This window comes from Rhododendron vialii, chromosome 2a, assembly GCF_030253575.1.
Source record: "Rhododendron vialii isolate Sample 1 chromosome 2a, ASM3025357v1".
NCBI lineage: Eukaryota > Viridiplantae > Streptophyta > Magnoliopsida > Ericales > Ericaceae > Rhododendron > Rhododendron vialii.
In genome coordinates, this window is record NC_080558.1 from 36503186 (window position 1) to 36575274 (window position 72089).

At 38.2% G+C, this 72089-nt stretch overlaps 5 protein-coding genes and 2 pseudogenes across 8 annotated transcripts; 1 reads left to right on the forward strand and 6 right to left on the reverse strand.

Annotated features, from left to right (window-relative positions):
• Positions 1 to 1593: 1593 nt before the first annotated feature.
• On the reverse strand, positions 1594 to 11603 carry LOC131313379 (probable beta-1,4-xylosyltransferase IRX9H). Of its 2 annotated transcripts, none has more exons than XM_058341678.1 (4): positions 9644 to 11603; positions 3187 to 3439; positions 2493 to 2700; positions 1594 to 2020 (listed from the first exon to the last, which is right to left on the reverse strand). In XM_058341678.1, exons 1-3 carry the CDS (start codon positions 10552 to 10554, stop codon positions 2533 to 2535), a joined length of 1332 nt encoding a protein of 443 aa, XP_058197661.1. In that variant the 5' UTR covers positions 10555 to 11603; the 3' UTR covers positions 1594 to 2020; positions 2493 to 2532. The 2 variants fall into 2 exon arrangements, with proteins under 2 accessions (XP_058197661.1, XP_058197653.1); XM_058341670.1 differs by having other exon boundaries at positions 1594 to 2015; positions 9644 to 11538.
• An 8554-nt stretch (positions 11604 to 20157) lies between these two features.
• Positions 20158 to 21169, forward strand: LOC131317489 (uncharacterized). The gene is made up of 3 exons (XM_058347036.1): positions 20158 to 20442; positions 20543 to 20627; positions 20757 to 21169. The coding sequence occupies exons 1-3, from the start codon at positions 20158 to 20160 to the stop codon at positions 21167 to 21169; spliced, it is 783 nt and encodes a 260-aa protein (XP_058203019.1).
• A 121-nt stretch (positions 21170 to 21290) lies between these two features.
• On the reverse strand, positions 21291 to 22802 carry LOC131313395 (uncharacterized; annotated as a pseudogene).
• A 3113-nt stretch (positions 22803 to 25915) lies between these two features.
• On the reverse strand, positions 25916 to 40378 carry LOC131313405 (organic cation/carnitine transporter 7). 3 transcript variants are annotated; one of them, XM_058341697.1, is made up of 6 exons: positions 40224 to 40378; positions 37963 to 38231; positions 29750 to 29987; positions 28377 to 28899; positions 28055 to 28257; positions 25916 to 26309 (listed from the first exon to the last, which is right to left on the reverse strand). In XM_058341697.1, the coding sequence occupies exons 2-6, from the start codon at positions 38229 to 38231 to the stop codon at positions 26076 to 26078; spliced, it is 1467 nt and encodes a 488-aa protein (XP_058197680.1). In that variant the 5' UTR covers positions 40224 to 40378; the 3' UTR covers positions 25916 to 26075. The 3 variants fall into 3 exon arrangements, with proteins under 3 accessions (XP_058197680.1, XP_058197696.1, XP_058197688.1); XM_058341713.1 differs by having other exon boundaries at positions 37963 to 38089; positions 40224 to 40366; XM_058341705.1 differs by having other exon boundaries at positions 37963 to 38224; positions 40224 to 40299.
• A 3515-nt stretch (positions 40379 to 43893) lies between these two features.
• On the reverse strand, positions 43894 to 45977 carry LOC131316026 (SKP1-like protein 20; annotated as a pseudogene).
• A 10634-nt stretch (positions 45978 to 56611) lies between these two features.
• Positions 56612 to 57214, reverse strand: LOC131317490 (uncharacterized). Its single transcript, XM_058347038.1, has one exon. It carries the CDS (start codon positions 57212 to 57214, stop codon positions 56612 to 56614), a length of 603 nt encoding a protein of 200 aa, XP_058203021.1.
• A 10870-nt stretch (positions 57215 to 68084) lies between these two features.
• Positions 68085 to 71481, reverse strand: LOC131316731 (SKP1-like protein 1). The gene is made up of 2 exons (XM_058346159.1): positions 71131 to 71481; positions 68085 to 68432 (listed from the first exon to the last, which is right to left on the reverse strand). Exons 1-2 carry the CDS (start codon positions 71440 to 71442, stop codon positions 68262 to 68264), a joined length of 483 nt encoding a protein of 160 aa, XP_058202142.1. The 5' UTR covers positions 71443 to 71481; the 3' UTR covers positions 68085 to 68261.
• Positions 71482 to 72089: the final 608 nt, after the last annotated feature.

Sequence of the window (72089 nt, forward strand, 5' to 3'; positions counted from 1 at the left end):
TTAATTGATTATATCTTACAATCTACTGTATTATTCTTAAGGTGATTTTAAAAATTTTATACGAAAGAGCTCATTGAAATCTATCAAACAAAATTCATATTTGATATAAAAACTTTATAAATTAGAAGATATAGTCAATCTTTTGAGATTTCCAAAAAAGAAAATTACCAAGAATTTGGAACAGAGGGGTACTAAAAATGGAAAAATGCATTTTCCCAGACAAATAGGGTGGGCAATATAAAAATCAAAATGAGAAAAGTAGACGACCAAACAAGAATCATTCTACCACCACACCCCTACTCACAATAGAGGTGGAGCCCGCACACACTACACACCCAATGTGTGTGGAACCCACCTCTATTACGAGTGTGGATGTGTATTTAGATTTGATGTTAGAATTATTGGCCAAAGAGACTCTTATTAGAAATAAATACCAGCGCGGTAAACTAGGCCACGCTACAACATAGTATAAAAAAGAATCACGTTAAGATTCTCTAAGAAAGTCAACTTGCCTGCTTTTTTTTATTCGAATATTTTCGTGTTTGTTGATTTTATATCAAACTACTATAGATTATTGGTTTATCGCAATGAAAAGAATCGAAATTTTGACTCAAAATCATTCATTTTTTTTTTTTTGAAAAAAAGCCAAGAAGAAGGAAAAAAAGCCAAGAAGAAGCCAAAAAACTATCTTTTTGTTTTGTTTTTTTATAGATTTTTTTTCTAAAAATTATACTCCTCAAATCATTTTTTTTTTACTTTACCAATTTTTCTCGCCGAGGCGAATCAACACTTTACAAAAAATTGAGGCAAAACTAACAAACGCGAAAAAAATTTAAATAAAGAAGGAAAAATGACAAGTTATCTTATAATGGGAAACTCATCCTCACTTCCTTGAAAGTAAATGACTGACAGACTCTGAACTCTTTATTCTACAACTTTAACAGATTGGAACATCGATCTCAAGTGAGGCTCAATTACTACGCTTTGTCGGCTCCTTTGATCGCGTACATTAGGAAAGAACAAAAACGAGCCACCTCCTCAAGAACTCGAAAGCAATACGCCCTTGCTATAGTAGTAAGGGAGCTTGTTTTTCTCTGAAAACAACTTCACAAATCATAGACAACCGGAAGCCCCTACCCTGTTTGACTACAGGGGAAGGTGAATTGCTTTAAGCTGTAATGATTCGTGTCGAATTCAGTTACCTAAACCAGACACATTTTTCGTTACCACATAATACCAGCTGCAACAATTTAGATAGATATTGACACGGCAAGTACATGTATTGACCCATAAAGAATCTGTCACAAAGCCAACAGCACTCTTATAAAACATATATACTACTAGCTATCACCTTGTTGAGCTTCAAGCCCTTTTTTTGAATCCCAAAGTGGCAAGGGCAGGACACTGAACTCGACTTTGACCCAAACAGCTACCTGGCCCGGACCTTAACGTCACAAGTACAAACTACATTTTTATCTTTCCAGACACAGCTATATTCACTAACCTTTTCGCCACTGAAGCACATCCACTAATCTTGACGAAAGTTGACTCTTATAAGAGCGAACATTTAAGCTTCTCAATCAAAAAAGGAAGTATCACAAAGCCGGTAGACCAGACGATATCTTGAACTCAAAACTCCCAATGGTTTACTCAAGCAGTTAACAAATTTAGCAAAGAAAGAGAAAAAAGCAAGCAGCCGATGAAATAGGTCTCTTGACTCTCTCTAACCAGAAAAATGGTAGGGAATTTGAATCACCATATTACCTGTTTGGCTGCATTTTGCTACTTTCGCCCAGTGCAGCCAAACCAAGACAACTAAGAAGTCAACCAACTGTACACAATGTCTACCTTTAACAACAAAAAATCTACAGAAGAGCCTAGTACAGAGAGAAGAACAAAATTAGCCCGTGGTTACTCGCAGATCTATGGCTATGAATTGCATATCAGCGTTCTGAGCAGATTGCTGGACTGTAGGTTAAATGTCGCTAGCACATAACTTTGTGACCCTCACTGATCTTTCCTACAATAAATGGAGAAATTGATTAACTAGTCAGACGAGAGTGGTACTAACAAGATACATGCGACAAAACAAGGGGCATTGTGAGTTTGTATGCTAAGCAATTGGGACAGAACAAACATAGTTAATGTACGAGAGGACGGGGACACATCCTTTTCTTTGACCTGGGAGCTGGGGTGTGTGGTGTGGGGAAGGTAAACTTTAACGTCCTCCAGTTCTCACATACAAATATTGACCCTTGCAGATTTCACTTAATGTTCCATTCATGGTCTTTCCTCATTCCGGTAATAATTTTAGTGACAATGTGCAACTTCTGGAATCATTGAAAATTGTTTCATAACATCATGCATACCATGGATAAAAAAAACTACTACCACATAGTATAAATATTTACATAAAAAGGCAAGATGAAGAGAAACAAAGCTAAAATGATGCACATCTTTTTCAGCAGGCACATAAGACAAGGTATACTCACCCTAGCCTTTCCAGCTGGAATTCTTGTCACATCAACACTTTCAAGAAAGTGAAGCCATGACATGTAGGTTATTATTGAGAAACCATTCAGGCGGATAGTAATATGATGATCCAACATAAAGGTGCCAAACCATGATTCTTGAGTCGTCATGAGGTAGGCATTCCATTTGGCTTTCATCCTCCACAACTTGTTCAATAAATGAGCTCACCTGGAATGCAAATTCGTATGGTCAACGAACAATACAATATAGTTATATTACCATATGCCAGTAATCATCTCATGAGTGTGCTGTTATCGCTTTAGCATAGGAAAAGTTGTTTCAGAAACTCAACTACCATGCTGTTTTGGGGGATGACAGAATCACCAGCGCATATATTACTCCCTCCATCTGAATTTATTTGTCCATTACGGAAAATCCAACTTGCTAACGTAACATATTCACTGCACGTAAAAAGGTTTTACTTATCCACATTGCCAATTTTGTAGTTAAATGCAAATTAGAATTCAAATTCCAAAAAGAAGTGGCAGATATGGCCATTTGCAGATTTTTGGCAGAATTGATCTTTTGTTTTTTGGTAAAGGACAAGCATTTTGGGACATTCAAGAGAGGAAACTAGACAAACAATTTTTTAAGAAGGGAGAATTACTAATACAAACTTCCATGTCTGGAGAAAACTGAGAGAAGCAAACTAACTTGAAAACCTCCAATGACTGCATCAGGCTGCCTAATCGGCTCAAGACTGCGTCGTTGCCATCTTTTTGGATCCCAAAGTATAGTGCTATTGAATGCGAATCCTGACATTTCAGCATGGAATCTCGGGAATCTTTGAGTCACTTCATCATTGGTGTGCCACCCCATAACCTGAGTTCCATTACATACAGGACCCTCCAGGAGAGCTCTACTATTGCTCTCCATCAACTTGGCCACCATCCATGTTCCAAAACGCCTGCAGGTTGAAAAGCAACTGTCAAAAAAAAGATCGAGCGGATGAAGAATCGCAAACATTGTAGTTTTCGGCATGTGCTTCTTTGTTTTCTTTTTTTTCTAGGGAGGATTTTACCAAATGATAACATTAGTTGGAACTTACGCATCTGCTTGTGATTGTACCCGCTTATTATGGTTCCTTTTTTTGTTTTTGATAAGTAAGCAAGTATATTGAATGGGCACCAAGGGGGTGCAACAATATACAAAAGAAAACTTACACATCTGCTTGTGATTGTACCTGTTTACTATGGTTCCTTATCACAAGTGTAAAATATGTCACCAGGTAGCCGAACAACCAAATTCCTTTACAAAATGTTAGACCAAATGATTCTAGAAAAGTTGCAATAAAAAAAAGGAGCGTATGGCCGTATGGGTCTCCATTTGCTGCTGGCACAAAACGCAAGCAGGGTGCACATTCATACCCCATTCTCTAAGCCTATCCTTTGTGGCTAACCTCTTGCGACAAGCAAGCCAAGCAATAAAGGCCCACTTGGGCACATTCCCATGAAACCACACCAAGGCTGTTTCTGAACAACATTTCGAATAGCATTCCAAGCAGATTTGGTGGTATACTGACCAGAAGAAGAAGGTGACCAAAAAATCTCATCCTCCTGCTGAGGATTAGGAAGAAACCCAACAGGAGTAGCTCCAGCAATCTGCATAGTAAATCTATTGCGAGACCTGGGCCAATTCCACCTGCCATCTTGAATAATATCAGAAACCTTCATAGACAGAGATCTCCCTAAGTTGTAAACCACATCCTCACCAAACTGAAGATACAGGGGCCCAAGCGGATGCCAATTGTCAAGCCAAACAAAGGTGTTATTGCCATTCCCAATTCTATGCTTGATTAAAGGTTGACCCAAAGATCTCAGTTTGAACAATTTCCTAATGGTCCAAGAGGAATCATTAGGAGGGTCAATATACCACAGGTTCCTATGCTTAATGACATAAGCATGTATCCATCGCATTCGCACCCGCAAGGTATCAGTCAACATTGTCGGGGGAAAAGTCTGCAATCCTCCCTTTGCAAGCTATCTTCGGCTGCTACACTCTATTACATTTGGCTGGAACGAAATGCTAGGATCTTCTCTCGAAAATCCTGCACTTCTGAAGATGTTCTTTCCATTATAGTGGCTCATATTAGAGATAAAGTGTGTTCATGGGGAAAATTTCCTTATTTCAGTTAAATTTTTTCTATATGTAGGAATTGGGATGTAACTCCTTTGCTTTGTAGGAGTAGGAGTTGAGCTGTGCTTCTAGTTTGAGTGTATCTAGTTGCTTGGCTGTTTTGTGTTCTCCTAAGGTTTGGCCCTCGGATAGAAGTTTTCTTGTGGTTTGCTATAAAATGTTAACTTACCCAAAAAAAAATTTGTAAAATATGAAGCACCCTATTTAAAACTGGTCTCAACGTTACAAAACACTCTTTTAAAGAAGTTTTCATGCCTATTAAAGAAAGTTGGAGCCCTAGTCAGTCAAAGAACATACGCTAAGCATCGATAATGCACAAATGAACAACCAATCAAGGACATGATGCCCCAGTAGCAGATGCATCTCACTAAGTAAATACAAAATTATTGCTAAGAGAGAATAATCATGTGAATCAATCACTAGCAAGACAGGGCCACCACATATGTCAAAGGGACATATTACAGAAGCCAAATACTATGTAACTCCTTGATTTTCTGGTTTCTTGGTTTTCTTGATCTAGAATTTCTTGGTTTCTAAAGTAATTTCAAGCACCATTAAAGCAAAAAAAGAAATCAAATCATCACCTACACGAGGAGATATTCTAGATAGAGTAGTTAATCACTTAATCAACTCATAATTAACAAAGAATTTTCCACTGCCTCAAGCAAATGAGTATAAATATCCTACGACATTTGCGAGCTATAAGCCTGAGCCACAAGTCTATGTCCGGGAGAAATGGGAAGTTAGAGCAGGAGTGACTTTTTAGCACCTTGAATCTCATCATTTATCTCATTCAATGGAATAGCAAGAATTGCCCCAAACAAAAGAATGCTTTAAGATAGATGGAAAGAAGGATAACTGTACATATAGATGCCAATATTCCCATGAACAAAAGAAAAGCAAGAACCTTCAGAAATACTCCCCCTGTCCTGCAAAGATGGCCCATTATTCTGTTTTGGGATATCCCAAAAAGATTGTCCATTTTGAAAAGTTTCCCAAAAAGTAATGCAACATTCCCATTTTCCCCTCCTTTTGTTTTACCTTACATAAGTTAGGAGTCCAAGAAACATTCCATCAAGAGGCAAAATTGGAAAGTTAACAAAAGTAAGTTGTAATAATTATGTTCCCTTAAATAGTTGGTTTCCCAATGAGCGCCCAACAAAAAGGGACGGAGGGAGTAGCAATATTTCCTACCAAATAATTAAGGAATAAAAAAACCCGTGCTTATTCTCAATAAAGGTGTTTAACAAGGAGAAACCACTTAGCCAGTGTGACATCCCGCTTTTTCTTTAAAAGAAAGAGAAATATTTTTAACACAAATATTTAATTCTTTCATTTTTCTTTTTCAAACTTCTTTCTAATAAAAAAAAAAGGATATTGATTATTATGAATTGCATTTATTTCGAAAATTCTTCTAATCTCGAATAACTCATATTTGTATGCGTATGTGTATATGTTATATTTTTGGGCCGATTATTTTTACTTGGGTCAGTCTTAATCTTTTAAGTTTCCAGATGGGCCGAGTATTTAGGTTAAAGAAGAAAGGGTCCCTTTATTCTTATAAATATTGACAGCTAGGGTTATTTTATTGGAGTCATCGAAATAGCGAGAGAGAAGGTCGTGTGGTAGAGGATTGTGATTGTGGAGCTTGTGGTGCATCAAGATTGAGATTGGTCTTCACTTGGGTTTCGGTTGGTGGAGAGAGAGAGAGATAGCGCAATTAGTGTAGTGGCTGTGTGCGTGCAGTTGGGGAGGGGAATTGGTGGTGAGTGTTAGACTTGTATAATCCTTGTAATAGTTTTAGTTTAATATTTATTTATACTTATAGTTTTGTATTGTCTTTTATTTGTGATTCAGATTAGTCGATTACTATTACGCTTCGCATTTGGTTGCATTCTTTTGGACCTCGAGGTGAGTGGTTAAGCATGTGATCCCTTCTTTGGAATCCTATTGAGCCTATCTATTCTTGACAGTTCATTAATCATTGTGATCCGATGATAATTGTTCTTATTCGTTGTGATCCGATGATAATTGTTCTTATTCATTGCTTTTATATTTATTGATGATTGACGTACCCTTTGGCATACAAGGTTAATTGAGAATATTTGTGATTGATCGATTGCCAAGCTTTTATGGTCGCCGATTCGTTGAATCCATAATATTATTGTGACTCTGCAACGGCGCGGAGAATATTCCCGGTGTAGGTGACTCCGATTCCCCGTTGTTCTCATGTGTTTGGAACCATGGATTATGTTTATATTTGTGAGAGTCCAAGGAAAAGACCCGTGAAATATTGTGGTGACTTTGGCCGCTAGAGAAAAGACTTGTGAAATACCCTGGGAGTCTGTGACTCTAGTACTCAACGGATAGGGAAAAGACTTGTGAGATACCCTGTGACCCTATTCCAGATCGGCTTAGGAAAAAGGTCCTAGACGCCATCCTGTGGTGACTCTAAGTACGGTGTTAGATCCAACGGGCTAAGCCCTGAGAAATAGTTGGCATTTGGTACTTGGTAATTGGAAGATTTGGTTTCCACTTTGGTTTGGACTCCCTCATTATTGATGTTCATTGTTCAGATATTGTTGAGCAATTGGTATAGAATGATTGCTATCATTGTTCGATTGTCGTTGTTAGAGTTCGTTATTCAGTTATTCATTCGTGGACATTATTTGTTGAGCCATCGATCATTACTACTTGAAACCCTTCTCTTTGGAGCCTTCATCACTATTCATTTATACGTATGCCACTTTGTATTATTCCCTTAACATGTTTAACTACTCACTGAACTCGTCAGCTGACGGATTTATTCCACATTTTTTTCAGGTTAGTTCATGGAGCATTGTAGTGGACTCTGTGGCATTGTTGGGACCTTCTGTTTGGACCTTTAAGGCGTCTGCATTTTTATTTATTTTCTATTGTCAAACAGCTTCTGCACTTTTATTTATTAGCTTCTGCACTTTTATTTATTGGTATTTCTTGTGGAATTTGGAGATAGGAAAATATGAGATATTGTGTCATTTACTTGAGAAAAATATTGGTTTGGTGTCCCACATTTTATTGTAATAAAATATCCAGTTTTTCTTTTATTTATTTCAAGTTGCTAAAAATATTTTTAATTAGGCTTCGTGCCCCATGATTACTTCATGGTACATGGCCGGTCATGCTCCTGGATTTGGGGCGTGACAGCCAGCCACCTATCACATATCTTGTTTGTCAATCAAGCCAACAAATGATTCAAATTTGTAAACACTAGCCGATGGTTTCAACAATAATGGGCATTCCCGTCAGTTTCTTTTCATAAAGGGATGACCAACGCAGAATTAGATCTTTATTGAGTCCTTTTCCATGGTTTCGTAAATGAAAGTGGACTCCACACCTCACCAAAAAAATTTAAGTAAACCTAAAGCTTCTCCTCACTCCTGCATCATTAGATGATGAGATGAGTCTCAGTTTGAATGACATGAATCTTGAGGTGGATGGGAATGTGAGTGATGTAATTCCAAGGACTTCTACGTTTTGAACAAACTAGAATAGGAATGTGATTCATGATAATTCAACCAAGAATCACATTTTCAAACTAAGTCTAAGCGAGAATCGAATCCCTCCCCTCTCCAACAGTAATCCTAGATTTCTTTCCCAATATCTATATATAAAAAAATAAAAAATAAAAAGCGGAATTGAATCTTATAAAAATCCAAACAAAATATCCTTACATAAGACTACTGAAACAATCCAACGATTGAAATGGAATTATCAAATTCCCAATCGTACCACTCAAGATCACGGGCATCCACATAGCCTAATGGGATAGAATGGAGGGCTATGGTCTTACACTGACGCTTCTATTCCCCTACTGTATCTTTGTCCACCTAATATAATGATGACTAGGGGTATGACATAGTGACACGCGCTGATAACCAAATAAGATATTTGTGACTATAATATATGAAACCTTCTACCCTCTCATATCAACAGAGAAGCACTTATTTTCCCAAAAAATTACTTTCAAGTTTCAAGTATATCCTTCAGTAGTATCCTATAGACACATATCTATGTTAGTATGTATGGGTATATGTGTCAATGATGCGCCCACATGCGTACCTAAATGGGAATTTAGGATGCATATCGTTTTATTAAAGATCTACGACACCCGAACACACTCTCGACATTATCAAGAATCACTTGAATCACATCTTGTTAACAGAAGCGGGAATGAAACCATGAATAGTAAGATTCATTACAGACTCTTTCCCCAAGAGTATATATTCATATCGATTTATGCAGGAATTGTGAAGCAAACCAGAACTAAATTGTGAATTGCAAGATTCTGATATTTAACACTCAAACCTGATACTCTCATTCCCGAATGAGACTATGTACATTATTCATGTTTATTGATTAGGTCTAGGATGAATTGTCGCAGGTCAATTCTATTTGAACCCAAGAACGTTCTCTCTAGCCTCAATTTCTTTCCGCATCAAAATGTCCAAGATCTAGGGGCTGCACAACCACTTAACACATTTTGTCCAGTGACCAGTCCCATTATGCCCTCATCTTCAACAAACATAATGAACCTAATTTTCTACACTTGCTGACCAACAACCATCATTGAAAGCTGCCGCTACCCCCTCCCGCTAGGGATGGCAATGGTTTGGTTCATCCCGGGGTTTTTTCCAAAGCCCAACTGAACCCGATTAGAACCTTCTGGCATAATCCAATTCAACTTTATAAGGAAGCTCAGAAGAAAGCTATGTTGAAAGACCATGTGTAAGAGTGAAACTGAACTTCTGTAGTGACTACGTCATATCTCTTTTGTTTGACTGGCGTGACTACTTCAAATCCTGGTGTGACACTTGGGATGCCTTAAGCTTAATTTGATTTAGGATGCAGATTCAAATTTGGATCGAAAAGTTAACAAAGGCCATAAAAAATGTTGTGCAAAGATATACAGCAATTCATAAATAAAAGCAAGTACCTGATCTGCCTCAAATGTACAAAGAGATCGATGGAGTAGATGTTTTCACCATCTGCAAAGTAAACGATTCCATCAAGACGGTGTGTTTCAATGTGGAACAGCGCTTCATTTCTTTGGTGCACACTCCTATCTTTCATGTCAGTTAGGTTCTTATTGCATACAAGATGCCTGTACATAACACCTCCGTTTCTCCTCAATATGTCAGCTGTTTCTGTAGACTGAGAGCCCATGTCCACAACTAACCACAACAAGGGAGGTGGAATTTGTTTTAACGTTTGCGCTAAACGGTTCAGATAATAAGCTTGAAATGGTCGAGCATAAGCTGGGGTAACAATGATCAAAAGCTTATGAACCGTCATATTCAAATCCTGATCGAGTGATTGGGTGGCAAGGGGATCATTCGAAGTCCCATTTAGAAGTTTCAGTTTCAGTTGCCCTACTAGTGCATTGTCATTCAAAGTTGAATCGGCCACAAATGGTGTCACATTTTCCAGTAAAATATCAGACATCTGAACTTTTTCAGGAGGTCGCTCGAAGGAGAATGCCTGATTTTTGGAGATATGATTCAAAGGCAAATTTGTCGAACCAAACGAGGCAAGTCCATAGAAAACTCCAAGAACAAAGCATATGAAAAAATGAACAAAAGACCTCCTCCAAGTCTGTCCCTTTGGTTTTGGCCTCTCTAAAGGCCGAGAATGTCTTCTAGAGAAAAGGCCAAGTATAAGAGCTTGAGTCCTGTCCAAGACATAGTCAAATCTACCAAAAAAAGATGGGATCATACCAACGGGTGTCGGGTCGTGCTGAGTGCATGAAGAGGATTTAGACAAGGGAGAAGAAACTGAACATGCTTCCCCATTTACTAAAGTTCCAGGTCTAGGCACTGGAGACAGTGTCCTTCTAATGGAAGCCATAGAAACAAAACCAGACCAACCTGATCTCTCTAAACTCCAATTTCTTTCAACAAATACCCAATGCGACAAGCGAACCTCTTCCTCGGAGCATATGCTTCTTGATACAGAAAACTACCTATCCATATTACCCAATCCAACAGAGTATGTTATCAGCCTCTCCTTAGAAAACAAAGCCTTAATAGTGGAAAATCAGTTTGACTTGCAGCCATAAAAGCAGTACAACAAGAAGGAACAATCCATTAACCTTTGTGTCCCATCATTGCTAAAAGGCGACCATGTAATTCATTGTTGATGCATTCTCATCTTACTCAGACACACACCCTTTCATCTTCAGTCAATCCAACAATCAACGCCGCTGATACTTCAAAATTTTCTTCTCACACTTGCATCCCCAAACAAAACCACTAGAAATTCATATCAAAAAGTGAAACTTCTAATAGCAATCTTATCAATGACAGCAGAATATATGAACATGTAACTAAGTTCTTGATCTGAACTTGTAATCATAGCTTTACTTTGCACACATTTAAGGACAAGTGAAGAAAGGCCCCAAACCCGTCGCCAACAAAATCAACCAAAACCCAATACTCAACCAATAAGTCGCGAAAAAGTTCAGCTGAATAGCTCAAACAAAAACGAGATTTCAAGCTCAAATAATGAAAAAACTCGGGTGCAGAAGAAATGGGTTACCACATTTTGGTCCAATGAGAAATGGGTCTTCGATCTCTTGGATTAATCGGTACGGAGGAGAGAGAAGGAACGAACGTCGTAGTCTTGGGTTTTGCGCCTGGAGAGGCTCACAACTTGCGTAGGCCACGGTTGGTCGGATCTTTTATCCGATTTCTTTTGAAGGGTGAGCTTGAAGTCTTTCTGAAAATGGATGGAAGAAACTCTCCCTTGCTCGAACAGACAACCCAAGCACTGTTTGCGGATTAAAAAAAAAAAACCCAAGCACAGTTTGACTAATGCGAAGAGAGAGAGAGAGAGAGAGAGAGAGAGAGAGAGAGAGAGAGAGAGAGATTATTCTTGGTTTGAAAAATAAAACGACCTTCAGAAAAATGTCGAGCATGGCTTCTATGTGAGACGAACCGTCTCAAATGAGTTTTACTCGTGTCGAATAGTTTGTTTGGACTTGATTGGAAAGTTTAACGATTTTGATAGCGCCTTTGAATAGAGTGATTTCAAGAGAAAATAAAAGAAAATATTTAGGTTTTAGCCAAATCATTCATTTGAATCGACTATTTTGCTAAGAAATTAAGAGAAAAGTATTTTGGTAAAAAAATAGAGAGAAAAGTACAAAAATAAATATTTTGTTTGGTTTGTAATTTAAGTAGTATTTTTAAAAAATAAGTGGAGAGAAAAATAAGAGTAATAATTAAAAAAAATAAAAGTGAAAAGAGATAGAAAAAATGAAAGTAATAATTAAAAAATTAAGTTCAAAAATAAGAGTAATAATTGAAAGAGAAATCTACCGTGGGCTGACTAATAAGTAGGTCCTTACTTTTTACTTTTGTACGTTTTCTGAGAATATTTTGTCAGGTGAATGCTCTACCCTTTAAATGACAGAAATAACCCTCCTTTCCTTTCCCTCATTTGCCTCGAAAATAGTCCTCCTTTCCCTTCCCTCCTTTTCCCCCAAAAGTAATTCCTTTCCCTCCTCCTTTTACTTTACTCTTTCCTTTTCCATTTTGAGACTGCATTTTTTTTTTTTAGGTTTTTGGGGGATCTTCAACACAATAGCAGCTATCGACGGAATCAACTATTGATACTCTGTCGGAATCTCTGTTGGAATCACACCTGCCGGTAACATGTAAGCCCATTCTAGAAGCCCTAAAAAAATAAGGTATGTTTCACTCTGAAGCTATGGTTTCAACCGCGGGGGGTCTTAATCTTCATTTTGAATTATTTACATATTTTAACCTAGTTTGTTTCTTTCTTTATGACAAGTAATTGTGGATATCTATTGGTGTTCCAGTATTTGTCTTGTGGAGTTTATTGAATGTTAAAGGAAACTTTTTGATCGGTGGGTAAACCAATTTTATATGTTTTTTTTTTTTGTCTCCATAACATTCTGTTAAGAAATTTGAAGCCAAATAGGATTTAGCATTTTTTATTTTTTTCGAAAGGTAAATGGTATTTAGAAAGGGTGTTCCAGTAAATGATATTTTAATGTTTCCTTTCTAAAAGTTCAATATTCTTGAATCCAATCTTTTCTCTGAAATATTAGGTAATGTCCATAACCCTTTGGCTTGAGCTTAATTATCTTGATTAGTTATGCAGATTTGATAAGGTAAAAATGCAGATTTGATTAAGGTAAAAATGCGCATCATGTTTTTATTTTTTCATGCAGGGTGGTACATATGGAAGTTGTTGGGATCTACATTTATTTTGTTTTTATGATCTCAGTTCAATTTGAAAGACTTTTGCACAAAATGATGCAGAAACATGGCTATTTGGGGATTAACTTTATTTTGTTTCCATAGATCCCAACTTAAGTTCTAGATTTTTGCACAAATAGTAGTAATATGGGTAGTTGGGAAGTAATTTTGTAAAGAAAGGTAAACTGATTATGCAGATTGATGGTTATTTTGAATACTCAATCGTAAGTTGAATTTAATTATAATTTACTTTTTATATTTGTATGTGCCTTGCTACTGATGTTGGAAATGTGCGATTTTTGTATGTATTTAAAGCCTTGAATAGTTTAGTATAAGATTTGGTGAATTTTATGCATTTTGTGACTAGTTTTGAAAAAATCACTTTTAAGGGCAAAAAGGAGTCCATAAATACAAAGAAAAGAAAGGATAAAAGTAAAACCTCAGGGGGTTGGCCTAGTGGGTAAAGTTTAAGACTTAGGGTTTGCTTCTTCCAAATGTATCAGGCTCGAAACCTCACAAGTGCTATTACTTTTTTGTGGTTAGTCCATACAGGGCGGTGGGATTAAGCCCCCATGATTAATTGAAGTGCGCGTAAGATAATGTGGACACCTGAGTTATAAAAAAAAAAAGCAAAAAGTAGCCATGAATATTTTAAAAAAAAGGTAGCCGTAGTGCGCGTAAGATAATGTGGACACCTAAGTTATAAAAAAAAACAAAAATTAGCCATGAATATTAAAAAAAAAGGTAGCCGTGAACCTGCAACAGCAAAAAGTAGAGGTGAACAACTAAGGGCAAAGTTGGCATTTAGGTAAAATAGAAAGTACATCTGACATGTAGGGAACACAAAAGTTTGGTAAAAGAATAAGAATATGACATGTGGATTTACATTATAAAGTAATAGACATTATTGTCAACCCAATGGGTAATGGGAGAAAGAGGGTTTGTTCTCCTAATGAAAGGCAAAAGGGGAAAGACGTAGAAGAGAGCAGTCCACCATCGGCAGGCGACGCCGAGTGGTCTGTGGTTAAGAAAAAGAAAGTTTTACAAATATAAACAAAGGAGGTCCATAAAGCGTAAAGTTGGAGGGCTATTTTGGTCATTTACTTTCTTTCTTAGTTGAAGTCTTCAGCTTTTATCCTGACACTGCAAAAAGTACTATCCATTATGCCATGGAACTCACGCCAATTGTCAGGGCGGAGTATAGGATCCATAATTGAATTGAGAAATATTTTTTGAGTAGAGTAGTGAAGTGAACAAGGCAAAAATGTTTTGATTGGCTTCTCCCCTTTCTTATCTTACCATTTATCACCATCCAAATGGATAGTAAAAAGATGTTCAAGTTTGTTTACTCATTTAGCAAATTGAGCTTAAACGAGCTTTTAACGAGCAAACTCAAACTCGAGTAATTGGGTTCGTTTAGCCCGTGAGAGAAAGAAAGTCTTGCACCTAGTAATTTTCTCCCCGTTTGATAAAAGATTTGGGGGATGAGATTGGATTATGAAGGTTATAGATTTTCTAATACTACTTTGTTTGGTTTCACAAAGTCGGTGTGGATTGTTAATCCTGTGGGATTTCAAATCCCCCAAAAATAGGGTATTAGGAATACCCTGGGGGAGATTATTGAGGCTCAGTTAGGATGACCGAAATCTTCAGTAAGAATATAAATGTGATTATTAGGAATTAAATTCCTAGGAATCTTATTGAGTGGGAATAGAAATATGATTACTAGGAATGAAATTTCTTGGAATACAATACCTGAAGTTATTTCATTCCAGTGTTTGGACTAATTCAGTAATATTATGTTGGAATCAATTTTGTTTGAAAATTTATCAAACTCAATATTTCCCTTTTTTCTATTGATTTATTGATTGAGTCAGGAATTTAAGATTCTTATGGGGTAAGGGAGGGATCACATTTCCACTCAATCTGATAATATGATTCCTGATCGGATATGTCGTCAGGAATCACAATCATATTCCTATCTCTCCCAAATGTGAGAATCCTGAGAGTGTGGCATCACATTCTTATTATTGTTTCTTCCAAAAGTCAGAATCATAAAAGTATGATATTACATTTCCATTCTTCCTCAAGATTTCTGCCATCCAAATTGAGCCGAATTAATTTCATTCCAGTGTTTGGACTAATTCAGTAATATTATGGAGGAATCATTTTTTTTTTAAATTTATCAAACTCAATATTTCCTCTTTTTTTCTATTGATTTATTGATGAAGCCAAGAAATCTAAGATTCCCGTGGGGTAAGGGAGCGATCAGATTTCCACTCAATCTAGTAATGTGATTCCTAATCGGATGTATCATCAGAAATCACAATCATATTCATGTCTCTCCCAAATATGAGAATCCTGAGATTGTGGTATCACATCCATATTTATGTTCCTTCCAAACATTGGAATCATGAAAGTATGGTGTCACATTCTCATTCCTCCTCAAGATTTCTGCCATCTAAACTAAGCCGATAGTCCAGTCCCAACCTCTTCTCATTACCAATTCCTTCCCAATATCAATCCAATCACATTATCTAATCTCATATCAAACAAACATGATATTAATAATTCTATTATTTAATCTCATCTCAAATAAACATACTATGTACTAATTCCTCCTCACTACCAATCATTTCTCATTACCAATAGCAATTCTAATCTCATTTCCTTACGAATCTCACTCATCTATCACTGTTATCAAACGAAGCTTCACCTCACCCTTGCCCCACCAATCTAAAGTAGGCTAATTACAATCCTTAAATTATAATGACTCACGAAAAGTAAGGATAATTTACTAAACACAAGATGATTTTCTAAATTTTCTCACCAAAAGTTGTCTAGTTTTACTTACCACATCTATCTATCAATCAATCAATATCCTATACAAATGTATTTGATGTTAATAAACCTCCAAACCCCAATCCTAAATTCTTAGAATTTTGATCTTTTAAATAAAAAAGGGGTCTTGCTAATGGACTGATGATAAATACACTAGAAGACAATAAAAATAAGTGTTTCTATATATTCTTTACCCCCTTTAATACATATTCACACACTTACTATTGTCAGCCTATTAGGATGATTTTAGAAATTTTCATAAAAAAATAGAGAGCGAGAGAGAGGGAGATGTGGTGTGTGTGTGAGAGAGAGAGAAATAGAGAGAGATGGGGAGGAGAGAGAGAAATGTGAGTGCAATTTTGTTCACCCTTCTTAAAAGAGGGTGAATATTACCCTTTCTCTTATTGGTTAAAATGATGTAGACCTCATCACAAAGTGATGTCATGCTTACCATGCAATACACTTTTTGGTAAGTATGTATGAAATCACTTTGTGATGTCGTCCACACTATTTCCAGAAAGAGGGTAATGTTCACCATCTTAAGTGGAGGGTGAACAAAACTCAACTCGAGAAAACGTGGGATATATATGGAGGCCGGAGAGAATTTAGGTAATAAGTTTTATTAGATTGCAAATGCTAACCGGCCCAATATTACGTCTCTTATGCGGGCCATTGGGTAATACTATTCCGTAATTAGTCACCTCTGAAACCTGCAGGTTCAGGAAGTCCAATTTAACATTTTCACTTTTTAAGCAAAAGCTGGTCGGGTTATTTGATAATTAATTTTGAAATCTTGTAGAATAAAAACTTGATTACAAAAATTCTAGAGACAAATGCCTTATTTGAATGGTATTTTGGAAAAAAAAATTCAACTAAAAAAACACTATCTCCACTCATTACTTGTATCTCTAATTATTTTTCTCGTTTTTCTTTCTCTATCTCTCTCCACTCATTACATTTATCTCTAATTATCACCCTAATTTTTTTTCCTACTCATTACCCAAAAATCAAACTCAAATATTTTCAAAATACCATCCAAACAAGGCAAAAAAATTAATTATGACACTTTAGGATAAAATTATCAAAAAATAATAATTTATTGCACCAATTTAATCGGATTAAAAATTAGAACACTTAACTTTATACCCATATTTTTTATTATATAAACAATCTAACCAAATTAAGTGCTCCAATTTTTAATTCGTTTGAATCGGTATGAAAATCTTATTTTTCTGATCATATTATTCTAAAAGGTTATAATTAATTCTTGTCTCTATGACTTTCATAATTACGTATCTATTTTATTTGGGACCATGTATACCAGAAGCTTTATTATGAGAGCCCTAAAGACAAAAATTAATTATGACTCTTTAGGATAAAAAGATTTAAAAAATAAAATCTTCACACCGGTTCAAATAAATTGAACATTAGAACATTTAATTTTTAGCCATATTTTTAATATTTGAACAGTTTCAAAAAAAATTAAGTGCTCTAATTTTTAATCCGTTTGAACTAGTACGGAGATCTTATTTTTTTATCATATTATTCTAAACGGTCATAATTAATTTTTATTTATATAACTCACATAATTAAGTATCTGTTATTTATTTGGGACCCTATAGAACAAGAACTTAATTATGAAAATATATACTTAATTATAAGGACGAGAGAAAAAGGGAACAAATCTCAAGTAAACAATTACAAGTGTGAGAGGTGTCTCTCAAAATCAATTATTATTCGACCACATACACTTTACACATACATACTCATATCTTTTGGTGGGACCCACATATACTAGAGGTGTACAGTGTATGAATTTCAATGTGAATGTAAGTAAATTTGTGCAAATGTTTGTTTAAGTATTTTTAATGATTGTCTCAAAATACAGTAAATGTACCGGAAGCAATTATGGTTTTCAGTTTTCACAGGAAAAAAAACGCTGGAAAAAAGGAAACATTGGTTCCGACGGGAGTACTTGTTGGACATGAATGGACGTAAAGTGTTAGAATGTTACCCTACTCACAAGGTTTAAAGAGGTGCAATATAGGACGGGGAGCTCTGCGCGCAGTAGTCCCCACCCACACCCCAAATGGTACCGTTTTGGAAGAAAAAACATCATTAGATTTTTTAGTCGATGGAGCAGAAATGTGATTATAGCACCCGTTAGAGCATCCCCAATGGGGATGTAAAACCAGGTGCTATATTTATAATACAACCCAGATGTAAAAAAAACTGCTCCAATGGGAATGTAAAATAGCAATTTTGGAGATGGAAAATAGCACAAATGAAAAGGGAGATGTATATTTACATCTCTTTTTGGCTGCAGCTATAAATTACAGGTCATCAAACATCATCCAATCCAACTGAAATACCAGAATTTTGGACAACCGAAGGTTACATGATTTCGTCGGTGCTTCGTTCTCTCCGACATAAGAGATAACGCCCCAAGCGTAAGGCCTAATATGTCAGTTGAAGCATGATAATCCGGAAATCCGGGATCGTACCCAAGGGAATAATTAATACGGCTTTGCTGGATTTGTAAATGCAAGCAAGGGCTTTCGGCTTTTAGACAGCCAACTTGGTTTTACGTGCGTAGTGGAAATGAAAAGGGCTAAATTGAAAAGCAAATAAACTAAGATAAAAGGTAGGTTAGGTCTAGGAATTATTAACACTCACGACTCAAATTAAACTGCATTTTTCATCCGATTACACGGTTCAGGATACACAGTTAAGGTTCCCAAACCGAAAAATAGAATGGTTCGATTACCAAGTTAGCTCTAGAATTTATTTAGCAAATGCCTCGTGCGTCAGAGCTCCAAGTATCATGTGTGGTAGGTAGGCGATGCTCCTATCTACACAGGATCAAGGAGATTAACACCTTATCGATTTGACAAATAAACCCGAACCCCACATCAATGATCGAAACCAAAGGTTTAAACTTTATGTTGAAAAACGCAATTCTACTTGAGCCATGAGGTGCTAATCACCCCATGACCTAACCTTGAAAAACTACTCACCCATATCTATTGAGATAAGAGCAAGCAAAAATCTACTTAACATAATTGAATTAACAACACTAGAAGAAAATTGGATTAAACGATAGATCGAAAGGTTTACTACAACTTTAATGAAAGCGACAATATCAAAAACTAACTAATTAAAACAGAAAATAAAGATTTAAAAGTTGGAAATTGAAGAACATTCAAGAACAAAAACAAATCTAGATCTAGATCTAAAATTATGTAAGCAAATCTAAATCTACTTATTTGTACAATGACATCACTCGCTTTTATACTCCAAAGTTCGCGCACGGAATATTCTTAAGAGATGCTCTGAAAGTGCCTCCGAAGCCCTCGGTATCGATGGAGAAGGCCTTACGCTGGTTTGCTAATGAACTCGGTACCGATAGGATGAATTACTTGGTATCGATACCGAGTGGCTTATCTGCTGTCGCTGGAAGGGGCTCGGTACCGATAGAAGAAATAGTGTGGTATCGGTACCGAGCTGCTTATCTCCAGCACTTGACTTTTGGTCCACGCCTTGGCCTTTCGTGCCGTCAGGTCCTCTCCGAGTCTTTCCGGCTTTAGCATTTGGGGCTGGGCTACCCTCAAGGGTCATCCATAGCGTTAACAACAGCTTATTTGCACGAGTTTTTCGGAAATATCTTAAAAACACCTTACGTGCAAATATAAAAGAAAATAACTAATTTAACGACATAATTAAACTAAACTAAGGACTTAGCGCACCCTTAATGGCATTGTCGGGTGCTTATCAGTCGGAAAGGCGTCGGAAATTGGAAGAACACGCCGGAATTTGGTAGAACACGCCGGAATCTGGAGATGACCGTCTCGTACCCCGATTCTTGACAATCCATGGACGGCTCATATGCATGCCGCCGGTTGTGCCCTTCTGAAACTCTCGCCGGATGTGTCTTTCCGTCTATGATTTCCCTTCGGTTCAGAGAAAGGGAGAGGAGGACTGGGTTCTACGCCAGAGAGAGAGGGGGGGGCGGGGGGGATCTGCTGTAGAGAGAGAGAGAGAGAGAGAGAGAGAGAGAGAGAGAGAGAGAGAGAGAGAGAGGTCGTCTGGTTTGAGAGGAGGGGAGGCGTCTGTGTTCGTAGAGAGAGAGAAAGAGCAGATGAGAAAGAAGGGAAAGAGTAAAGTTGGGTTGGGTTGGAATTTAGCCAATCCGATCGTTGGTTCTTTTTTTTTTTTTTTGATTAAAATTCGACCGTTGGTGACCCAATGGCTGTTTTGGTGATGAAAAAAATTTGCAACAGTCCATTTTTTCCCCTGCCTATAAATGTGTCTTAATAGGATTTTAGACAACAAAAATTTTATTCATTCTCCACAAACACCCTTCAAAAAAAATCGTGTATTAATTATGGCAGAAGGAAGTCGTAGTGCGAGAGGAAAATCGTTCAACTCCGATCAAGATGAAGCAATTTGTAATGCTTACTTGTGCGTTAGTCAAGACCCGATTATTGGTACCAACCAACCAAGATCTAAATTATGGGATCGGGTTGCAAAAAAATATACCGAATTCACAGGAGGCGATGTACGATCGGATGCTTCTATCAAGTCTCGATGGCAAGTCATTCAGCAGGCTTGCAACAAATATCGTGGACATTTAAGGCAACATCAAAGTGGAATGACAGAACAAAATGAGGTATTATTATTTTGTTAATAATATTATTTTGTTTTCATAAGAATTTGTTAATATTATTATTTTGATAATTAATTAAATTATTTTGTTATTATTTGTATAGATTGATCTAGCGAAGAGATATTACAAAGATACTGAGACTAAACCTTTCGCCAATTTGGATTGTTGCTGGGCAATCTTAAAACACAGTATGAAGTGGGCGGATTTAACCCCACCCCGGTCCGACCCAAGATCTTCACAAATGGATACAAGTTCGGTCCCGCTATCTCCTGATTTCTCTCAAAATCCAAACTTAGACTCTCCTGATTTCTCTCAAGTTCCAAACACATCAACTACATTGGAAGATAGCAATCCTACGAGTGGAGGTAGTGTTCAGTCTCCAAGAAAGAGGCCTCCTGGATGTAAAGCATCAAAGGCAAAATTATTGAAGACCAAAAAATCAGAAAATGAGGAACGTGAATGGATAAACTTGATGAAAAAATTCAACCAAACTACATCTGACAAGGAAAGTAGGAGAGCTGAAATGAAAGCAAGAAGAGTCGCGGCTTTGGAAAGGACTACAGCAAATGATGAGAGAAGGGTGGCGCTTGAGGAGAGGAAGGCAGCAATAAAGGAAAAAGAGATGGAAGATAGGATTATGCAAATGGACTTGAATTTGGTTCAAGACCCCCAAATGAAGGCTAATTACCAGTATTGCAAGGGTGAAATCTTGGCTAAAATGGATGGCTAGCTCAAGTTCGAACGGTTATTTTCTTGGTTTTCCTGATTATTGATTGTAATAATTTTTTATTGTCATATGTGATAGTCTTTAGCAAGTATATAATAATCTTGACTTTGATGTAATCGTTGAGTACTATTCGATAATAAAATGCATTTTATTTAGCTAATGAAGTACAAGACTCGATAATGAAATACAAGACTCGAAAATGAAATACAAGACTCGAAAATGAAATACAAGACTCGATAATAAAATACAAGACTCGAAAATGAAATACAAGACTCGAAAATGAAATACAAGACACGAGAACCTCATTCTTCATCTCCATTACGGGCCCATAAGTGTTCAATAAGATCATTGCGGAGCGAATGATGTGCCTCATTTGATCGAATCCTGCGGTTATTTTTAAAGAAATCAACCAATGCAGGAGTGATATCTCTCGATACTTGAATTGGGTTGGAAGAAAGAAGTTCAGTAATTTCATCACTAGCATCATGATCACGTTGGTCTTCAATTATCATGTTATGCAAAATGACACATGTTTTCATGATGTAGCCTAGATCCTCCTCATTCCAGAATCGCGTTGGTCCTCTCACAATTGCCCAGCGTGCTTGGAGTATGCCAAATGCCCTTTCAACATCCTTGCGACATGCCTCCTGCATCCTCGCAAAGTGTTGCTTCTTTCTTCCTTGTGGTTGAGAAATGGTTTGGACGAGACTCGCCTATTTTGGATAGATACCATTAGTAAGGTAGTACCCCATGTCGTACTGACTCCCGTTAAAAACAAAATGGGCTGGAGGGGCACGACCGGCACTGAGATCATCAAAGAGATGAGATTGATCAAGCACGTTGATATCGTTGAATGACCCAGGCATGCCAAAGAAAGCATGCCAAATCCACAAATCATACGATGCAACTGCTTTAAGTACGATAGTGGGTTTTCCGCTGCGGCCACTGAAGAAGCCATGGTAAGCAGTTGGACATTTGTCCCACTGTCAATGCATACAATCCAAGCTGCCTAACATTCCAGGAAAACCACGTTGATTGCCCACATGTGGGAGCCTTACAGTAGCTACTTCATTTGGTTTTCTCAGGTATTCTGCTTCAAAAATAGAGATAACGCCTCTACAGAAGCTTTGAAGAGACTCAACTGCTGTACTTCCCCCAATCTTGAGATACTCATCAAGACTATCAGCAGGCGTTCCGTATGCCATCATCCTGAGAGCTATTGTCATCTTTTGGATACCAAAAAGACCTGCAGCTCCCGTCGCATCATTCATTTGGACGAACGTCACATCATGTTGTTGGAGTTTGCCCAAGATCTTGTGAAATAAGGGTCGACTCATTCGAAAACGTTGCTGAAACAACTTTTCGTCATAGAGCGGATACTCACAAAAGTAATCAGCATTGAGTCGTTGGTCAGCAGCAACTCTGTCACGGGGGATCCAGGCTCGACCGCTTGTAGAACCAACATGACCTCCTTGTTGGCGTCTTCTTTGAAATTTTTGGTATTGCGTGGCCATGATCAATTGCGCCATTGCAATCTCATCATCATTGGAGGAAGATCCGTCAAATTCTCCCAGTAATATTCTGTGGGTTAAACTGCTCATGATGATTTTTTTGGAAAGAGGAGACTGTATATAAATTTGAGTGTGAGAATGAATAATGGGGAGGATAGTATATATAGATGGTAAGTAAATGGTGTAGTTGAGAGTAGATAAGAGTAAATGACCGAAGTAAATGGTGTATGTGAGAGTAAATGATGTAGTTGAGAGTAGATATGAGTAAATGATTATAGTAAATGGTGTAGTTGAGAGTGAGGAGTAAATGGATCAATTAAATGACGTGGTTGAGAATTGATGGGAGTAAATGGATGAAGTAAATTGTGTAACTGCAGTGGATGAGAAGTAAAAACAAAAATATGGGACGGAAGTATTTTTTTTTTTTTCGGAATTTTTTTTTTTTTAAGTTCTCGATTACCGGATACCAAAATTATTTTTCAACGGAAGTAGTACTTAAATTAGGATTAAGAAAGTTGAGGAAAATTAAGGAAGATTGAAAGTTAGTTAATTATCCATCTTTTTTTTACATCTCACCATTGGATAGGGATGGGTTCTATTTTACATCTAACCAACTTTTAACCACTTTTTACATCTAAATAACTATACAACCTCTTCTAAAATACATCCCCATTGGGGATGCTCTTAGCAGAACCGTTATTCGATAAATAAATATCATTCTTTTTCGTTTTTATATTTGTTTTGTTTATCTTATATTTTCATAATAGTAGATATATGTTGTCCCGTAGATACAATGGGAAAACGCTACCGTGCATCGAATATGGGGTTGTGAATATTTTTTTATCAACTAGCATTGTGTCCGTCCAATACACAGGGCATGAAAAAAATATCAATGTAATTTTTTTGTCGCATTTAACGGGCAAAAACACTAATATGACATAACACAGTGTACTTACCATCTATTGTGACTACGATTCCCATTATGTATGGCTTTTTTCCGGAAAACGTCGAGTTCGTTCAATGATCGGATTCGTCCATATAGTAGACCTTGTCGAGACACATGATCATGTCAAAAATCTTGTCAATCCAATATCGTTCAATACCCGATCAGAACACATTTATTTTGGAGAAATAGATGAAAGGGGTTCCAATCCTGTTTAGGTATGTTTTTTTAAAAAAAAAAAAATTGATTACAATAGCGTATTAAACGATATCAAAAGAACATGATTTCTGACATGGTTACGTGTCTCGACGAGATCTACAATATGGACGAATCCGATCATTGAACGAACTCGACGTTTGCCAAAAAAAGGTTGACTGGACTGTAACCATCACTAGACGGGAGCCGAACCCTAGAATGTCACCCACGATATTTTTATTTTCAACTTTTGGAATTTTGGAAATTTCTGAATCGAAAAGTCTAAGCACACATATAAATAGGGTACATATTTTACACAAATTTTTTGTGGGGCCCACCTTGGGTCCCACACAAATGATCTGAGGCGTTCATTAAATGTAAAATATTTTTTCAAGGGCTCCCGCTAAAAATCATCTCAATCCAATATCTATAGATGTTTGATCCAATCATCTAACTATTCATTATCCAGAAATTCAAAATGAAAAATTGGATGATTGGATCGAACATCTATAAGTATCAGATTGAGCTGATTTTTTGCGGGGACCCTTGAAAAAATATTTTACATTTAATAAACGGCTCGAATTGTTTGTGTGAGACCTGATGTGGGCCCCACAAAAAATATGTGTAAAATATGTACCTATTTATATGTGTGGGTAGCATCGTTTTTTAAGCTTTATCTACTGTAGTTTTTTGTCTTCTTCGTAAGCCAGAGTGTAGCGGAGAACCAAAAAGTTTGGGTGAGAACAAAAATCTAGTTTAAACTTCTAATTTATGAACAACGAATTATTGGAATAATTTTTTAGAAACTATTTTTGAGCAAAAGAAGCTCAATTTTAAAATGTATAAAAAATTATGTAATATATCCACTGTTGAATTTTTTTTTTTTTGTAAAAATTATTCTAAAGACAAGGCATTCATATACTCCTATCATTTTGATACTTTAATATCTTGAAAACAAACTTCTTTCGAAAAATATTTAACATAGTCACTAAAGCAATAATATACACTTCTCATTCTTCTAATTACTATATAACAAAAGACAAATGATTAACAAGTATTACTGATTTAATTGAATCTTATATTGAATTACGGCTATTGATTAATGAAATTATACTATTCATTTTGATTTAGATACCTAATATAGTGACTAAATGTTGATACTGATACGATGTTTACTACTGATTAATATATATTCATCAATCAATTATGGTTATAGTAACGAATAAATGTTTGATTGAAATACTGACTAGTAGACCAATCGATCAAAGCCATTTCAATCGATCAATGTCACATAATTTGCAGATGTAATTGTTAATATTTATGGTGGTTGACAATGATTAGAGAGATTGAAAGCTAAACTACTCTAATTGATTTGATTATGAGTTTAAATAATTCATCAAATCATTGGAATTAATTAATATGGCATAATTAGCAAACTTGGTTGACACTGATACGTGAGTATTTGAATAAAGCAAACATATTAATTTGATTAAGAGCTTAACAAAATGTTTAAACCGTTTGCATCAATCAACATAAATAACTAGTAAATGCAAAAAATAGCTGACAGTGATAATTGAGATAGTGATCCATCATATTGAGCCGTCCAATTCGACTAATTGTTTAATTTCATTAATCATAATGATGATTGATAAACCATGAATTTGAATCGTAATATATGTAAATAGTGACTGAGCGGTCAATAGATTTGATTGATCTTTAACAAATATAGTATTTTCCAAATGCTAAGTTATCTTATCGTGTGGACCAAGTGGATTTTAGAAAAGTTAAAACATAGATGAACTTAAAAAATAACTACTAATACATTTTTTCCTCAATTTAGCTTCATTTTGACACATTCACAAATCCGAACCATTTGATTAAATACATCTTATTTTCCCATGCAAAACCTATTGCTTTGGGCGATGTGACAGAGTTAGTAAAGTTAAAGTTGCGGCCAAATTTGGCATGAAAGATAACATTGCCATTTTTTCGCAACAATTTTGACCTACAGGTAGAACACCACTTTGCCATGTATATTGTCAAATTTTGACTTTGACGGCCTATATGGACATGGATACTTGCAAATTTATGGAGAGGATATGGAGCCCAATCAAATCCTTATATATGAACAAATTGGCTTCAAATATCAAACAATACAACAGGCCAAGGTAGGGTGCTCTTTGGCTCCATGAATGAGTATTCCTTTGGAAGAAGGTACAAGCAATATAAATCAGCACATGGTTAATGTAATCTACAGTTCTTACTTGTTTTGCACTGTTACTCTATCGTTCAATTCACGACCCGTGGTTTCAAATGGGAAGAACAATACACAAGTCCCGGAGAGAAAGACGACAATCTCAAATAAAACAATAGCTGCAGTTTGATGACATGAATGTATCAAACCAACTGCCACAAGAGGACATACCATCCCACCAACTCTTCCCACTGAGCTTGCAACTCCGACTCCCGTTGTTCTCACCGATGTAGGGTATATCTGCAGTTTAAAAACAAAAAAACTCACTCGTCACCCAAAACACAAGCACGAACCCCGACACACCCACCCCCCACAACCACCACCATCTGGCCACTTAACAAAATAGATAGATAGTACAAGAGGGAACTTGACAAGAGAAGTCTCATTCATAGGCATTGGGCAAGGATCAAGAATATGAGCGAAAGATGCACAAAAGAGGACATGACTAAGAGGAAAAAGCAAACGACGAAGGCTTAGACTAAGACGTAAGATAAATCTATTGGCAGCAGGAGCACATCAATCCCAAAACTGTTTTGGGAGCAGTATATTAACCAATAAATGGTGTGAGTATCATCCAGCAAATGATAATACCGTGTATGCTTGAGCACATCTAGTCTGACGACCATCCCATGGTCAACACAAAAGTAATTGTCAACAGACTGTATAATCTGAAGGCAATTATCACATACTATTTTCTTCAGTAAAAAAACAACAAAGTCATGCCAGAATCATTATTCATTCAAAATTACACTAGAAGTACGTGATGATCCCGAATCGTGATTCATTCATACTTGGAAGTACCAGAAGGATCCCACATTCTGAAGACTCAGGCAGACAACTAAGACATTCTGTCGCAAGGGAGTATGTGCTACCCTCAGGAGTCCCAAAAAAGCGACTACAATCTAATGGGGCCATTTAGTTAAATCGTAGCAAGTGGCGGTGGAGCTGGCTTAGAAAAGCAACTCTGTTACCCGAGAGATTGTGGTCAATACCCCTGCAACTATTCTTCCTAACCAAGAGGTAGAAAATGGAATAATTTGGACACTAACCAAAAATGGGTATTCAGCAAAATCACTCAACCGCAGAACACATGTAATGTCTTCAGTGCTCCTATGGATCTTGGAAATGAAATTGAATAGGCCATATTGATAACTACAAGGGAAATCCGCTACGTGTGAAGTTATTAAGCTGTTTACTCAAGTTGCTACTTACCATATCTGGACCGAAAGTAACCTTAGAATATTTCAGTACAAGAAGAATCATGGGAAGCTAGTCTTAGAAAAGATTGTGGGTGATACTAGATCGTGCCTATGCTCTTGGAAGTTGGCTGACACAGTGGAAAATGGGAGAACTTGTGATGTTTGGGAAGTTTACTCCCAGAGTTTGCTGAGGGGTAGCTTGAGGTCTCTTGTTTCTGTTGATTTTGTGTTCTTTGCTTTGGAGGTTGTCTAGGGGTGCATGGCAGTCAGATCTGACCAACCAACCACCCAACCCAACCGAAAATTCAGCCAAACGGACGGTTTCAAATGGAACAGTCGGACGGGTTCGAGTCCATGTTCTGGGAATTTTTTGTCGTCAAACAGGTTTCGGGTTTTGTTGTCAGACGGGTTCCGCTGCGTGTGTACTCACCAGGGTAGGGGTGACTTTTCCCAATATGCAAATAGTTTAGCATGTTAAGAAGTACAGGTAAACATTGAATTAGCATAGTCTTGGTGAGGAGATGTGAAAACTGTTATGCTATACTCTACCATGTTTCATATGGTACTGCTTCCCAGTTATGTCTTGTTATCATTACTTTGATATTCGCATTTCCAGGTCATATAAGTTCAAAAGCCTAAGGATGCATATTTCAAAATAAAAGATAACTGGCATGTCAAGATTGAAGACTGCTGCACGCAACTGGCTGCAGGCTTGGGATTGGAAACATTGGTGTAATGAGGATTTCAATCCATTTGAGATGATAGAAATATTATTTTTCAACTTACCTCAGGAGCATATATATACACAATTGTAAAGGTTGCTGTAATGCATGTGCGAGCTCCGAACAGAAGACCAGTTGTTAAACCCGGAGCCTGATGAAATACCAACGGGGCAAGGAAAATGGAGCAAAGGAAGAACATAGCCGACATTGAGAGCTTACGACCAAATTTATCCACTGTGGCAGCAGATAGAAGGAGCCCAGGAACCTCTGGAAGCAAATAAAAATCAAATGTAAACTCAGTCCGCTTCCAGGTATGCAATAATATGATCACATTAATATCTGAATAGATAGAAGGGAAAAAAACATTGGAAAATGGAAAGGCATACCAGCAAAACTGGTGATGAAAACATCTGCGTAGCTAACATCTTGGGAGGAATGCACCTCGGTCACTGCACATTTATTATGGCCATTGTTCATCTCCGTGGTCAGCAGAACGAGGCCATAATACGAGAATGCATTTCCAAAAAATACTACCCACAGGAGTAGGGTTGACCGAACTAATTCTGGTGAAAAAAGCATAAACAGTGATGAAGAACCTTTATTATTTGAATCTGTAACATTGGGAGATATATGCTCCACTTTTTCTGGCGAAAGCAAGTGTACATCTTCTGATGTATCAAGCTTTTCACGTAGCTCAATTTGGTGGCCAGAAATTAGGACACCCGAAGGGAGCTTTTTCTGATTCATACTTGCCACTCTCTCCAAAATGTTTAGTGCATCATTTGCTCGTCCTTTGTTGCATAAGTACCTTGGTGATTCAGGGGTCAAGCCATAGAACAAAAGAAGTAGTGATGATGGAACAGCAGAGAAAGCAAGTAGCCACCTCCAACCCAAGGTTGGCATGACAAACTGCAAACAAGAACGCAAGGTTCTGAAGATCAGCACTAAATGTCATTGTTCTCATGAATATTAGAGCAACTATACTAAATCCAAATAAACAACAGTTTGTCTGCAATGGTCATCACAAGCATTTTGTGAAGGCGTCATAGAGACTGCAAACTTATCATGCCACATACATAGAGGAAACCCCTCATATGATCATGAAACACCGACCACTAAAATCTGGCTAACAGTTAACAATTAGCTTCCATTCTCCAAAACTTGTTCCCCAGGGCAACGCCGTGTAGGGCGGAGGAGATTAAGTTAGTATCATCAACAAAGACTGCCTTAAAAACTAGGACGCCAACTCTAAGCCAGTACATGAGGATAGTCAAATGTGTGACTAAATCATACTCAGACAACCAGGAAGTTAAGAAGGGAGACTTAATTGGTCTTAAATTTTGTCAAACTTTGAAGAAACCAAAGGAAATCCCTCATTCGAAGAGTCAAGGATGCAAATGACAATAGCATTGTACTTCAGTACCATGGTCTGATAGCCAAACATAGTGAGAAAAATATCAAGTGATATTAGAAATACAGAGAAACAAGAAAGATGGGAGAGAATCTTATCAAATATGGAAAGGGACTAGAATACGGCATATCAATTTAAACTACCAAGGACCATAAAACTCATAGATTTCCTTCAACAACCTATTAACGTTGGCAGTGAGCAACACAATGAGCCCTTTCAACTACTTTCTTCATTGATCCTATGTTAAGAATAAAAAGAAAGAAAAAGAAAAAGAGACTCTACTTGTGTAGCCCTGTTAACTATTTGAATAAACTCTATTCATTCAGACACTAGAAAATATGACCATACCCATGCAAGTGAAGCCTCAAAAATCGTGCCGAGAGTCCAGAAACCTGAAAAAACAACCATCCAAGTGCCTCTGTTTGAAGCCGGAATGAACTCTAAAAACCAGGATGAGAGCACAGGCCCACCTCCCAAACCAATACCAACCACACAACGCAGAATTACCAGTGAGATGAAATTTGGAGCGAATGCACTAAGCAAACCAGCTCCTGCAGTAACCAGTGCTGTAAAAAGGAATCCTTTCCTGGTATGACAGAGAACAGGGGAGAAAAAGTGTCAAAAGGAGAAAAGTTATTCCTCTTCTTTTCTTGCCGAACACAAGAAAATTGTAAATGTAATTGTTGAATCACGGATATTCTCGATTGAAGATACTCAAGATTGGATTCTACTTTCTCATTTTAATACATAATTCCAAATGAAGAAACTGGAGGTATGACAGTGATATTAAAGCTTACCTCTCAACATTATGGCGGTGGTTAGATTTGCAATCTAAATGAGAGAGAAAAAGGCAAGCATCATATCATTGATGGCCAAGAATAAAAAGGATATGATGGATGACATGGCATTATGAGCAACTAATATCTGCAAATTGCCAGACAACGGGAAATCGTAGAGGAAGAGATGCAAGTTGTCGTAGTTAAACCAAACATAGGGAAATACATCGAGGATGATAAACAGGGGGAAGTCGAAGTTTGCAAGGCAGAGAAAGTTCAGGACGATTGTTCATGCATTGTTAGGATTGTTGTATTGGTGACACGACATGACACAGGTGCAGGTGCGGCCTACGAGTTTATTTACCATTTTCAGGCTACTATTGAGCTGATATAGTTGAGCAAATATGGGCAAATTTTCTCTTTTTGGGGTATTATTGGACTGATATATTTGGCCAAATATGGGTAAAGTAGACTCAACAATCTTTATGGGCTCCTAAAATAACATATCATGGGCTTTTCTGATCCTTTGCTGACCAACCAAAAGAATTGATGTACTTTTAATACATGGATAATCTACTGTTTCATTTATGAAATTGAGTAATGTACAAAAAAATTCATTATTTAACGTATCCAAGTATCCGTAACCAAATTTAGATCCCCATCGAGGTATCCTCAATTGTTAAATATCCGACCACTAGATATACATCCGCTCCCGCTACTCGCACCCGCGTCCGTGTAACATAGGTTGGGTGATAATCAAAAGAGTAGAGCAGGGCAGTCCTTGTCACACGTTCTCTTTGGGATAGACCAAAGGGTGTACTATGATGCTCCACCATCAATTGAGGAGGCCTCATCGGAACTTGGTTTAGCAAAGCAAGTGATTTAATAGGGTCATCATCAACTTGTGACACTATGTTTAATGAAAGGAATATGTTTACAAAAGTCATGCGACGCATTGACAAGAAAGGCATTAAAACGGCAGAAGACCTTGAGTCAGAAATTACACAAAGCAACACTAGATCTCAAGGGTTTTAAAGTAGGAGATAATGTCAGGAATTTGCCTGACTTTTATGAGACGAGCTAGCTGGCATCCAAGGAGTGATTTTCGGTAAGTTTAGAAGCCAATGGGGTATCGAAAAGCCGAGCATACTGTCATAAATGTAGAAATAACTAAGCCAAAATCCAGTTCACGAACTCTAATGCCGTGGAATAGGACTTGTCGTTAATTTTGAGCTCAAGAAACATTATTTCAGATGTAGGTTGATGTGAACAAGCGCAAGCATGCAAGAAGTTTTGAGTAATTGAAAATTGGGAACAAGTTTTTTTCCCCTAACAGAGAGGTAGTCTGATTTAGAATTTTTTTTTTGAATTTCTACATCATTTGAGAATTACATTTTAACCAGAACCAGTGTTATTTAGTATATAAAGTAAACTAAATTATTACGTTTCCTAGTTCATGTACAGTAAGTTTCCCAATTTTATGTTATTTCTTTTTCCACAAGAATTAGGATTAGAATAGCCACGCAAGTCGAAGTGGTAAATTTTTCCTTTCATTGCTTGTCATAAATTTTCTTAAATTAATCTATCCCGTGTGGATTCAAGTATCTTCGCATGCTAGAATGATATCTAGCCTCTTTAGTCTACTAGAGCGATGCCAAGTCCGCTTCTCACTATTACCCTCTTGAGAAACAGGTTCCAGTTTTAAAGCTCATACAAGTACCACATTGCACAATTCCTACAGGTGCAATAACCCATTTTTCCAATTTGAATAGAGGATCTAAGTTAGAGCCAAAACTTGAAGCAGAGTGCATCCAAAGCTTTACTACACTAGTATTTCAAGAAAGCCTTGCACAATTTTTAGTGCCAATATCTAGCATACAAATCCAAAGGGGTGCTCATAGAAAACGGTGTTGTCATTCATGTAACATGTCCTCAATAAATTAAAAAAGGTTTATGTAACATGCATGAAGTATACGACCCAAATTCACTTCCCTCGGCATTTGATAAACGAATGACTACACGGTGGTATCAAATGGGGACAAACAAATGATTACATGAATAAGTTGTGCATGTGGACGAGGACTGCTTTACCAGCCTTCTCGTTCTTTATCTGTGCCACACTTTAGTGATGCTGATTGGCTTGTAGTTGTCCTTGTAGACAATCCAACTCTAGCTATTGCACCTTTGAGGGAGGTCACTTGTGACTTGGCATCAACTCAGTGATGTTCTCATGAAGCCATCAGCTCATCCTCCTTTCAGTGACTGTCCTTCAAGCTGGCACATGCTTGATTTGCTAACTACCCTGGTTCAGCAGATAGAATAATTCACTACCTCGCCCCCCCCCCCCCCCCCCCCCACCCCCCGGTTCCTAAATAGAAAGTGAAAATAAATAAAGCTACTTAATTATTAAATAACAGTTAACAACACTAAAATTATTAAAGAGTACTCACGAAAGTCATGTAGATAACAACTTTATATATATGTTCACATCTTACTAAGCTTGCAGTTACATAACCCAACTACATGGGCATCATCATATCACACCAAAAGATGATTTCTTACTAACTTCAAGCCACACACATATTACTAACAAAAAGGCCAGATACCACATATACACTTGGTCTAGTACTACCCAAAATACTAAACGAGTACAACTAGAATAGTCAATCCCTGCCGCTGGCTCCACGGTAGGGTCCAGTGACCGACTCCTCCGATCCAACAGACTGGGCGTCCCAATGGTCGGTCTCGATTGCGTTGTCATCGAACAACAGCTCCTCTGGGTCCTCTTCGTCCTCCAGAACCTTGGGAACAGGTGCAGGAACAAGAATTGGCACCTCTGGGACCACAGGTGGGGGCTCGGAAACAGGTGTTGGGGGTAGCACAACCGGTGGGGCTATAGGGTGTTGAGGGGGCCATTGCCCCAAGTCCCCCTGTGCATCCGCTTGGTCCACAATTTCATTGTATTTTTGTGCGTCAAGAACATATTGCCGACACAGTTCAGCAATGTGCACACATCTTTGCCCGGTGCAAGACCTCTGCTCTATTCTGAAGCTCCACATGAAAAGGTCTTGCTTGAAACACCCGAGACACCTCCTTATAAACAATTTGTTTTGCCACGATCTCATTCCTCGCTTGGTATAGAACGGGGTTTAACGGAGAAGCCATCCGCTTGGTCCACAATTTCATTGTATTTTTGTGTGTCAAGAACATATTGCCGACACAGTTTAGCAATGCGCACACATCTTTGCCCGGTACAAGACCTCTGCTCTATTCTGAAGCTCTACATGAAAAGGTCTTCCTTGAAACACCCGAGACGCCTCCTTATAAACAATTTGTTTTGCCACGATCTCATTCCTTGCTTGGTATAGAACGGGGTTTAACGGAGAAGCTAACATGATTTCAGAGCTCCAGTTTTGGAACTTTATTTAAAAAATCCAGAGTTAGGTGTAACACATACAATTTTTGCACTTACATGCTACCTGTATAGATAGTAGGATTAAATGTAATTATGTCAATTCGTATGTTGAATTTATGGTCATTAGATCTACTGAACCTTGGAAAGTCATTTTGTTTTCTTAAACCTGAGTTTTGATAAAAGTTAATTTTCATATTGTAGGATGGACTCCATTGACACAAACGATTCTCATGGCGGGCATCATATGAGTTATCAGGCCCCACGTCCACGGGCCACTCCGTTAAACCCCGCTCTATACCAAGCGATAAGGAATGAGATCGCGGCAGAACAAATTGTTTATGAGGAGGTGTCTCGGTGTTTCAAGCAAGACCTTTTCATGTAGAACTTCAGAATAAAGCAGAGGTATTGTACCGGGTAGACACGTGTGCGCATTGCTAAGCTGTGTCAGCAATATTTTCTTGACACACAAAAATACAATGAAATTGTGAACCGAGCGGATGCACATGGGAACTTGGGACAATGGCCCCTCAACACCCTATAGCCCCACCGATTGTGTTACCCCCAGCACCTGTTCCCGAGCCCGCACCTGTGCCCCCAGAGGTGCCAATTCTTACTCCTTCGCCTGTCCCGAGGCTCTGGAGGAGGAAGAGGACCCAAAAGAGCCGTTGTTCGACGACGACGCGACCGAGACTAACCATTGGGACGCCCAGTCCGTTGGATCGGAGTCGGTCATTGGACCCTACCGTGGAGCCAGCGGCAGGGATTGACTTTTCTAGTTGTACTCGTATAGTATTTTGGGTAGTACTAGACCAAGTGTATATGTGGTATCTGACCTTTTCGCTAGTAATATGTGTATGGCTTGAAGTTAGTAAGAAATCATCTTTTGGTGGGATATGATGATGCCCATGTAGTTGGGTTATGTAACTGCAAGCTTAGTAAGATGTGAAAAAATAAAAAAAAAAAAAGTTATCTACATGACTTTCATGAGTACTCTTTAATAATTTTAGTATCGTAACTATTATTTAATAACTAAATAGCTTTATTTATTTTTACTTTCTATTTAGAAACCATGGTAAACACACGTGCTAACCCTTTGTCAAGTCAACCCTAGTCAGATGAGCGCATGGACTGGATGGAACAACTCTTACAAGGGTTGGTAGGCGTAGTGACTAATCATATGAATACATTTCGTAATCAACAACCACCCCGAGTTGTACCTCCATAACCACCACATGTCCCACCTCAAGCAACCCCCCACCCAACCCAATCGTACCTCCGCTAAACCACAGGGAGTTCCAGTTGGACCTCCCGTACAAAATGTAACCACAAGGTAATGACTTATTTTATCGCGAGGGTATCTTCGTAGTCTCCTATTACAGTAATACAAGTACATGTTATGGTACACAATTGTCAATTAGCTAATCAGCTTAATTTGTTAAGACAAGTCCATTGCTTCTTTCTTATTCTCCCTCTCTTGTTATGTATTCTACAATTCAACAACTGAACTTCAAAAGAACTTTAGTCATGTCATTTACAGAACTCTAGTCATGTCATTGACAGATTCACTTTTATCATTCAACAAGCCCAAAGAGTAGATGAATATACTTGATGGATGACATCCAAGCTTCCATTATGCCTAAAAATGCCTAAAAAGACAAGATGGACAAAAAAGAAGCTAGTAATAGGGAGCCCTGAGGGATGTTTGCTCCTCTAAAAAGAATTTGAGTATCGGATCAATTAGTTCAAGAAAAGATAAGCACCAAGTCAAGCGGAACTTCGTTGGTTAAACGACCGTGTAATTACCTAGGATGGCGATGAACTTATTTGTGCGAGCGATGTATTCTACTCGACCGTACCCACCACACTGCTGAAAAGGAAGGCCCTTTGGACTAAGGGTAGGAAGAGTGAAGAGCCTCTACCAAGGCTATGGCAATGGGGCAAAGGAATGGATTTCAACCTGGGCCAGAATGACATCAATAGACGAGTGATGTGACATCCCTCTTTTTCAAAAGAAAAAAAGAAAGAAATATTTTTGGCACAGATATTTAATTCTTTCATTTTTCTTTTTTAAACTTCTTTCTAATAAAAAAAATGTTAATTATTATGAAATGTATTTATTTCAAAATACTTCTAATCTCGAATAGTAACTTATATTTTTATGTGTATGTGTATATATTATATCATTGGGCCGCTTTGTTTTATTTGGGTTAGACTTAATCTTTTAAGTTGCCAGATGGGTCGGAGTTTTGGTTAAAGAAGAGAGGGTCCCTCTATTTTATACAGTAAATATGGACAACTAGGGTTATTTTATTCAAGCTAGTGAGATAACGAGAGAGCTGCGGCAGTTGGAGATACCACGATGGTTTTACAAATCTTCTAGTTGGCTTCTGAAGTACTGGTAATCCTTTATACTGTATTTTATAAATTCCTTTTCTTTTCTTGGTATCTTTAAAGGTTTAATTGGGTTATTATTTGTAGTGGAGCGGGGGCGGGAGTGTGCGTGTGTGTAGCTGTGTGTGTTGTGTGGTGTGCGCATGTGGGTGGGAATTGATAAGGGAGTAAAGGCTAAAGGGTAGTAACCATAGTAGTATTCATAGTTTTAGTGCTAATCAAATCAATAGTTTTTCCATTAAATTAATTTCAGTCCCGTGCCTTCTTGTAATTCAGATTATTAGAGTACGCGAGCATTGCATTTTGGTGATCTATCGTTCCGATCGAGGTGAGTAGTTAAGCATGTGATCCCTTCTTTTGGAATCCTCTTGAGCCAATCTATTCTTGACAATTCGTTATTCGTTGTGATCTAATGATGATTATTCTTATTCGTTGCTCTCATAATTATTGACAATTGACGTACCTTTTGGCATACAAGGTTAATTGAGAATATTTGTGATTGATCGATTGTCCTTACTTTTGTTGTCGTCGATTTGATCACTCCATAATATTATTGTGACTCTGCAACGACACAGAGAATATTCCTAGTGCAGGTGACTCCAGTTCGCCGCTCTTTTATATTTGGGACCACAGATTATGTTTATATTTGTGAAAGTCCAAGGAAAGGACCTGTGAAATATCATGGTGACTTTGGCCGCTAGGGAAAAGACTTGTGAAATACCATATGACTCTAGTGCTCAACGGATAGGGAAAAGACTTGTGAAATACCCTATGATCCTATTTCAGATCGGCTTAGAGAAAAGGTCCCAAGCGCCATCCTATGGTGACTCTAAGTATGGTGTCAGATCCAACGGGCTAAGCCCTGAGAAAATATTTGGCATTTGTTAATTGGTCAATATGGTTCCCACTCCGGTTTAGACTTCTGTTATCGTTGTTCGTCATTCGGATGTTCTTGGACTCGTTTGGTATAATTATTGTCGTGATTCGATTATTGTTGTTGCTATTCGTTAATCCATTATTCAACTTGTGGATACTATTTGTTGAGCCATTGACTTCGTTAGATTGTTGATATCAATCGTTGAACTCTTGATCCTTATAATTTGAAACCACTCCTTTGAAACCTCAGTTAACGTTCATTTATACGTATGCCACTTTGTATTACCCTTAGCATGCTTAACTACTCACTGAGCTCGTCAGCTTCTGGATTTATTCCACATTTTTTTCAGATTAGTTCATGGAGCATTGTAGTGGACTCTGTGACATTGTTGGGACCTTCTGTTTGGACCTCTAGGGTGTCTACATTTTTATTTATTTTCTCTTGTCAAACAGCTTCCGCACTTTTATTTATTGGCAGTTCTTGTGGAATTTGGAGATTGAAAAATATGAGATATTGTGTCATTTACTTAAGAAAAATATTGGTTTGGTGTCGCACATTTTATTGTAATAAAATATCCAGTTTTTCTTTTATTTGTTTCAAGTTGCTAAAACTATTTTTAATTAGGCTTCGTGTCCCATGATTGCTTCATGGTACACGGCCGGTCATGCTCCCGAATTTGGGGCGTGACAAGTGAGGCGAAGGGATATCCACTAACAGGCACGAGAGGAGTTGCTTGTAGCAAGGCATGTAGCTGGAAAACAGGAAAAAGAAAAGAAACACCATACCAAGCTATGGCCTATGGGTCCAATCATTGGACATGACCTTGCTATCGGCCTGGCCTTTTTACTTTGTTACAAAGCTTGGGTAGGAGGGTAATAGTGTTGCAAAACTTGGCCTGGCCTAACTATTGGCCAACTCAGATAAATAGTTCAGTTATTCAAAGAAGGCGGTCCTAGTACACAGATCAAGTTCAACAAGAACGAGAAAATTGATCAAGTAACGCATACAAATCGTCGCTTCATTTCAAAGACTTTGTTGACCTATACAATTAAGCTTTCATTGTATCGAAACAACATACACATAAAGGAAAGAAGAAACTGACCTTCGACCAAAGTTGTCTGAAACAATTCCCGATGTGTAAGTGCCAACAAGCATACCAGCAAAAACCACGGTGGTTAATAGGCTCTCTTCGTGAGATGAAAGACCCCATGCAGCCTGCACTGCAGGTCCTATAAAAGAGAGAAGCATCATTTCCATCGCTTCTGAAACCAAACCCATCCCAGCATACAGAAGGACAAAAAATTGGAAATGTCCAAATCCCACAGCCACAAGTGCTTCGTCAAGACTGTAATTTCGGTCCTCATCTCCCATCTACAAATCCCAGAAAAATGGAAGTTTCACCCTTGGTTTAGAAATGCAAGTTGAAGATTTTAAGAAGTTAATTTCATATGAAAAGCGTCCTCAACAGTTATGGTTTACAAGGACTACGAATCCCCGATACATACTTATATTATGACTTATGAGAACAAGAAATTAACAAAGGTTGAAAATCCTGATGCATGGCTTATAATTACGATAATCTTATGTTGCTATCTTTTGGAAACAATTCATAACCAACATGAACCCAATGGGCAATAGGTGGAGAAGCCTGTAGAGTATATGAATTAAACTTCAGTAGCTTAGAAAAGCAATATGTGAGAAGTTGCAAAAATGCAATACTATTAATTAGAAGAAACAATAATCCAAGCTCTGCAGTGCAAGAACTAATAAAAAGACATCCGGAATTGTGAGCTAGTCAAGGGAGATGAATTCAACACAAAATGCAAGCATATTGGGTATTACTTTTGCAAGTAGAATCATGAGCAAAAAGTCAAGTCGCTTCTTAGTGTATCAAACCATACCATACATATCCACAATCGAACGAATCTAATGTCATTCCTTCTTATGCCGATTCGCCTAAAGATGCCTATCGATTGCTCGGTGCATAGAATTGAATTGCATGATACATAACATAATGAAAAGGATTGTAATAACCACGTGGTTTTGAATATTAAACAACAGTTTACTAAGACTCTGATAGAGTTTGCAGACTGCCTTGGCAAAAAAAACTTGCCACTGGCAGACTTTTTGTGTAATTATCGCTAAAAGACAATATTCGGAAGGCTGATTTAAAGGCAGCATATTCTAGATCTCTATGGTATGCAGTGGAGGAGATGAACTTGATTGGGTCTGAAATTAAATTCACTAAATAGGTTGCACCACTCAACAGAAACTAGGGCCACAAAACATGCAAAAGAACCATGATCGTCGTGAATAATAAGTCATTGGTGTGAGTGTGTGAAATGGAATCAAATCAAAAAAACCAAACAGAATAACAGTCCATGAAAGAACAGAAAAACAAACAGAGATTCTATTCCTGCAACTCTTTTTTTTACGATTTTCTTCATAAGTATTTCCTTTGCTTTTTATTGCCCGTTACATGTACGATAAATGGAACCTGGTATATGATTACGACCCCTCTTGCCTACCCTCAGTCTACGTTCAACCGTATCACCCTTGCGTGGCGTTGCCTACATTAAAACTTAAAACAGCCCCTTTGGATTAAGCGATTCAGCGAGAAAGGAAAGAGCTATGATTTATCACCAAATCTCACCATTTCCAAAATGGTGAGAAATATTTCCTTTGCTTTTTATTGCCCGTTACATGTACGAGTAAATGGAACCTGCCACATGATTATGACCCCTCTTGCCTACCCTCAGTCTATGTTCAACCATATCACCCTTACATGGCGTGGCCTACATTAAAACTTAAAACAGCCCCTTCGGATTAAGCGATTCGGTGAGAAAGGAAAGAGTTATGATTTCTCACCAAATCTCACCATTTCCAAAATGGTGAGAAACAAAATAGACTAATCATTTACACAATTTCCGCATCATTTCCCACCTATTTATCTAAACAATTGGTGAGATTCTCCTTTCTTTTCCTTTCTCACCAAACCGCTCAACCCAAAGGGTATGTAAGACCTACATTAACCCCCACCAGTCGCCACCTATAATACTGCTAAACAGAACCAAAATCTCCTTCCAAGTCCGGCGTTGACCAAAACATTTTCTGACGGGTTTAGAAATTTGAAGAAATTGTTGTAAGTTGATTTACATATGTACCTTTCGTTGGAAAGATGACTATGAAAACAAGAAGATCAAACACAACCCAAATCAACAAGCATGCAAACAAACCCAGAAAAAAAAAAACAAAAAACAAACCCAGAAAAATACAAACTAGGATATAATCAGAATAGCTATGACGGAGTTGTTTTCCAAATTTTATTAGGCAGAAAGAAAACAAAAACAACAAACGGCTAACCTTAATGGACAAAAACGACAGAGAGGTGGTGGAATCAGCAAAGGGCTCTCTCTGTCTCTCTCCCTTTCACTGAATCCCTGTGGTATTTGTAATAGGGACCTCATGGAAAAGATGTCCGATGCAACGACGGGTCTTCGTTGGGCCAATTTCAGTTTTATCCCCTGTACTATACCAAATGTCTATTTGTCCCCCTATTGATCAACATATTTACAGCATCTCCGCACATTCCTCAAATAGCGAATCTCGAAAGATTTGCGAGATCAGGTATGAAGTCAAAAATCTAATTAAATTTTCTTTTAATATTCCATGTACTATACCAAATGTCTACTTCGTCACTCAATTGATCAACGGGGAGTAAGATGCTCTTACTTAATCAAGAATAAAGTTAAATTTTCTTTTAATATTCCATACAAAGTGGTAACGGAACGAGTCGTACACATGCACTCAACATGATCCAATCAATAAAGACGGAAATCGCACGAGAAAATGACCGGTATCCTAACCAATCTGCCCTTGTAGAGCTGATTTTTTCTAAACTTTTCCTAACCTTGGACGGCTTTGATGTCAGAATCGAAGTATTTGGCTGGGTTCGATATACATTTGGTGTAAAAGAGTACCCGCACTGAATCCAAACTCCAAATCGAACTGACATAATACCCTAGGACCTTTAAATTACCAAGCGTAAATTCAGCATACAGTACTTATGGAGTACATACCCAATGTTAAAATTTCAGTTTTCTAATTTCTATAGTGGAAATCAAAGGTGATCTTGCTCTTGGCTTATGTATTTTATTGCTTGGTTTGGTTTCTCTCCTAAGTACTTTGGGTGTTTGCCGCTAGTGTGGATTAAAAGAACTTGCGCGCGGAAGTTCAATTTTTTTCGTTATTTTGCTTTGATTATGTTAAATGAATTAGTAAACGGAAATAACAAATGAAAGTTCATTTTTTGAGTTTTACTATAGTAACTGTACAAAATATGGACCGAATCAACCGGTGCCATCTCTACTAGTCAATCGTTTTTGGGGCAAAAAAATATGCTCGAAAAGAAATAGAAACTAGAGAGTACATTCCACCATTTAACACCGGTGGTGTACGTGTAGGGGTGCAAACGATCCGAGCCGCTCGCGAGCGGCTCGAAGCTCGGCTCGATAACGGCTCGGCTCGGCTCGGCTCTGTTCGAGACACAAAGGAACGAGCTCCAGCTAAAATGTTGGGCTCGTTTTATAAACGAGCCGAGCTCGAGCTCGTCGAAACTCGACTCGAATTGGCTCGCGAGCCCAACTATATATATATATATATATATATATATATATATATATATATATATATATATATATATATATATATATATATATATATATTGTTTCATAAACGAGCCGAGCGAGCCGAGCTCGAGCTCTGTAAATACATCTCGAGCCGAGCTCGAGCTCGAGTCCTGCAGCTCGTCACGAGCTCGAGCCGAGCTCGAGCCAACTAAATTTTTGGCGAGCCGAGCTCGAACACTCTAAAACTCGGCTCGGCTCGTTTGCAGCCCTATGTACGTGTATCTATAGAGCCTATTCTGATTTCCTAAACATATCAAAATAGTAACAAGGAAAAAATGAGGGAGCATAAAAAAAAAACTTACTAGTCTTCATAAATTCCCTTCACTTTTGTGGATACCTTTCTCTTTACCTAATGCAATACGGAGTACTTGACTTCAAAGATTCAGTGTAAAAGTAACTCTCACCTTTTCAGCAGTTGAAGCTACAGGCCAACTTGAATTATACTTCAATTTCTCATGTAGTACATCAAGGCAAGCCAACTTTTGTTTTTTGTGAAAAGGATGGCAAGCCAACTTGAATTAGCCCATGTCAAAAAAAAAAAAAAAATAGCCAACACCCTTTATTCCCCCCAAAGTTTGGGATAGTTACATTGATAGGTAAATAAAACAGTACATCAGGACGGGGATACAAGCCAAATATGCACCCCACTGCATTGTAGGTTATACCATGCGCCACAGAATTGCCACCACCCCGAAAACTCACTCTCATCACATCAAAACACTCTACACACAGTCCTCAAAGGAATGAGGCAGTTCCAGAAGGGAAAGAAAAGCCCGCACATGGAGAGGACAAACCAAAGAATAATAACCTCCCAATGGAGGCCCAACAAAACAAAAAGAACAATCCTCCAAACAGAGTCAGAAAGCTATGATCCTAAAAAGATAAAAGAAACAACCAGTCAATAACCGGTAAGGCGGTAACAAGTCACTCGAATAGCCCACTGAGTCACACTGAGTTATATCGACTTAAGGACGAGTTGCACCATCACAGACCATAATCGCCGAGCGTGCCAGGGCTCGCGCGCGCGCGAGAGAGAGAGAGTGCACACCTTTATGGTTCCTGCTACTTGGAGGACTAAGAAACCTTAATTGTTAGTTGAGGGGCAAAGAAGACATTTCTTTTGAATAGATTAGGGAGTAAAAATGAAATTTACTCAGTCTTCGGGTTTTTATTTGTATTTTATCACAGGTCCACGTCACTTAACAATGACCTGTATGTTTTTATAGTTTATACACAACCAATAAATTCTTTCCCACCCGCGAGGGCATCTCCAATCCACCCTCTTTAATAGCGGACTATTCGGATCACTCAAGAAGGACCGCATCAGAAAAAAGAATTTTAAAAGTTAAATTTGGCTCTTCTAATTTGTAGAGAACCTTTTTTTTATGAATTCAAGAATCAAATTTTGAAATTAATGTTATGATACTATGTATCGTTGATACGTGACATCATATTTAATCCTATAGTAAATCACCATTTGCGCATAACCCACAAAACTTGGCATACTGAGAGTAAATTTGTTTAAAATATTTTGACTACACAAACAATTAATATAGAATGTCACTTTAATGCGTGACAAATGAAAAAAACACACTAAATCCAATTGTAAAACACCATTTGCGCATAACAGGGTAGAAGCCAGTTGACAGTTAACTATGCCGCCTCAACACTCGGGAGATTACTTTCCTTTTACAAGTTGTTTGTTAGTAAAATGCAGAGGAAGTTCGTTGTGTAGTTCTAGTAACAATAACCATGTCTTTTGATTACTTCAAAATTCCCCTCCCCCCCCCCCCCCCCAAAAAAAAAAATAATAATAATAATTGTGCTATTTTAGTGCAACAAAGATTATACCGGTAACATAAATCATTGAAGTTCTTACTCTTTCGAAAAAAATTATATGTCTATCACACTGGTAATACATTTTTGTTGAATTGTGTTGTTTTAGCCTAGTACGCCTAAATTTTAGGCTACGAAAAATGATTTTTGATTGGAAGCCATAAGCTATAGATACATCAAACACGTGGTTCTTAAAAGCCATTAACTAATTTGTCTGATAAGAACTCTACTTAATTTCAAGGTGAAATAAATAAATATTTAGTGCAACGGTGACACCATATTACAATATGTAATTGTAAATAAAGTATGCAACTGGGGCTTAGTGATATACCGGTGTCCCCCACTAATCCAAACATATTGCTATTCCACCTCGAGGTAAGATTTCTTTGTACTACTGCCAATATACCTGATATTCGATAGTCGTGAAGCACCATTCACTCTCGTTGTTTATAATCCACTCCCATGTGAAAAAGGCCAAACTTAGGAAATGGAATTAGCAGACGGGGCCATATCCGAAGTTAGACTGCCAAAAAAATGTAGCCACTGTATACATCTCCATCTTACAGGGCAAGTCATCTTCCAGTCACTGACACATTAATTATACGGATCAACACATCCTGTACAATCCCTAAATTCAATCACCAGCATTAAGCCGTATTATCATCAGAAGTAAAACAAACACAAAACCATGATTTGAGAAATGCAAAATACTAGAATAATCCAATTCCAATTAATAAAAGAACGATCAATGTCGATAAAGCTAATTTGAGGTAAATTTGTTCCGAGTGATCCTCGCGAAACATACTACCTATTGGTAACTGGTTCAACTGAACCAGGTGATAGAATAGACAACCATTCCTATGTACTTGAGCCTAAAAAGAGAAAATTGAATGAAAGAGTGACGGTTCATCTTGGATCTGTCATTCAAAGGCCCACGCGTTCTCCCCGTGGACCTCCGCCCCCTCCTCTTTGGTATAGTCATTCACAATGTTGAATATTTTCCGGACTTCTTCAGGAGTTTTGCCCTTTATCATGTCTGCAACGGTCTGGCAGGTCAGATCCAACAAGCTCTTGATATCCAAGATAGTTTGCCGCCTGAGGAAAAAAAAGTAAGGTTAAGCATTTAGAGTAATGTGGGAATTCTCAAGGGGTGGTAAGCACACTTCAAAACGCACAGCGTGAACACACAGCCGGAGAAACCATGATTTCACTCCAATAATAAAATCAACGTAGCAGAAAATGCTAACTTCAAGCATGCTGTCAATTTTTCCAATATCGAAAGCAATAAGGTAAAAGCAAAGTTAAGAATGACTATACACAGACATTAGTGGACCAACATATGTGAACATTATATAGGTACCACGCGCCAAACCATTACTCGATAAAGTGGCCAAAAACATAATCTTACCAGACAAGTAATCCTGATTGATAATGGTCCAACAAGGAACTTACAATTTCATCTTCAAGTGGCAATTTTTTTTGGTAGCATGTATGAATTAGATGAACAAAGACAAAGTTGGACAATTAGTATTTTACTTGCAAAACAACAAACAAGCAAAAAGAAGAATTCTGCTATCCACTGCTGTGCATCAGCATCCTTAGAAGCCACTTAAGGTTCCTAAGCATATTAAGCATGTAAACTAAAAATCTTCCTCATTGGTTTGGAGCTCTGCTGTCACATCCTAAAAGGGGGCACATCCCCCTTTACCTATCAATGGTTAAGTATGTAGCCAACAACAACGATTCATGCAAATATCATCACAATGTCCAAGAAAGTAACAACCTGAACTATCTCTTACACAATTAATACTTTCCCCCCAAATTCCCACAATTCACTAAATACGAATAAACCAGCAAGAAAATATAAAGCACTGAAAAACAAGCCCGGTTTTCTGGAAAATACAGCATTGAATCAAACCCCGTCTTCAGTAATTCATTGTCATCTATACATCCCAAAAAGACATCAGATAGACCACTAAACACGAAGCCTCAGGAGGGTATGACTGTTATACCAGAATCATGTCAAACAGAACATCCTTATCAACATTCGCGAACTGAGTAAGCCAGCCAGAAAATAAAGCATTGAAAGAAACCTTGTTTTCAATTTCTTTGTCATCTATCCATCCCGGAATATTAAATAGTAAACAAGTAGCTCAGATAAAAATCCAAAAAACAAAAAAACAAGTAACTCAGATAAACCACTAAAGAGGAAATCAAAAGATATGCACACACAAAAAAAAAATAAAAAAATCAAAAGATATGCACACACAAAAAAAAAAAAAAAAACATCGTTGAGTACACACAACACAAGCAACAATATATTCAATCGTGCAACAAAAACTAAATACTATATATTAGGGGATTGTTATCATACCAGAATCAAGTCAAATAGGAGGCCCTGATCAACATCGATGAACTTAGCATCGAAGTTCTTGAGCGCGTCATTACCCGCGTGATCGTCGTTATCGGGAGCCGGCGACTCGGGGTGCTTTTTGCAGTACTAGATCACCTTCGACAGGACGCCGCTTGTGACATTGGGCAGCGGTATGCTGGTGTCCATGCAGTCGTCCTCGATCATGTGCTAGATCGCCTGCAATTGGAGAGCGATGGCCTCCTCGACCTCGAAGGTCTTTCCGTCTGAGCTCTTGAGGATGATCTGTTGGAAAATTTTCAGAATTAATGAATGATAATTTTCCAGCAGTTTTTCTTGGCAGAATAATGCCCATGAATAAAGGTTAATGCTGGCATTTGCACCTGCCATTCATTCTGGCAGTTTCGTGTATTGATTATCCCCTATTCAAGGCTGAGAATTCAATTCCCGTATTCAATTTTTGGTTGATTTCAAAGGCTCCTGAGCAGTATAAAAGGGGTAGTCCTCTCTTCATTCTGCACCAGCAAATTCAGAACTTCAACAGCTCCGAAATTCGTTCTTGTGTGAGAGAGAGATAGGTAGTAGTGAGTTCGCCAAGGCGGTCGACGGTGGTGTTCCGACAGCTTGCGGTATAGCCGAGCCAACCCTGGGAGGAAGACGCCGAACAAGATCCTACAACACCGACGGTAGGCGGCAAATCTTTCTTAAGGAGACTGTGGTATCACACAGGACTCGGTTTGATTTTCTGAAAATTCAGTTTGTATCTCGTCTTTATATTTTGTCTACTGTTATTGTATTTTGTAAATTGATTCAATCTTGTAATTGTATCATTGTTAATGAAATTGTTCTCTGGAATTATATGTTATGCCGAAATTTTTCCCAACATGATCTTCTTCTTCTTCGCTGAAGATGATAAGAACCATATCTCTCTCTGTAATCTTGCATATCTCTCCTTGATTGTATCCTAGGATTAGGAGATTTGATTGTAACTTTGACTGTATCCTAGGATTAGGATTAGGAGATTTGATTGTGATTTCCTTGATTGAAGGAGATCTTGATGTACTCTTGTGTATATAAGTCAGTGAAGCCAGTACATAAGATATCACATTCAAAACCAATTCAATATTTGTCATGGTATCAGAGCAGTAACGCTCCTGCAGACCGTTCTTTGCTCAAATCAAAGCTATCCATTTTGATAGCTTTCTTTTCATTCCGATAGCGTTAAGATGGGAGATAAAGACCTAGTCACCAGCTCCCGTTCTTCGGATTCTAAAGAGTATGAGAACTCTTCTCATCCTTTTGTATCTCCATCCTTCTGATCAACCTGGGGTTATGTTGGTATCCCAGCCATTGATAGGCGACAACTATACCACATGGAGTCATGCTATAGTCATGGCATTAAGTGCCAAAAATAAGGTGGGTCTCATCGATGGATCCATTCTCAAACCAGCCCAGACGGATCCACTTTTCAACCAGTGGATTCGTTGTAATAACATGGTTACTTCTTGGCTATTCAACGGCCTCTCTAAGGATCTAGCTGCAAGCGTCATTTACTCCGAATCAGCCGAAGCAATGTGGAAGGACCTTAAGGAACAATTTTCCCAGACTAATGCGCCTCATCTTTTTCAAATCGAGCGTGAGATTCATGATCTCACACGGTACACGATGTCTGTCGGCACATACTTCACAAAGCTGAAGGGTACGTGGGATTAACTTAATGCACTTTCCCCTACACTCTCATGTTCTTGTGGGGCCATGACGAAGGTACTTGAATACCAAAGACGTCAAAGGACCATGAAATTTCTTATGGGACTCCATGAGTCCTATTCCACGGTTTGAGGGCGGATCTTGTTAATAGAGCTACTCCACACCATCAATAAAGTTCTCACTGCTTGTACAAGAGGAACGACAAAGGGACATTGTTTTTTCAATCCATATCCCTGAAGTTGCTGCTCTTGTGTCCAAGAGCAGCACTAATAATGGTCAAAGGAATTTCAAGAGCACTGACAAGAAGAAAGGAGGAACACATGATCGACTGACATGCGAGCATTGAAATTGGGTCGGTCACACAATGGACAAATGTTATGCTCTTCATGGATATCCACTTGGGCATTGCCTTCACAAAGCTTCCTCTAGTGCTACTGCTAACCAAGCAGTCCACTCGGCCATTGAAAAGAAACATTTTGGAACAAACTCCTTTCCATTCACTTAAGAGCAGTGCCGTCAAATTTTAGCTCTCATTCCTAAGTCCCCACATGTTGCTAACCAAGCAGGTAGCAATGTTTCTATTTCAAATCTCTCAGGTAATTCCATCTGCCTCTCGTCCATTACTGATTCCACTTCATGGATTTTTGATAGTGATGCAACAGATCATATGATTAAGTCATCTTCTCTTCTTAGTTCCATTCAATCGCTTGGAAATAGCACTGTACGACTTCCTAATGGGATTACCTCTCCAGTAACACATGTTGGATCTGTGGTCATTTCACCCACGTTGACTCTCACAAATGTGTTACGTGTGCCATCTTTCCAATTCAACCTTATTCCCATTAGCAAACTTTCCAAGGAATCCAATTGTTTGCTAATTTTCTCCTCTAATTCTTGTGTCATTCAGGACCAACGCTCGAGGACGATGATTGGGATGGGTAGAGAACGAGATGGGCTCTACTATTTCACTCTTCCCATGTGCGCTTCATCTCAGTCCAATCAATCTAAGTCCGTACTGTGGCATGACATCTATCCAATAAATGTTTGAATTTCCTTTCTCGCAATGTTTCAGGGATTCCTTGTTATGATATCCAACTTTGTTCTATTTGCCATTTGGCTAAACAACGAAGAAATCAATTTCCATCAAGTACTATATCCACATCTGCACCATTTGAATTATTGCATGTTGACATTTAGGTAAGGTATCGAACAAGTTCCATCTCTGGAGCTCACTGCTTTCTTACCATTGTGGATGATTTTACCCGTTGCACTTGGGTCTATTTGATGAAACACAAATCTGAAACCCGTTTCAACGGTAAATCCTTCATTCAATTGGTTGAAACACAGTTTAACTATCAGGTTAAGAGCATCCGTGTTGACAATGGCTTGGAATTTATAATGCCTACTTTTTATTTTGAGAAAGGGATAATGCATCAAACTAGTTATGTAGTTACCCCACAACAAAATGGAGTAGTAGAGCTCAAACATGGCCATCTCTTGAATGTTGCTTGAGCATTATTATTCCAAGCTAGTTTACCTAAACAATTTTGGGGAGAGGCTATTTTGACTGTCACCTATCTTATTAATCGCACTCCTACTCCCATATTGTCTGGAAAAACTCCTTATGAGATGTTCAATGTTTCACCCTCCTATAACCTTCTTAGGGTTTTCGGGTGTCTTTGTTTTGCTTTAAACCACTATCTTAAACCTCGTAAGTTTGATGCTCGAGCCAAACAATGCATTTTTCTTGGGTATATACATGGGCAAAAAGGCTACAAGGTGTATGACTTGGAAACCGATACCATTTTTATCTCCCGTAATGTGATTTTCCATGAGACTCAGTTCCATTTTTCGCATGGCACGCACACACATCCATTTTTTGATCACCAGGCATCACCTTGTCCAATTCTTGACAACAATTTGTCCCCATCAATAGAACCACTCCATGAATCTGCTAAAAATTCTGAAATTGAACAATGTGTTGGCTCCTCATCCGACTCACCATTGCCATCCTTGAATGTCCTTATTAATTCTCATGATCCAACTCTAGTGGTCTCACATGAGATTGTCTCGTCAAGACCTCATTGACCCACTAAATAGCTAAGTTATTTACAGGATTATCATGTAGGTACCGGTCTCCCCTCTCACCCAGCTCAACCTTCCAACTCGACTTTGGTCACACAGGTTAGCACTGCTTATCCCTTGTCAAAATTCATCTCTTATCATCGTTACTCATCTAATCATAGAGCCTTTATAGCATCTATATCTGTTGGCCAAGAACCGAAATCCTTTTCACAGGCTGTCCATGATCCCAAGTGGCAAGAGGCAATGCAAGCTGAAATTCAGGCACTTGAAGCTAATAACACTTGGACGCTAACCCCTCTTCCACCAAGGAAACGTCCCATTAGATGCAAATGGGTGTACAAAATAAAGTACCATGCCGATGGTACCATTGAGCGCTACAAAGCTCGGTTGGTTGCGAAGGGATACAAGCAAAATGGGGTCTTGATTACAAGGAAACTTTTGCACTAGTGGCAAAATTGGTTACTGTTAGAGTGTTACTTGCTCTAGCAGCCATTAATGGTTGGTACTTACATCAACTCGACGTCAACAATGCTTTTTTGCATGGTGATCTTGATGAAGATGTTTACATGGCTCTCCCACAAGGTTTTGGACGAAAGGGGGAGACAAAGGTATGTAAACTAAATAAATTCCTTTACGGACTGAAACAAACATCATGCCAATGGTTCCTCAAATTTTCAGACGCTCTTCTTGCTGCTGGTTACACTCAATCCAAAGCTGATTACTCTTTATTCACCTGCTCCAATGGTGCCTCATTCATAGTAGTCTTCGTTTATGTGGATGACATTATTCTTGCTCGAAATGACTTGCAATCTATCAACAGTTTGAAGACCTTCCTTCAGAATCAATTCAAACTCAAGGATCTTGAGAATCTCAAATACTTTTTGGGAATAGAGGCTGCTCGATCAAAGAAAGTTATATTTTTATCGCAAAGAAAATATACTCTTGATATTCTTAAGGATATAGGATTTATGGGAACAAGGCCAGCAACATTTCCTATGGAGCAAAATCTCAAGCTACCTTCAGCTGATGGGGTCATTTTAGAAGATCCTTGTTCCTATCGTCGATTAATTGGAAGGTTGATTTATTTAACCGTTACTCGACCTGACATCATGTATGCAGTGCACACTTTAAGCCAATTTATGGACAAACCAAGAAGGCCACATCTTGAGGCATCCCACCGTATCCTAAGATACTTGAAACAATCTGTAGGTCAAGGAATATTTTTATCATCAACAAGTTCAGTGCAACTAAAGGCTTTTTGTGACTTAGATTGGGCCAGCTCCAATGAAACATGTAAGTCTATGACTGGGTATTGCATACTTCTTGGGGATTCCCTAGTTTCGTGGAAGTCCAAGAAGCAAACAACCGTCTCACGATCATCGGCTGAAGCAGAGTACAGGTCTATGGCTGCTACATGTTCCGAGATAATGCGGCTAAGATATTTGTTGGAAGACCTTCGAATTAGTCACCCCCAGCCTACGACTCTTTTTTGTGACAACAAGGCCGCACTTCACATTGCCACAAATCCAGTGTTCCATGAGTGAACTAAGCACATCGAAATAGATTGCCATCTAGTTCATGACCCTACAGCTCAACAGCCTGCAGATATTTTCACCAAAGCACTTGGTGCCAAGCAGTTGCATCACTTAGTCTCCAAGTTGGGCATTATGGATATTCATGCTCCAACTTGAGGGGGAGTGATAAGAACCATATCTCTCTGTAATCTTGCATATCTCTGCTTGATTGTATCCTAGGATTAGGAGATTTGATTGTAACTTTGACTGTATCCTAGGATTAGGATTAGAAGATTTGATTGTGATTTCCTTAATTGAAGGAGATCTTGATGAACTCGTGTATGGAGTATAAGTCAGTGAAGCTAATACATAAGATATCACATTCAAAATCAATTCAACATTTGTCAGAAGAAGCGGAAGACGACATTGTTTTCGGTGTTGGTTGTGAAGGATTGAAAAAGAGGAAAACCCTAACCCTAGATTTTTAGCAGAGGGGAAACAATGGAAAGCACAAGAGGCGTGTGTGTTGAAAGATGTTGAGGGGTCGTGTATTTATAGAGCTGGGGAAACCTAAATAGAAAAGGAAAAGAATTTGGGAATTGATTTTAACACTCCCCTTTATACCATCTACACACCTTTTCTTTTTCTTTTTCAGTCTTTATTTAGTGTGAATTTACTATATTGTTTCTTCATTCATGTGTGGAAAAGTAATTTTATGACAGGGTAACAATGAAATTTCACATGAATAAGGACAAGAAAAGGAGTGTAAAAATCACTCTCCGAGAATTTACCTTCACCAAGTTGTGTAGGTGTTTTGGTAATTCCCTAATATATTCATCTAATGACATAAATTCCCTAATATATTTTTTCGGGAAAATAGGAAAAATATATACATTCTCCAAGTTGCATAGGGTTTTAGGTTTCTTTTTTTTTTTGCAGGGATAGAAATTTCATCTAAGACGGTTGCTCGAATTAGTATGTACAAATTGGGTAGTTTTAATCCGTATTTTTTTAAGTGAACGGCATTGGATTGTCTCGCAATCTATTTGGAACTCACGGTAAGAAAAATTAAAGAAAAATATTTAGGAGAGAAAATTGAACACTGGTTAACTGATACTATTTGCTATTTCTTTAAATTCTAAAAAATCGGAGAAATAAAGTTTATATTGTTTTATGTCCAAATTGTGTGTTTGCTAAAATGACGAGGTGGGTGAGGGAGAAAATCAATTATTATTCAACCACAAATACTTATACACATATTTTACACTCACATCTTTTGGTTGGGCCCTAATATGAATGTGAGTATTTGTGTAAATATTTGTGATTGTAAAATGATTAGAGAGAAAATAGACCGCATTTAGTACTTTACTTCGCAATTATGAAACAAACCGACATTGTAGTTTGTGTAACGCCCCGATTTTTGGGCACGTTAATTAAATCATTTTTTTATTGATTTAATAATTCATAAAACTGATATATAAGAAATGAAATTTTATTAAACAGAGTTTAGCAGCGGAAACCTTAAAGACCAAATTCAAACCTACTTAATTATCTTACAAACCAACAAAATGAAATAGAGTTTGACAAATGTGATAACACTTATGAAAATCTAAATAAAAGTACGTCAATTTAAGAGAGCTTCTAAGGGTATGGCCTCCAAGGCTCAACAAACTCTCCTTCCTTAGTTGAGAGGTCTTCACCATGGTACTATTCATCTTGCTGCGGATTCTGTTCCTCGGTCTCTGTATTACCTGGCATGAAACGTCAGCCCAACGGCACTATAATGAGTTTTGAAACTCAGTAGATAATCTCAACCCTACTAACCCCTTACCTTACAATTAGCAAATCAACAATATAACAATTCGCAGGAGGTATAGAATGATAACACATTGTCATTTCCTTCACTATCCATTATCTTACATGAAATCTAAGGATTCTCTTCACGAGATCCTTTCCTCCCACATCCACCAACATTGACCTTCCCATGGAATAACTCTCCATGACAGCTCAGCATTAGGGGTCGCACTATCTTATTGTCAGGATCCTTTACCGTCTCCCAACTCTACAAACTGGGTACTATACCGTATTAAGGGATCCTTTACCGTTTCCCAAAACACTGTACCTGAAGTCCTTTACCGTCCTTCACACACACACTGGGCACTATACCGCATTTAGGATCCTTTACCGTATCCCAAATCTTGTACCCGGAGTCCTTTACCGTCCTCCACATACACACTGGGCACTATACCGCATTTAGGATCCTTTACCGTATCCCAAATCCTGTACCCGGAGTCCTTTACCGTCCTCCACACACATTGGGTACTGTATCGCATTTAGGATCCTTTACCGTATCCCAAATCCTGTACCCGGAGTCCTTTACCGTCCTCCACACACACATTCACTGAGTACTTTACCGTACTCGGGGTCCTTTAGCGGCACCCAACATCCTTGATCAACTTTACCATTTTATCCATTACTTAACCACGTCTATGTGTTCACTACTCGAACCACCCCAGCGAACCTAAGTCCATTCTAGCACGTACAACATGATACAATCAACAACAGCTCAAACACGATACATTTCAATGAGACAACAATATAAGTTTTAATATGGTGCGAGAAAGTAAGGCGTGTGGTGTTTTATGAGCGGGCTGATGCCCTTAAATTGTTATGTTTATAATAGGGAAATTTTAGCAAATAAGTAATTTAATAATTTTTTAAACTTATACATCATGTTATTATTTCTCTGATTGTCAAACATTTACTTTCCAGTAAATTAAACATGTTCTACATCCACAATGTATTTACTGAAGTTATGAACTACACAAAAATTTTATTAAAATATTTGGGCCTTTGTTAACAATTAATAAAATAACACTACAAAATAAATAAAATAAATAAAAAATAAATTTTATTCTTCTCTAAACTTAATACTTTTAGTTACTAAATCCTTTAGAGGTTAACATAAATCACAGATCCCTAAGAAATAGTCATAAATGTATCCTAAAAGTTTAAAATTTTAGCACAGGAGGTAAACAATTAATTCCACATAATTTAGGATCAAATTTTAGCACAACTAAAACACATGGGGTAAACTGTAATTCTGAGAGATGGGGTTCATGATGACGTCAGTCATCTTCAACGGGTACTGTACGCAGGTATACATATATATACATATATACATATATATATATAACATATATCTATATGGTTTAATCCGAAACTTTGACTGGGTCGTGTGGTCAATCCCAAGATCGAAAAGGGGCTTATTATACCTTTCCGGAATCGTCTCGACAAGACGAACAAGATGAATGGATCAGATTTTCATATGAATAATTTCACGAAAAACGCAGATCTGAACCGAAAACGAAAATTTTTGATTTTTGATTTATTTACAATGCACGGGTTTGTTTCTTTTCAATTCCCATCATTATAACTAATATAATAACACATTTATATACTTAGGAGAAAGTAGAGAAGAGATTAATCTACCTTAAATCCGGCCGAAATAGCAAGTAAAATGGAACTGACGAAAGCAGGAAAAAGGCAAACAGAAATTTAGAGAAGAAAAAGAAGAACAGCCTGGGAACCGGACTGTTTTTTTTTGGGTCTTTATAAGGAAGTGAGAGAGAGTGCAAGTGTAGAGATAGTAGGAGTGTGGGGGATAAGTATAAGAGTGATAGAATGAAAAAGGGTAGTAAGGTACGGAAGAGATAAGAGCAGAAGCCATAATTTGTGGGTTACTGATGGCTTTCAAAAAAAATCCCTGTGTACATGGACGGGTATGTATAGGAAAGGGGAAAAAGTAAAGATATCTTCTTTACCTATTTATATAAATCTAAGGTATGCGTAATGTATATGCACGATTAATTAAGCACTGTTTTCCTTTTCTTTTCTTTTTTTTACTACTATTATTATAAACCTAATCATACATTTAGATTGATTAACTTAGTTAATTAATTATCGGATTAGAAATTAGCATTTCCAATTTTTTATTTATTTAAAAAATTTTAGGAGTGTTACAACCTATCCCCCTTAAAAAAAAATTTCGTCCTCGAAATTAAAGTATACCTTCTGCTGGAAATAGATACAGGTAGTTGGTGCGCATAGTATCGACTCTCTCCCATGTTGACTCCTCTGTACCCCGATGTCGCCATAAGATCCTGACGAGTTTTATCGTCTTACCCCTGATATTCTTCTCACTATAATCTTGTATCTTGATAGGTTGTTCGTCGAAGGTTGTGTCTTCATTAAGTGTGACCTCCTCCCAGTTGAGTACGTGAGAGAGGTGTGACATATACTTGCGAAGCATAGACACATGGAAAACGTTGTGGACTTTGTCAATTTGTGGGGGCAGGGCTAGGCGGTAGGCAACCTCTCAAATGGTCCAATATACCTGGGCGATAGTTTCCCCTTCTTTCCAAATCGGATAACTCCTTGTCGTGGCTTGATTTTAACAAATACATGCATGCTTTAATCTGACTCCTTGTCGTGGCTTGTTTTTCGTCTTATTCTTTTCAATTTGTTCCCCGTAACGGTAATAGGGTGGCTAATGCTATAGCTAAATATGCCCTATCTTTAGATTCCCCGTTAACTTGGCAAGGGAATTTTCCGAGTTGGGTTCACAGGGAAGCTACTTTTGATGCTTCATCTTTGCATTAATAAAATTACCATTATCGATTGGAAAAAAAAAAAACAAATACATGCTCTCCAGCTGAAAGGATAGTGGTCTAGTCCTCTTGTCAGCGTAGCTTTTCTGTCGGCTCTGAGCGGTCAAAAGTCGTTGGCGGATGATTCTGACCTTTTCTGTTGTCTCTCTAACAAGTTCTGGTCCCAATAGGCTTGCTTCTCCTAGCTCAGTCCAACAGATAGGGGATCGGTAGGGTCGTCCGTATAGGGCTTCGTACGGAGCCATCTCAATGCTGGCCCGATAACTATTGTTATAGGCAAATTCGACTAACGGTAAATGACATTCCCAATTTCCCGTAAAGTCCAGGGTATAGGCACGAAGCATATCCTCTAAGGTCTGAATCGTCCTTTCGGTTTGTCCGTCTGTTTGAGGGTGAAAGGCTGTACTCAAACGAAGATCTGTTCCCAATGCTTTCTGCAGACTTTGCCAGAAATTTGACGTGAAGCACGGGTCGCGATCGCATACAATTGATACCGGTACCCCATGCAGTCGTACAATCTCTTGAATATAAAGTCTACTGAATGATTCCATGGTATCCGTCATACGTACAGGAAGGAAGTGTGCTGACTTAGTCAATCGATCCACAATTACCCAAATGGCAGTGTTGGATTTAGGTGATCGAGGTAGTCCTGTGACAAAGTCCATAGTAATGTGCTCCCACTTCCATCCAGGTATCGGTAATGGTTGAAGTGTTCCTCCAGGTTTCTGATGTTCAGCTTTAACTTGCTGACAAGTGAGACATACGGAGACATATGCTGCTACATCCTTCTTGATTCCGCTCCACCAGTACTGACGACGAAGATCTTGGTACATTTTTGTACTTCCTGGATGTACGACAAAGTTGGAATGGTGAAACTCCTTCAGTACGGCTTCTCGAAGTGTACCAATGTCAGGTACAAAAATTCGTTCTTGGAAACGGAGACTCTTGTCGGAGTGAATTCCCATCCTGCTGATGCTTTTCCAGTTGATAGTTGATATCTGATGAAATCAAACTCCTGTTCAAAGGTTTGGGCCAACCGAATTTCTCGATGTAAAGCAGGTGTGGCAAACAAAGCAAAAAGGCAGGCTCCTCCTGCACTTACAGTAGGTTGAAGTCTAAACTCATTAATGGCTTCCATCATTTTCCATTCCTTGATAGCCATACTTGCCAATTGTCCTCGAGTTTTGCGACTGAGAGCGTTAGCAACTACATTGGCCTTCCCAGGGTGATAAGACAACATGAAACTGTAGTCCTCTATGTATTCCATCCACCTCCTTTGCCTCATGTTCAGCTCCTTCTGAGTGAATAGATACTTCAAACTTTTGTGATCAGTGAACACCTCGAACTGTTCTCCGTACAGATAGTAACGCCAGGACTTAAGGGCAAATACTACTGCTGCCAGTTCCAAATCGTGAGTTGGATAATTCTTCTCATGCGGCCTCAGTTGTCGGGATCCATAAGCGATGACCTTTCCATTTTGCATGAGCACAGCTCCCAATCCATCTTTGGATGCATCACAGTACACTGCATATCCCACGTTCCGCTCGGGAATGATTAGTATGGGGGCGTTGGTCAATCTCTTCTTGAGTTCTTGGAACGATTTCTCACATATTTCGTTCTATTCAAACTTAACCCCTTTCTGGGTCAGTCGTGTCATTGGTTTTCCCAAAATTGAGAAATCTTGAATAAACCTTCTGTAGTAGCCATCTAATCCCAAGAAACTTCTAATCTCAAACACCGTTGAGGGTCGTTTCCAGTCCATGACAGCTTCTACTTTGCTGTTATCCACAGAGATTCCTTTCTCTGACACCACGTGTCCCAAGAATTTGACTTCTTTCATCCAAAATTCGCACTTGCTGGCCTTTGCGTACAATTGATTATTCCGAAGTACTTGCAATACGATTCTCAAATGCTCTTCGTGTTCCTTCTCTGTTGGTGAATATACAAGAATGTCGTCAATGAACACTACCACAAATTTGTCCAGATATGGCGTGAAAATGTTGTTCATCAGACACATGAAAACAACAGGAGCGTTGGTTAATCCAAATGGCATCACCACAATTTCATAGTGGCCATAACGGGTTCGAAAAGCAGTCTTGGGTATGTCACTGTCTCTAACTCGTAGCTGATGGTATCCAGACCATAAATCGATCTTCGAGAAGTAGGTTGACCCTCTCAGTTGATCAAACAAGTCATCGATTCTAGGTAATGGATAACGGTTCTTGATTGTGACCCTATTGAGTTGGCGGTAGTCGATACAGAGTCTGAGTGTTCCCTCTTTCTTTTTGACGAATAAAGCAGGTGCTCCCCATGGTGATGTACTGGGTCTGATAAAACCTTTATCCATCAGTTCTTGTAACTGAGTCTTCAACTCTCGTAGTTCTGCCGGTGCCATCCTATATGGTGCCATGGATATTGGTGCCGTGCCTGGTTGCAACTCGATCGTGAAATCTAAGTCCCGACGTGGAGGCAGTCCAGGTAATTCATTAGGAAACACATCCTCGTACTCACACACAATGTGAGGAAGACCGGGTTCCATACGATCTGTCTCCTCTAGCTTGAGGCTTGCAAGCCACCCTGAAAGCTTATCATGCCACCTCGATCGATGTGGGGTTGTTGCGGAGGGGTCTTGTCTATCCCCCTTAAATTTGAAAGACGTACCGTCTAATGAATATGATGTCACCATCTTTCGATGGCAGTCTACGACAGTGTGATGCGCAGATAGCCAGTCCATTCCAAGTATGACATCAAAGTCTGTCATGTCGATTACTCGTAGGTCGATAGTTAATCTCATGTTAGATACTTCTAATTCGCACCCCTTATAGATTAATCCCACAGAAATTTTACCCCCTAATGGAGAGGTTACATGCATTGTTGTCCCTAGAGGTTCTGTTTTTAGTCCAAGAGCAGAGACGCATGCAATAGATATGAAAGATTGCGAAGCTCCTGAATCGAATAATGCTTGAACACAAGTACTATATAGTATAAGAGTACCTTGTATCACTGACGGGTCATACTCCTCCTCAGTATCTTGCTCAGTGCCTTGTAGAGCAAAGACTCTGCCTCCTGTTGGCTTGTTCTGTCCGCCTGCATTGTTTTGTAAAGGACGGAGTTGTTGCTGATTCCATCCAATCTTCTGTTGGTTCGGATTAACCGAATTTTGGTTCCCCAACCTTGACGGCCGTGCCTGAAATTGCTGTTGTCCCCCTTGCCCAAAATTTCCCAATCCAGCAAGCTTTGGGCAGTTGTTCCTGAAATGGCCTTCCTGGTTACAGTTGAAACACTTGCGATTAGGGTACAGATTTCCCGCTTGAAGTGAAATTTGGTTCTGATTTGGGTTAGGGTTCAGGTTTTTCCAGGTTTGAGTGGTTTGCTGCAGAGGGTGAGGGTTGCTTTGGTAATAGGGTGCTTGAGCTATGAAAGTCTTGTTGTTGTTTGTTCGGATTGGCCCTCCAGACGAGGGGCCATTCTTCTTTTGCGCCTCCCATGTTGACCTTGAGTCAGAGTTTTCGCGCTCCATCATGAGTGCACATCTCACTACCTGTGCATAGGTGGGGTACTCATGAGAGACCACACTAGTACGAATAGAGCGGGACAGACCCCATTCAAACTTCCTAGCTTTTGCAACATTAGTGGGTACTACGGTACTGGTATGACGTGCCAATTCTTCAAAACGGGCAGCATATTGGGTTACTGTTAGGGAACGCTGCTTCAAGTCCGTAAATTCTTGAGCCATGGCTTGTTTCACAGGTGCTGGAAAGTATTTTTCAAGGAAAAGGTTTTCGAACATCTGCCAAGTCATAGTTGTCAAATTATGAGTGGTCTTAATCAAATCCCACCAATGATCTGCTTCCCCTTGCATCTGAAAGGTTGCTAAGGCAATGCGATCGCCCGCACTAGTCACATTAAGTACTTCCAGGTACTTAGAGATTTGTTTGATCCATGCTTCTGCAGCACTAGGGTTTGCTTCCCCATAAAAGATCGGAGGACGACGTTTGCAGAATGCATCCAGAAGTTGATCTCTACTCCTGGTTAGTGGTCCACGTTGTTGTTGTTGCTGTTGAGGGTTACTGGCAGCAGCAGTAACAAATGCTTGCATAAGTTGAACTAAGTCTGGTTGTGCTCCTTGTCCATTGGGTTGTGGTCCGCTATTCTGATCATTGTTTGATTGGGCTCCGTTTCATGTTCCCACCATCTATATACAAAATTTATTATTATTATTATTTTTGTCAGGGGGTTTTCCATTTTCATACCTAAAGAGCGTAATATATTGACGAACGCAATAACACTGATGTGACGAAGTAATTTTAATTGGTAATAATGAAACAAATTTTCATTGGGTCCTAACAAAACAAATGAGTACCATGAACATAAAAAAAAAATGAAAACGATACTACTATATCAACAATAGTTCTAGACTACCTATTCCTTGCTGGTTCTAGTCATCTTTCATCAAAAAAAAAAAAAAATGACAATAATAATTTGGCGCGCCAGAAGGCAGTATATTTACTATACGATTAAATACATATACTTATGAAACCTAGTGCTACCCAGTCTACCCAAGGCCAAAGGTTTGAACCTAAAGCTCTGATACCAAGTTGTAACGCCCCGATTTTTGGGCACGTTAATTAAATCATTTTTTTATTGATTTAATAATTCATAAAACTGATATATAAGAAATAAAATTTTATTAAATAGAGTTTAGCAGCGGAAACCTTAAATACCAAATTCAAACCTACTTAATTATCTTACAAACCAACAAAATGAATTAGAGTTTGACAAATGTGATAACACTTGTGAAAATCTAAATAAAAGTACGTCAATTTAAGAGAGCTTCTAAGGGTATGGCCTCCAAGCCTCAACAAACTCTCCTTCCTTAGTTGAGAGGTCTTCACCATGGTACTGTTCATCTTGCTGCGGATTCTGTTCCTCGGTCTCTATATTACCTAGCATGAAACGCCAGCCCAACGGCACTATAATGAGTTTTGAAACTCAGTAGATAATCTCAACCCTACTAACCTCTTACCTTACAATTAGCAAATCAACACTGTAACAATTCGCAGGAGGTATAGAATGATAACACATTGTCATTTCCTTCACTATCCATTATTTTACATGAAATCTAAGGATTCTCTCCATGAGATCCTTTCCTCTCACATCCACCAACATTGACCTTCCCATGGAATAACTCTCCATGACAACTCAGCATTAGGGGTCACACTATCTTATTGTCAGGATCCTTTACCGTCTCCCAACTCTACACACTGGGTACTATACCGTATTCAGTGATCCTTTACCGTTTTCCAAAACACTGTAGCTGAAGTCCTTTACCGTTCTTCACACACACACTGGGCACTATACCGCATTTAGGATCCTTTACCGTATCCCAAATCCTATACCCTGAGTCCTTTACCGTCCTCCACACACACACTGGGCACTATACCGCATTTAGGATCCTTTACAGTATCTCAAATCTTGTACCCGGAGTCCTTTACCGTCCTCCACACACACTGGGTACTGTACTGCATTTAGGATCCTTTACCGTATCCCAAATCCTGTACCCGGAGTCCTTTACCGTCCTCCACACACACACACTCACTGAGTACTTTACCGTACTCGGGGTCCTTTAGCGGCACCCAACATCCTTGATCAACTTTACCATTTTATCCATTACTTAACCACGTCTATGTGTTCACTACTAGAACCACCCCAGCGAACCTAAGTCCATTCTAGCATATACAACATGATACAATCAACAACAGCTCAAACAAGATACATTTCAATGAGACAACAATATAACTTTTAATATGGTGCGAGAAAGTAAGGCGTGTAGTGTTTTATGAGCGGGCCGATGCCCTTAAATTGTTATGTTTATAATAGGGAAGTTTTAGCAAATAAATAATTTAATAATTTTTTAAACTTATACATCATGTTATTATTTCTCTGATTGTCAAACATTTACTTTCCAGTAAATTAAACATGTTCTACATCCACAATGTATTTACTGAAGTTATGAACTACACAAAAATTTTATTAAAATATTTGGGCCTTTGTTAACAATTAATAAAATAACACTACAAAATAAATAAAATAAATAAAAAATAAATTTTATTCTTTTCTAAACTTAATACTTTTAGTTACTAAATCCTTTAGAGGTTAACATAAATCACAAATCCCTAATAAATAGTCATAGATGTATCCTAAAAGTTTAAAATTTTAGCACAGGAGGTAAAACAATTAATTCTACATAATTTAGGATCAAATTTTTGCACAACTAAAACACAGGCGGTAAACTGTAATTCTGAGAGATGGGGTTCATGATGATGTCAGTCATCTTCAACGGGTACTGTACGCAGGTGTATATATATATATATATATATATATATATATATATATATATATATATATATACACACATATACGGGACGGTTCCGCGGACAACTATTTAGACACCTAAAACAATATCCCAAATCTCAATCTCATAATTTTCGATCAAATTTTTATAATCCGAACCGTTCAATGTGTGCAGAATGTGATTTTAAGAAAGGCTGCGAGAAATTAGCAAAAAAAATGATCGAAAAGTGCTTGTTTTGAGCAGTTTTTAATTGAACCGTTCATTAAATCTAAGCTAAAAACTGCTCAGATCAAGCCATTCCCGGTCTTTTTTTTTGCTGACTTTTCGCGAGTACCCTTAAAATCACGTTCTGATCACATTGAGCTGCTCGGATCATTAAAATTTGATCAGGAACTATGAGGTGTTTTTTTAGGTGTCTAAATAGTTGTCCATGGAACCGCCCTGATATATATAACATATATCTATATGGTTTAATCCGAAACTTTGACCGGGTCGTGTGGTCAATCCCAAGATCGAAAAGGGGCTTATTATACCTTTCCGGAATTGTCTCGACAAGACGAACAAGATGAACGGATTAGATTTCCATATGAATAATTTCACGAAAAACGCAGATCTGAACCGAAAACGAAAATTTTTGATTTTTGATTTATTTACAATGCACGGGTTTGTTTCTTTTCAATTCCCATCATTATAACTAATATAATAACACATTTATATACTTAGGAGAAAGTAGAGAAGAGATTAATCTACCTTAAATCCGGCTGAAAAAGCAAGTAAAATGGAATTGACGAAAGCAGGAAAAAGGCAAACAGAAATTTAGAGAAGAAAAAGAAGAACAGCCTGGGAACCGGACTGTTTTTTTTTGGGTCTTTATAAGGAAGTGAGAGAGACTGCAAGTGTAGAGATAGTAGAAGTGTGGGGGATAAGTATAGGAGTGATAGAATGAAAAAGGGTAGTAAGGCACGGAAGAGATAAGAGCAGAAGCCATAATTTGTGGGTTACTGATGGCTTTCAAAAAAAATCCCTGTGTACATGGACGCGTATGTATAGTAAAGGGGAAAAAGTAAAGATATCTTCTTTACCTATTTATATAAATCTAAGGTATGCGTAATGTATATGCACGATTAATTAAGCACTATTTTCCTTTTCTTTACTTTTTTTTACTACTATTATTATAAACCCAATCATACATTTAGATTGATTAACTTAGTTAATTAATTATCGGATTAGAAATTAGCATTTCCAATTTTTTATTTATTTAAAATTTTTTAGGAGTGTTACAGTTTGAGACGGCAATTTACATCCGGGGCATCCCGAAATTATTTTTCTTTTTTCTTTCGTTAATCCTAATCTACTTTATCAAACTTAAAGGGTGGGATGGATACTTACAGGAATTGAACCTTGTTCATGTTCATGGAAGTATAAAGGAGGCACTAAAGGCACTTCACTCCACTTGTGGGCATTCCAAAGATTATAGAGTCCAAATATTAGGAGTTTGAACAAGTGGGCAAAAAATTAGGAGCCTAGGAGGTCCAAATCTTGGAGCCACTTGAGCTTTGTTCACTTGTTAACTTCAGAAGGAGCCAAAATTAATCGAAATGTGCGCAAGACACAATTATCAAAAAAAAGAAGAAGTTTTGACTGGTTAAAAAAGGCTTTTTTGCTTTTTTGGTCCCCAAAGTATTAGTGAGTTGCCAATTTGGTCCCCAATTTTTGAATTTAGCTAATTTGGTCCCCAACGTTTAAAATGTGTGCCAAAATAGTCCTCATCCCCAACGGCGTTTGCCTCTTCCGTCAAAAGGGGGGACATGAATGGAATTTCACCCCCTTTACACGTAACTTATGCCTAGTTTGGCATAATAAGCCAAACGGGTTATTTTTTTGGACAAAAAATTCCATTTGTTAGTTTTTCATCTATTTTTTGAGAGTATTGCTTCTTCATGACGAGAATAATCTAAAAAGTAAAAAATTAAGATCGAAATCTATTTTTTTTAATAAAGAAGAAAAAATTGGCTTATCGGGTTTTTTTTTTTGTCTTTATTAAAAAAAGATTGGGTTTGATTGTAATTTTTTTTTTACTTTTTAAATTCCTCTTGTCATGAAGAAGCAATAATCCTCAAAAAATCGACGAAAAACTAACAAATGCGATTGTTTTTTGAACAAGGGCAATAAATAAGTCAACAAAAAAATCATGGGTAAACAAAACCTCTCTCTGTGTGTGTTTTCTTTTGAGTGTTACAATCTATATAAGAGGTGGGGGATGAAATTTGGCGGGAAAAAGCTCTCCATGAGAAGAAAACGTGTACAGGGGTGAAATACCATTCATGCCCCTTTTGACGGAAGAGGTAAACGCCGGTGGGGAGAAGGACCATTTTGGCACACATTTTAAACGTTGGGGACCAAATTGGCTAAATTCATACATTGTGGACCAAATTGACAACTCGCTAATACTTTGGGGACCAAAAAGGCAAAAAAACCGGTTAAAAAATGTTGGCACTATTTACATCTCCCTAGAAAAGGGCAAATCATCTACCGGTCACTACAGGATGAATATAGCACTGTGCAAATCCCTGTATCCATTTACCGGCATAAATCCGTATCATCAAAAGGAAAAACAAACACAACACCTACACTGTGCAATCCCTGTATCCATTTACCGGCACAATCCGTAATCGAAAGAAAAACAAACACAACACCATGATTTGAGAAATGAAATATGCTAGTCTGTCGTTCAAAGGCCTAGGCGTTATCTCTCCCTGCGAATCTCCTCCTCCTCCTCTGGGGTAAATTCTGCAATGTTGAACATTTTCTTGATTTCTCCAGGAGTTTTTCCCCAAATCATGTCAGCAACGTTCTGTCTGGTCGAGTCCAACAAGCCCTTGATATCCAGATAGTTAGCCGCCGGAGGGAAAAAAAAAAATTCAAGGTTAAGTATTTACAGTAATGTGAGAATTCTCAAGGGTGATAACTGATAAGCACACTTCAGAATGCACAGCTTGAAAACAATTAAGTAGGAATCTTCGTTCTCAAAAAAGAAAGAAAATGCCAATAAGAGAAAGGATGCCCAATTGGCATGTACTCCGTTCTTCATCGTATCTTCTTCTATATTTCTTAAATCGAAATATCAATCCAAGACAGAAAACAAGTGGTCATCAAAGACTTGCATTGAGTGCTCTCTATGAACAAATGATTGAAGGCAATATCTACGCAAGGGAAGTTTACTAGAGGCCACAGTCTAACAGCATCCCACAAATTGCAGATGTTGGTCAGAGCCACTAAAATTGATCCTATGTTGGAAAATACAACTTGCCACAGCTCGCTAAATACAATAATAAAACAGCCAGAAAATGCAGCATATATAAACAAGGCATGTTTTCAGTGACGAAATAATTTAAGCCAACCGAATCCTACGTGTCCGAATTCTAATACGGAGTATATATAAAGGGAGAGTACTGGTTGGTGTAACCATTTCGTAAAGTCGTGTCACAAAATTTTTTTTCCTTATTGCCCCTTCAAATAAAATTTTTTAAATTTATTTTCAATGTCTCATTAATTAACTGTTAAAGAGGTAAAATTACCACACCGAACTAAATGCCAACACATCCGTAGAAGGAAGTCCAAGATCATGATGCTCAAAGAAGATAATAATTGCTGGATTGATAACCCTGACTCCATTAAAGCTTTAGTTCAGAACTACTTCCAAAACCTGTTGAAGGATCAGAATACCAACCCGGGGGTGAGACAAGTTGTTCATCCCCACGTTTCCCTAACTAGAGAAGATAATATAATGTTATGCTCCCCTGTTTCCCCTGCTGAAATCTGGAATTGTGTCAAGAACATTGGTCCCTTCAAAGCTCCTGGACCTGATGGCATTGAAGCCATCTTTTATCAGAAATACTGGAATCTGGTGGGCAAGCAGGTGTGTGACTTTGTGCAAAACTGTTTTGATTCTAGTTCTATCCCCGAGGAAGTGAATCAAACTCTAATTTCTTTGATTCCAAAAATGGGAAAACCCTGATTCTATTTAAATATTCAGACCGATCAGTTTATGCAATGTATCTTATAAAATCATCACTAAGATTATAGTTGCCAGACTTAGGCCTCTGCTTTCCAAAATTATATGTCCTTTTCAAAGTAGGTAGAACTACGGATGACTACATTATTAATACTTAGAAAATCCTGCATACCCTTAGAGGGAAAATAAAAAAAAAGGAGTTATGATCTTCAAAATTGATCTCGAAAAAGCCTACGTTAAAGTTTCCTAGAAATTTCTGTTTTACACTCTCAATTACTTCAATTTCAATGCCTCTTGACTTCTCTCATCATGAGCTGTGTCAGTAGTGTTAAAACGTCCATTTTGTGGAACGGAGAATCTCTTAAAGGAATTTTCCCCTGGTTGTGGCATTAGACAAGGAGACCCGTTATCCCTGTACCTCTTTGTCTTGTGTATGGAAAGGTTATCCATTTTGATTAATAATAAGAGTGATGAAGGGTGCTAGAAAGGCATCAAAGCATCTAGCAACTCCTGCACCCTAACTCATCTCTTTTTCACAGATGACATTATTCTCTTTGGCCAGGATAAAATTTCCACATGTAGAGCTATGACGGAAGTGTTGCATGATTTCTGTGATTTATCTGGACAGTCCATTACTTTGATGAAGCCTAAACTCCTTGTTTCCCCCAATGTCCCTAGAAGGAAAGCTAAGAGGATTAGTGACTTTTATGGCATAGCTCTCACCACCAATCTGGGAAAGTATTTAGAAGCTCCCCTCCTTCATAAAAGAGTTACTAGTAAACAGGACTTTAATTACATCACTGAGAATGTACAGAACAAACTAGCTGGTTGAAAATCTAATACCTTGATGCTTGCTGGTAGGACCACCTTAATTCAATTTGTTACTTCCACTTAGAGGTGTCAAATGAGCGGGTATGGGTTAAATTGGATAAGTTGTAAGTGGGTTGGGTCTTTAATGGATCATTGACCCATTTAGACCCATTAATTATGAGTTCAACTACCTATACCCAACCCGACCCATTTATTTAAAATCAAACCCGACCCACCCACTAACCCAATTACAGTTTTACTTTCTTTTTTTTTTTTGTTTTTTTTTTGTTTATCTTAGATAAAAATGTGAAATTCAGCTATACCAATAATAATTTTATAAAGCACACGAAAAAATTGAGTGACATTTATTTTTTTGTTCTTATTCAATTTTTTTTTGCATTTGTTTGTTTTACGTCAAACTTTTGTGACTTATTGATTCGTCTCAACGAGAGAAATTAGAAACATAAATTTTTTTTATCGAAGCTCAATTTTTTGAATAGAGACAAAAATAAGTCAATATGACAACTTTTTTTACTTATCTGTCTTTTTTAAAAAATTTATTAGTTTCGATCAAATTAACAAATACGGAGTAGGATTTTTTTTAATAAAGAAAAAAAAACTAAAAGAATTCCTCGTAGGAAAAAGTGATGAGAGAGAGTGTGTGTATATGTCCTACCTGATGCCTACCCATTTTATAGGAAATTCGGAATAGCTCAGGGGTTGCCCCCTGTGCTGTTTTGGACGCATGTACTGTGTGACAGACGGACTTTTTGTTAGGGATCAAAAGTTTGCTCTAAGTTTGATGATTTTTTGATGGGTAATGTTCATAACCCATTGGGCATTTAAGTTGACCCAAATGAGACCCAATTAAGACCCAATAATAAATGGGTTTGATTGGTTTGAACCCATTCTATCCCAACTAATAAATGGGTTGGGTTGGATCTATTTTTTAATAGATGGGTTTGGGTTTCTTAAAGGGTATGAGTTCAATTTGTCACACCCCTACAGTTCCACTGTACCTAGTTATTCTATGCAAACCATGAATTTGCCTACTTCTGTTTATGATAAGCTTGATAGACTAAATTTAACAAACAATAGTAGGGGCATCATGCACAAATGTACGTCTACAATCTTAATCTATTAGTCTGATTACACTACCAAATACTTTCAAGATGCATAATTTATATTTTATACATTCACCAAACACTTTTATAGATTTGATTACGAGTTTCCCAGAATTCCAGAATCTAGAATCAGCCAAAATACAGTAATTAGCACCAAACACCCGCTATGTATTAAGCCTAACAAGGTGGTAATTGACTAAAAAAGTGACGGCTCATCTTGGATCTGTCATTCGAAGGCCCACCTGTTCTCCCTGCGGACCTCCTCCTCCTCCTCTGGGGTAAATTCTCCAACGTTGAACGTTTTCCTGATTTCCTCAGGAGTTTTTCCCTTAATCATGTCTCTAACGGTCTGGCAGGTCAGGTCCAACAAGCCCTTCATTTCCAGATAGTTTGCCGCCTGAGGAAAAAGAATATTCAAGATTAGTAAACAGGACTTTAATTACATCCTTGAGAATATTCAGAACAAACTAGCTGGTCGGAAATCTAATACCTTGATGCTTGCTGGTAGGAACACCTTAGTTCAATCTGTTACTTCCACTGTACCTAGTTATTCTATGCAAACCATGAATTTGCCTACTGTTTATGATAAGCTTGACAGACTGAATAGAAATTTTTGTGGGGAGATACTCAAAAAAAAAAAAAAAAAATCCATCTTGTGAACTGGCATCAGGTTTGTAAGAGCAAGGACTGTGGAGGTTTAGCCCTTAAAAAACCAAAACCCAGAACCTGGCTCTCCTCTCCAAATTGAGCTGGAAAGTTGCCACGCAAGAGGATAGCCTATGGGTTACAATCCTAAGGGATAAATACCTAAGGAATTGCAACATAACCTCTTGGCCAAGAAAGAGGAAAGCCTCCCATGTTTGGAGGAACATTTTAGACACTAAACATATCCTGGACAAAGGCCTTAAATGGACTATAGAAGATGGCAAATCTGTGGACATTTGGAAGACTTGGTGGTGTGGTAATTCCCCTATAGCTATCTCTTATCTGGGAAACCATACCACCTCCAACCAAAGAGTTGAGGACCTCATTGTTGATGGGAGATGGGTACCGGATTCAATTTTCCACATTGTGGACAATAACACTCTTGCTTCCATTCGTGGGATACCTCTAGCATCTTATTCCCAAACTCCTGATCACTTAACTTGGGTGGGATCACCAAGTGGAAACTTCACAGTAGCTGCTGCTTATGATCTGATCAAAAAAGAAAACACAGATTTAAAGGGTTGGAAATGGTTTTGGAAACTTAAACTTCCTGCTAAAATTAAACCTTTCATATGGCTTATCCTCCATAAAAAAAATTCCAACCAATCAACTCTGTGCCAAGAGAGGGATTGCAATATTGGATCTATTTCCACGATGTAACCTTTATCCTGAAGATCTGAAACACATTTTTAGGGAGTGTGACAAAGCTAAAGAGCTCTGGACTCACATTCCCTTTGGCCATCTAATGAGAAGAGATTCTGAAGACCACATGGGGGAGTGGACTTTCAGAAATCTAAAATCTAACAAAACTATTGGAAATGGAGCTATGTTGCCTGGGCACACTATTTTTGCCATTACACTTTGGCAAATATGGAAAGATCAAAAAAAAAAAAAAAAAGTTTTGATAATTTTGAATATATCATTTCCATCAGTGCCGAGTTAGTTAGCTCCTATGCCCTTGAAATCGTGGAAGCCTTCAGATCCCCTCTCATTAATAACTCACCAGTTCCCCGAGTCACTAATTGGATTCCTCTTTCCACAGGAAATGTTAAGTTGGACACAGATGACTGGTGGTACGAGACTAATGGCAAAGGAGGCTTTGGTGGGATATTCTGAGATCAGAAAGGAGACTGGATACTGGGCTACTACGGAAAACTCGACTGTGATTCAAGCCTAGAAGCGGAGATATGGGGCATCTACAGAGGTTTGACCATCATCCTAGAGAAAGGCCTAACCAACATCAGAACTGAATCAGACTCTCTTATTGCGGTTAGTATGATCAATGAAGGGAATCCAGACAATCACCCGCAAAGTGTCATCATCAATGAAGCCCATGTGCTCCTGAACCGAACAGGAACAACCTTGACTCACATCTACCATAATGCAAATCAGTGTGCGGATAACCTCGCCCGTTTGGGTGCTGAGCAGAATGAAAACCTTGTGGTTGCGGTGGATATCCCTATTTCTGTTGGGGAATATCTCATTAGGGACAGCCTAAACATTAGGCAGTTGCTGGACTAAGTTTAGTTTGTAGGGAGTCTGTACTATTGTAACCCTGATAGTACTTTATATACTTAATGTACTGAACTTATGTTATGAATTTCCGATTTACCAAAAAAAAAAAAAAAACACCCCACGTTGACCCCAGTTTCCTTTCTAGGTTCCCTTTCTCAGTTTCCCTCTGCATTTGTGCTCTTACTTTTTCATTCGATGGTGTTGAATTGCTCACCCAGGTCTTCTTCTCTGTGTGTGTGTGTGTTCTGTAGTCATATGATTTTGGGTTTTTGTTTTTGCTTATTACCATTGCAAAAAAAAATCATCATGCTGAGTACGTTTAATGTTATAGGAATGCTCCACAACACTTCCTACATGCGTTGTATAGTGTTTCTCAAACATGGAGGAAATGTTAATGGATCTACTTGACTTGCTTTAGAGAAAGAAAAAAAAACCTTGATTGGTGTGATAATAGTTTTGTTGTTATTTGTGCTAATCTAGAGCCAGCTCTGACTTTTTGGATGCTTAAAGCGAAAACCAAAAGGAGGGCCGTTTCGAAATCTTAATGAACAAAATGTAAGCAGGTAAATTACCCTTCCAAGAACAAATACTAGTATTCATCCATAAGAAATAACCCTAAAACAATAACCAAACATTCCACGATATCTAGAGGTACTAAAATACGAGTGGCCCTTAAAATTTGCATTTTTTGGGGCCTAAATCGACCACAACACAGGCTCTAGCTCTGGGTCAGCTTTGTGCGTATCTTAATAAAAATCGACTTGCACACGCAGATCGATTTTTAAGACGAAATAATGTAAGGCAACCGAACCCTACGTGTGTGTATATATAAGTACGAAGAAAAGGCTGCAGAAGGGTTTAATTATCTATCATACCAGGACCAAGTCAAATAGAATGGCCTGATCAACCTTCACGAACTGAGCATCGAAATTCTTGAGTTGATCGACAGCAGCACGATCATTGGAATCAGGAGCCGCCGATTTGGCGTGCTTCTCGCAGTACTCGATCACCTTGGACAGAACACAGCTCGTGACATTCGCAAGCGGAAAAACCCCGTCGGCACAATCGTTCTCGATCCTCTGCCTGATCACCCCCGACTGGATTGCTACGGCCTCGTCGACCTCGAAGGTCTCGCCGTCCGAGCTCCTTAGGATGATTTTTTTCTTCGACGAAGAAGACGACGACATTGCTTCGTTGCTAAGTACTTCAAATTCCAAAGTAAACCATATTGGAGTACTATATATATATGGCGCTATATATATGATAACTAGTCCGTTCCCTTAAGCGATCCCGCAAGAGTTTACCGTGCCGGACTCCTATTTTCCGATCGAATTGGGAAGATCAGAGCCGCTCAAAGTGATCAGAACGTGATTTTAAGGGTACCGGCGAGAAATCAGCAAAAAAAATGATCGGGAAGGGCTTGATCCGAGCAGTTTTTATTGAACGGTTCAGTAAAAAATTGCTCGGATCAAGCCCTTCCCGATCATTTTTTTTGCTAATTCATCGCGGGTACCTTTAAAATCACGTTCTGAACACATTGAGCGGTTCGGATCGTCACAATTCGATCGGGAAAGGGGAGGTCCGCACGGTAAACTAGTAAGGGATCTCTCATTGGATCCGTGGTGATATGATAACTTTAAAATAATGCCACCGACACATTACTTTGGTGCCATGGACAACTTTTGTGCCCCTCCAAGAAGGTTCCTCGCTCTCCCCCTTGTAATTTTTGTCTCTTCTAAGTGAGTGTTTCGGGTAATGAAAAATTTGTAGATTTAATGAAAAATTTGTAAATTTTTAGTTGTAGTTGAAAAGTTGTTAGGTATTTTCTGTAGTG

Excerpts from the sequence above, each read along its gene's own strand:
- LOC131317489 (XM_058347036.1), top strand. The coding sequence starts at position 20,158 with ATGGCAGAAGGAAGTCGTAGTGCGAGAGGAAAATCGTTCAACTCCGAT. Across the intron at positions 20,443-20,542 it reads GAATGACAGAACAAAATGAG|ATTGATCTAGCGAAGAGATA; the intron begins GTATTATTATTT and ends TTATTTGTATAG. Across the intron at positions 20,628-20,756 it reads CTGGGCAATCTTAAAACACA|TTCCAAACACATCAACTACA; the intron begins GTATGAAGTGGG and ends ATTTCTCTCAAG.
- LOC131316731 (XM_058346159.1), bottom strand. The coding sequence starts at position 71,442 with ATGTCGTCGTCTTCTTCGTCGAAGAAAAAAATCATCCTAAGGAGCTCG. Across the intron at positions 68,433-71,130 it reads TTCTATTTGACTTGGTCCTG|GCGGCAAACTATCTGGAAAT; the intron begins GTATGATAGATA and ends CTTTTTCCTCAG.
- LOC131313379 (XM_058341678.1), bottom strand. The coding sequence starts at position 10,554 with ATGGCTTCCATTAGAAGGACACTGTCTCCAGTGCCTAGACCTGGAACT. Across the intron at positions 3,440-9,643 it reads GTACATTTGAGGCAGATCAG|GCGTTTTGGAACATGGATGG; the intron begins GTACTTGCTTTT and ends TTCAACCTGCAG. Across the intron at positions 2,701-3,186 it reads CAGTCATTGGAGGTTTTCAA|GTGAGCTCATTTATTGAACA; the intron begins GTTAGTTTGCTT and ends TTTGCATTCCAG.
- LOC131317490 (XM_058347038.1), bottom strand. The coding sequence starts at position 57,214 with ATGCAAAATGGAAAGGTCATCGCTTATGGATCCCGACAACTGAGGCCG.
- LOC131313405 (XM_058341697.1), bottom strand. The coding sequence starts at position 38,231 with ATGGGAGATGAGGACCGAAATTACAGTCTTGACGAAGCACTTGTGGCT. Across the intron at positions 28,900-29,749 it reads TTGAGGCTTCACTTGCATGG|TTTGTCATGCCAACCTTGGG; the intron begins GTATGGTCATAT and ends TCTTGTTTGCAG. Across the intron at positions 28,258-28,376 it reads TTTCATCACCAGTTTTGCTG|AGGTTCCTGGGCTCCTTCTA; the intron begins GTATGCCTTTCC and ends ATTTGCTTCCAG.